Source organism: Haliotis rubra, unplaced genomic scaffold, assembly GCF_003918875.1.
Source record: "Haliotis rubra isolate DU_JTF1 unplaced genomic scaffold, ASM391887v1 Scf26, whole genome shotgun sequence".
Taxonomy (NCBI): Eukaryota; Metazoa; Mollusca; class Gastropoda; order Lepetellida; family Haliotidae; genus Haliotis; species Haliotis rubra.
This window is the reverse complement of record NW_025766669.1, coordinates 1,207,496-1,268,443: the sequence shown is the minus strand read 5'-3', so window position 1 is coordinate 1,268,443 and position 60,948 is coordinate 1,207,496. Positions and strand designations below refer to the sequence as shown.

At 39.0% G+C, this 60,948-nt stretch overlaps 3 protein-coding genes and 1 long non-coding RNA gene across 4 annotated transcripts; 3 read left to right on the top strand and 1 right to left on the bottom strand.

Annotated features, from left to right (window-relative positions):
* Positions 1–6,258: 6,258 nt before the first annotated feature.
* On the top strand, positions 6,259–23,282 carry LOC124280038 (transmembrane protein 62-like). The gene is given in 15 exon segments (XM_046715917.1): positions 6,259–6,519; positions 8,486–8,597; positions 9,302–9,439; positions 12,429–12,474; positions 13,068–13,215; positions 15,089–15,163; positions 15,165–15,214; positions 15,932–16,054; positions 16,628–16,783; positions 17,019–17,178; positions 17,713–17,823; positions 18,502–18,595; positions 19,032–19,145; positions 20,464–20,582; positions 21,132–23,282. Coding segments are annotated over 15 exon segments (1,941 nt in total). The 5' UTR covers positions 6,259–6,342; the 3' UTR covers positions 21,450–23,282.
* A 2,599-nt stretch (positions 23,283–25,881) lies between these two features.
* Positions 25,882–27,272, top strand: LOC124280041. Its single transcript, XR_006899558.1, has 2 exons — positions 25,882–26,742; positions 26,948–27,272. It is a non-coding gene; the product is annotated as an uncharacterized LOC124280041 (long non-coding RNA).
* A 2,175-nt stretch (positions 27,273–29,447) lies between these two features.
* Positions 29,448–42,004, bottom strand: LOC124280039 (zinc transporter 6-like). The gene is made up of 13 exons (XM_046715918.1): positions 41,875–42,004; positions 41,466–41,503; positions 40,196–40,279; positions 38,860–38,944; positions 36,938–36,980; positions 36,526–36,591; positions 35,895–35,975; positions 35,259–35,294; positions 34,097–34,240; positions 33,307–33,426; positions 31,710–31,812; positions 30,906–31,022; positions 29,448–30,157 (listed from the first exon to the last, which is right to left on the bottom strand). The coding sequence occupies exons 1-13, from the start codon at positions 41,936–41,938 to the stop codon at positions 29,774–29,776; spliced, it is 1,365 nt and encodes a 454-aa protein (XP_046571874.1). The 5' UTR covers positions 41,939–42,004; the 3' UTR covers positions 29,448–29,773.
* A 1,058-nt stretch (positions 42,005–43,062) lies between these two features.
* On the top strand, positions 43,063–46,748 carry LOC124280040 (protein CEBPZOS-like). Its single transcript, XM_046715919.1, has 4 exons — positions 43,063–43,114; positions 44,677–44,810; positions 45,492–45,536; positions 46,616–46,748. Exons 2-4 carry the CDS (start codon positions 44,684–44,686, stop codon positions 46,699–46,701), a joined length of 258 nt encoding a protein of 85 aa, XP_046571875.1. The 5' UTR covers positions 43,063–43,114; positions 44,677–44,683; the 3' UTR covers positions 46,702–46,748.
* Positions 46,749–60,948: the final 14,200 nt, after the last annotated feature.

The following is a 60,948-nucleotide window of genomic DNA, read 5'->3' as shown; positions in this document are numbered from 1 at the left end:
TGTCTACTACCAGCATAAGCGACCTTAAAGGCCTTTCTAAATTACTGAACAATGTATTTAATGCATTTAAAAAATGAAATATTGTAATTATCTTATATCTTTCTATCGTGTAAGCTGCTGTCTTGTATATGATGTAAATGTATATACGTTTATCTCATGTACCGCCGTGGGCGGTTTATAGAGAATAAAGAGTTTGAGTTTGAATACACCGATTCCCAGCGCTCTTGTAAACGTCACCGTATACGTACACTGGGTCGCACAAAGGTCACCGACGTCACCATTCGACTTCACGCATGAGAAGAATGAGTCTCTGAACGGAAACGTTAGACACTTGGTCCAGGGCCCCGTTTCATAAAGCTCACGTAAGCCTAAGATCTCGTAACTTTTCTCGTAGGAATTGTACCTCCTATACTGTAGCATAGACTTACGACAGTCGTTGCGCTACGATAGCTTTGTTAAACGGGGCCCTGGTGTGCGTTCTCTCATCCGACATTACTTCGGCCATATCTCATCCTGCATCAATACACCTGGATTTTGGTGTCTTAAACCTCATCCTGTTTGGCTTCCAACAGAGAACATGGACCCTTTACCCTTTGACAGTTATGTCATTAAAATAAGGTAATAGGTGTATTAGCTTTGTCGAAATTCCTCCATAAGTGGCACTGTTGGTGTTTATGTGCATTTGTTTTAAAAGAACGTCTCCAACGTTATCCATTAAATCATTTCGTATTATTTTACATCAGTAGTTGTTTGAAGGGACATCGACCTCCAACTATTCGCAGTGACTTCTTGTTGCTTTTCGTATTTTTGTTCCGTGCAGGCCCAGATAATATCACCGAAATTTCGACACTTTCACGATCTATGCTGGACCGGCCGTAAGCATATTTTAGAGTATAATGGCATATTTTCGCATTGACACATTGACCAACAAAGAACAAATTGGTCTTGGAATAAAAGGAAAACGTAGGCATCTTTTCGTGTAGTAATTGTCACGTACTTGTGATAAGCTGGTTTTCCGCCACGCTATTTTGGCTTGTAACCCAATGATTTCACCTGAACGTTGCAGACATCAGATCGCGTGTATATGTAACAATCAATTTGCAAAAATATTTAACAAATTGGTTGGAAATTATGTCAGTCTTGTTTATAACGATAACAGTACCAAATATCTTGAAGTTTAATTTCACACACACACCGCCCCACTCACTGAAGTTGTTACGATCAGGGAGACTATATAATGTTGTAGAGTATCCCTGTTACGATTAATAGAAAACAGAACTATACGTTTCAATAGTTTTGGCCTCTAATGCCAGCGTTGTCCATAAAAATGTTTTTGAGCACTTTGGGAAACGTCTTAGTCAAAATCGCCTGACGGAATCATATTTTACACTTACGTGCCAACAAAGAAAAGGATTGTGAAGATAATCATTCAGTGTTGTTGTCTGTCTAGACTAACGCGTAGGTCCTGAATATATATAACAATGATTGTAACAAATAATCCCATTTCAATTGAAAAGGAGCCCCAGGCAGTCCAGAGATGGGAAACCTAGACTTGCTTCATTTAGGGCTTAAGCATTGCAGGGAGGGCAAGGCAGTAGGACAACTAATATGGTTCAGGGACTGCGAGGCAGACTATTGTCTGTCTCGCTTCGAAGCATTCTGTCCAATGCTACAACAAATGCATAAGAACAAAATGCAAATATCGACATTACAACCGATAAAAACTACACGTATAATATCAGGCAGTTACCTTGTTCGAGGAAAGCATCCGTCAATATCCACATAACGGAACATTATTCCGTGTGTCTGCATCGCGATCTTAAAACTTGTATTCGTAGCTGGTCAGGTGAGTTTCTTTCGGATGTTAAGTCTCATTGGTCAGTTGAGCACACGTGACAACTATTCTCATGATGTCCACGGTTCTTTAAAGAAAACATTTAATTTGGCAACAATGAGCAATTAATTGTACCATCAGCTAAGACTTTGAACAAAGTAGGTTGTTTTTACACTGTGACAAGTTTATTCTGTGATAAATTATCATGGCCAAAAGCACATGAAAGAACAATATTGTACGCATGGCAGCTCATGTGGGTATATTTCTTTTCAGGTATATGGACAGATTTTTATATGTTCGGGATTGTTAGACGTTAACAATTGATACAATTTTACCCTTGTAGGACATGTGAAATAATATGGAGAGATAACCTGCTCTCTTAGATGCTTATGATATCGACAAACTAATACTAAGTGATACTCATCTTCTACAACACCCATTGTACAATTAGAGCATAAAAGTTGGTCATTATCAATATCATTATCGTACCTTAATTTACAAATCTTTAATTTGTGTGTGACTGGAATCAAAATTTACAAAATATTCGCTGTAAATCTTAATAACTAAACAATTCTATGACATATAGTACTGTGTCTAACAAAGATTTAAAGCTAGAATAAAAGTAGAAATCGCTTCTTCTCTATAGCCTACCATGCCAATCCTGGAATTGTATATCTTTACAAAGAAAAGGTACGGAAGCGTCCTAGTGCCACAGTCAGAATTTTTTTATCCCGTAAAAAGGTATGCATAAATATATCATAATTACTTTTACACTAGCACTTTACGGCAGGGCATAATGATGATGAACATGGTGATGGTGATGACCGATAGTGACAATGGTCCCTTTAATCAATATGCTAATTACGATTTAATTTCAAAACCTATTGCATTGTCTATAATGTGCTATGTACAAGTCGATCATTATTGTATGCTATGTGAGTAGAAAAATAACACTGTGATATTCTGACTAAAATCTATTTTTAGCTGGGTAAACTTTAGATTACGGATGCAGACTATAATTAACCTAATCTCCCATTGTGTCGGGGATTATCACGGCTGGGTGATTTCTATGCGTCGGACAATAGCTACTGGGATTTGTGTACCACTCACAGACACATGTACATGTACACAAATTATTAAGATCAATTCATGATTACATAATAAGATCTGATCGATTTGATGTTTCATAATTACTTTGATATTGACTGCCAAACAAACGAATCGATATTCATGCATGTTCCTTATATTGATTGCTGATAAATAAGTCTTGTAACAATGGGTCATCTGTTTCTGTGTTTACTTGTACATGTATTTGTTTATGCGAGCGGCCTTCAAATAAGCTCTTCGGAGCTTGTTGGCCAATCCATTCATATCTTCATGAATAAATATGTTTAAATTTACTAAAAGGGTATAATTTTATGACCAATGACCCAAAAATTAGAAATCGATATGCAAAAGAGGAAGCAGAATGGGTTGTTTTAGTATAATCCCTTTGATGTGGTAGTAATGTGGTTTTAAGGGATTAAAACACTTGGTGATGTAAATATCTGGAATGTGAAGTGAAATGAGAATTGATTTTTCTGTGAGTCGAGTTTGAGTTATGAGTAACTAGTTATGTTCACTGGAAACAACTTATTTTCTTTAATTGATTAAATGTGAGTGATCACTGTTTAATTTGCTCATTAAAATTGTAATTACTGAGTTTGCACTTACTTATGTTCACTAGAAATGTCTTTGGATGATTGAATGTGAGTGAAGACTGATTAATTTCCCACTCAAATTACTTGACTGAGTTATGTTCACTGGAAATAACTTAATTTCTTTGATTGATTGAATGTGAGCGACATATTGTTTGTGACTATGCAACCTTGCGTTGGCAAAATTGTCTCTACGCAATATAACTTGTTTCTATTTTTTTTACCATTTCGCTTTTTCGTATCACCCAAGTGTTTGTAATCAAATCGACCGCCTATTGTTAGTAAGGGTTGTGTCCCAAAACCCATACAGCCCATAACCTCCACAGCCATAACCTCCAGTACCCCTACAATTAGTTAAAACACGCGGCTTTTACCTGTCTGGCATAATGAACTGGTGTCTGCACAGGCCGACCCTTGGGTGAAATGTCACAGTTCAATTAAGAAAAAAGGTCAACGTCCTGTCCATTTGACGTTATACCAATTAACAGGGGATAAAAAATGCAAAGACATAATCCAGGTTTTTCATAATGCGATAATTCGGATTATACGGCTGAGAGCACAGACAACAGGAGAAAAGTACTATATAGACTAAGGCTTAGTCTCTGAATATATATAATTTTGATAGTAAGAAACAAGCCCATTTATATTGAACAGGAGCCCCAAGGAGACCAGAGATTCAGAACCTGAGGAAATCTAGACTTGCTTTATTTAGGGCTTTAGCACTGCAGAGAGGGCTTGGCAGTAGGGAAATTAATGTGGTTCAGGGACTGTGAGACAGACTAAGTACTATATTTCGTCCATCTTATTTCGAAAACAAACTAATCCAACATGAAGTAGGTGAGATGCAGCATGTGCAAACTCTCTGATCATGTCTTAGGACGTCCAGGCGACGTTCCAAGTCCCTGTGGGGCGGTGGGGTAGCCTAGTGGTTAAAGCGTTCGCTCTTCACGCCGAAGACCCGGGTTCGATTCCCCACATGGGTACAATGTGTGAAGCCCATTTCTGGTGTCCCCCGCCGTGATATTGCTGGAATATTGCTAAAAAGCGCCGTAAAACTATACTCACTCACTCACTCACTCCAAGTCCCTGTATTTCTTTTTCTTCAAGGGACATTTTAATCCACAACTGCAATAGACGGATTTCAGTGTGAGTCTGCTCCTTAGCAAGAAATTTGATTATTCAAACATATTGGGGTGGGCCTTTCCTACCAATCTCTTCAGACGAGAGTGCCACCCTTCCTTTATGTCTACTTGGACATGAAAAGGAGTATGGTCACCTTTCAGCATCGCCACAATGTCATCGACAGTTTCGCTTCACTCTGTACATAAATCCATTAGAAGGTGGTCAAATGTAACATATGTTATATTGGGATTACACTTTCTCAGTAAAGTACAGATTCTAGTATTTTTGGGGTTAAGTCCCATCCGGGATTCGAACATACACCCTCAGAGTCAGGGACCTATCCGCCAGCACACAAAGTCAGCCGCCTAACGTATGATGACCTTCCATTTAATAAATGAGTGAGTTTAGTTTTACGCCGAACTCGGCAATATTCCAGCTACATGTATATGGCGGTTTAGTAAATGAACCCAACCTTGCGTCTTTCCGGACTTAGCGCACATCTCACTTCCTCTGTGGGTATCTCTATATTGAAGACTGCATCTTCTTGAGTTGGGGGCGGTGGGGTAGACTATATAGTGGTTAAAGCCTTCGCTCGTCACGCCGAAGACCCGGCCGCGTAGATTCACAACATGGGTACAATGTGTGAATTCTTGGTGTCCCCCCGCCGTTATATTGCGGAAATATTGCTAAAAGAGGCGTAAAACTATACTCACTCACTCACTCACTCACTCACTCTTCTTGAGCTGCTTAGTCTTAGCTAGGTAACATAATGAATGTTACCAAGTTCACCTGGTCAGGCTCGCTGACTTGGCTGACACCTATCATCGGTTCCCAATTGTGCAGATCGATGCTCATGCTGTTGATCACTGGATTGTCTAGTCCAGACTCGATTATTTACAGACCGGGGTCATATAGCTGGAATATTGCTGAGTGCGGCATAAAACTAAACTCACTCACTCAGATCCATTTATGAAATTTTCGAAATCAGTCAGCCATTTATCTAATAACACCTGTCAGAACCCACTGTCATTCAGCCACAGTCTTCACAGGGATCCCTGTCTACTCAAATCTTTCTTTCTCTCTTTGCGGCGGTGGGGTAGCATGGTGGTGAAAGTGTTCGCCTGTCACGCAGAAGACCGGGTTCGATTTCCCACATGGGTACAATGTCGGATGCCTATTTCTGGTGTCCCCTGTCGTGATATTGCTGGAATATTGCTAAAAGCGGCGTAAAACTAAACTCACTAACTCATTCTCTCTTCTACAATGTTAAACAGCCAGGTTGAAGCCATAGATTAAAGTTCCCCTCTTAGTATTTAACGAACTTTACTTACTTTGTACATATATTATGAACGGTCCCTAAGTGGTCAACATGTGTACTTTTCATATGAACCCAGTTTGGCATGAGACTTATCAATTTTATCATGAGAGCGTGACATGAGCCATAAAAGCGTGAGTCATAAGCCAAAGGGTGTTGGCAGGTACTGCTTGTGTCTTTAGATAACTCAGGACGATAGTCTGTCTATCAGGACGACAACGTGTTTGAAAACACGTCATTTATTAGTGGTTAGCAAATGTGTGTACGCTTTAGAATTACCGCCCTTTGATGTGTTTGCAATGGTGTCTGCTAGAGTCAGTTGACGAAAATTAACCCATTAATGCCCTCTCCATGAAGGGACTTACGTGTTGGAAATGCGACTGCTACATTTAATCGTTTTGTACTTCATTGGCATAGCTGTTTTGTGTACATTTATTGTGGATCTAATTGATTCAAGAACCGGGAACGACCACGTCAGCAAACAGAATGATGCTGAGAAAAATGAAGATAAAATGGGTGATAAGTATGATAGAGTATTTTGGATTGTACAGGTATGTAATAAGACATAATGCTTCAGAGTAGTTAGAGAGTCAGCTGCTAAGAAATATGCGTAATGAGTAATCATAACACATTTGTTTGTAAATAGAATTAACATGCTAGAGAGTTACTTATCCGTATTAGTAAATAATAAAATATTGCATCAGATGCCGATAAGAGGAATACAAGTCGTTAAGACACAGTCCTTCTTCTGATAACTGCTGAAAAAATATATTTTTACCATTTATATACCTTACTTCTTAAACCATATTAACATTTTATATCTGTATACTTCAGGTGACACTACAAAGTGGAACCAATATTAAAATGAGGAATGCTTCATAATGTTTTACATGTTGTTTTGTTATCGTATACAATATAATTCCATTTAATTATTATTTTATGAGCTAGTGTTAATATCTGCTTTGACCAAAAAATATTGATGGTGGGTCTTTGTGTGACTACTAGACTACTCCTTCACCCCACAATTATAACAAACTAGAATTCATGGTCACTTTGGGTTTATTATAACAATAGTTAATTGTATACTTCTACCATAATGATAAACACACTCAGTAATGTTGTCATATTCACCGTGAGTAGGCGTAAGTTAGTTGAGAGGCTTAGGTGGCTGACTTTGTGTGCTGGCCGTGAGGAGCCCCACTCTGAGAGTGTGGTACCAACACTGAATCTGATACAATATGATTACCTTAATTAATATTACTTACATGAAGAAATTCTCATATCTGTTTTGACAAACCAAGATAAACACAAAAGCCATAGAGAATAATAATATAATTAGTATTTTATTTGGGATTAATATTATAGTAAGCTTTATTGGCTGAATGTGTGGAAGCCACAGTGACTGATTGGATTAAATTGTTGAATTAGTGTGCTGGTGATTAGGTTGCTTATAATTACTCAGAGAGGTTTGTGTTTACATCCTGCATGGGACTCAACTCCTAAAAGTACTAGAATTTTTATTAAAGAGAGGGTAATCCCAAATTTAACTTGTTACATTTTACAAATTTCTTAAAGGTGTTGTGTATTCATAGTAAATAGAATTGTCTGTCATTCATCTGAAAATGTGTGTTTACCTTGAAATATTATACTTTGCAATCATTAAACATTTTCCAACTGACATTTTTTTATAGAATACACAGTACTATCTTGCACTTTTTAACTTTTAGAACTTTAGATATTTTGAATAATTTCGAAAAAAAATGTTAATTGTTTTTCTCAAAACCATTCTATACAATTTGCTGACCTTGTGATATTGTGGAAAATAAAATAAAATAGAGATTGAAAGCACCATTTTGTTTATCATGGTCACCACCAAGGACTTTCCATGCCAAATCAACAGATTCAACTGTAAGACCGATGAGCCAAGAGGAATAACATCTCCCCACACTGCACCCTACTAAGATATGAATAAAGGAACAATCTGAAATATATTTTTAAGTATATTTTACCAAACTATTGAGCAAGATTTTCCCAAAAAAGTGAACTAGAAATCTGGTCTGATTGCATCAGAAAAGACTTGGCAATAGCTGCAATGGATTGCATCAGGCACGAATGAACTGATGAAGGGACAGGTGTCATGTCAGATTCATTTATTCATGTTAAATGTCTTGATAGAGAGGGCTGATATGTTTGAAAAAAATGTGATGTAGCAATTATGACTATCAACAGTGCTGGTCAGTATCGGACCATTAAAAATGTATTTTTTAAATTGAAATGACACTTATGAATCTATGACAAAATAAACTAGTAACTGTAATCAACACAATAACTCTTAATAAATGTTAAGAAAGAGATATGAACTTTGATAACTTAAAAAATTATTAATGCACAAGTGCTTATTTTCATTGGTCATCAATTAAACTTGCAAGATATGTGCAAGGAAAAGTGTACTTAATACAGCAATGGCAAGTTTGTTGGCAAACAATCATTGATGATAAACACTTGTGATTGTTTTAGATTTCAGATTTCCACATAAGCAAGTTTTTCGATAAACAACGAGCACCAGATGTGGTGAGATTTTGCAGAGACTACCTGAGCGTGATCAAACCCGACATAGTGCTGGCTACAGGTGAGGATTTATGCTGGGAGTCAGACTCTTTGGAGCTAACTCTTCATTAATCTTTTGGTACTATACATATCTGTACAGACCCGTGATGATCGGGGTTAGAATTGGTCTTCAGTAACCCATGCTTGTTGTAAGAGGTGACAAAGGGACCATTCATAATTTATGGCTAGGGGGGATTGATGATGATTTTAAGGGGGGTCACCCATTTTGTTCTGGGGACCTGGGGGGATCAGCAATTTTGTACACACGTACAATGGGGGGTCAGCAATTTTATACATAAAAATATGTTTAAAATTATGCTTAGAAGTTATGGGAAGGGGAGGGGGGGTCATTGATTTTGTACATAAATTTTAGGGGGGTCATCCACATTGTACATGCTTCTCCATAAAAATCATCATCACCCCCCCAGCCATAAGTTATGCATGGTCCCTAATGAGATCGGTTGGTCAGACTCGCTGACTTTGTTGATCCATGTCATTGTATCCCAATCGCGAAGATCGATGCTCACACTGTTGATCTCTGGATTGTCTGCTCCAGGCTCGATTATTGACAGACCGCCACCATACAGCTGGAATATTGCTGAGTGCGGCATTAAACAACAAACAAACATATATGTACAGATTTACACTTTTCTTGCCATCCAAATATTGCAGGAATCAGCTGATCCATACCAGTACTACAGTTAAGATTCCATCCTCTATTTTTAGGTGATCTTGTTGATGCAAAAGAACGAAATGGCCGAGGGTCAGGCCAGTATCGGATAGAGTGGGAGGAGTACCACAAGACAATAAGGGAATGTAGCAAGTTCCACAATGCCAGATGGCTGGACATCAGAGGAAACCATGGTGATCACCAGATACTGCAGTGTTTCAAATGGCATTTGAATCAAGGCTGTCTCTCAATCTTTACATTTCACATGAGAGATGCCATGTTTTTCATTTTAAAAGCTATGGGAAGTTAAGATAACTCTTGTTATGTTACCTCAGTGTCAGAATGATTGGTTCATATGATATTGATATAATAATTAAGGCCAGAAATGCTTGGAAAATGCTTTTTGGCAATTATTTGATAATGGTTTATATTTCAGATGCAAAACGCATATGTAATCATTCATACCACCTCAAACTAATATGGCATATGAGTAATACGATGTACCATTCCCTCATCATAATGATTACTCATAAATATCGAAAAACTTAGAAAAAATTCCATGGTAGAAACACTTCAAAGAAACAAACTATACTGTGACCCACCTGGCAGGCAGACAGGGTGACAGCATTATGTAACGCACGGCAGTACATGTCAGGGACCGTCCCCAAATAACAAGTGTCAGTATCACTGCTGGTGGAGGGAGGACTCTAGCGGAATTACAACAGGTGCAACTCGGCTGACGTTAACGCCGCCCCGCAGATGGTATTCGTCTTCAGCCTTTTGCCACACTTCTGGGGTAATTCTCGCAAAAGAAGCATACACAAGCTCTCTAGCGTCTGAAAGTGTGAATGTGGTATTAATGCGAGCAATAAAATTGTTACAGTCACCCCACATTCACCCCCCTGAAACCCCCTCTGGATCCGCCAATGGCCTTGTTTTGCAGTTTGTTCGTCAGTGATGTGCTGCCGGATGTTTTCCATGAGCTGGGGCTTTGTTTCTGATTGCCTGTAAGGCACGTTACAGGAAGTGAGAAAATCCTGCAACTGAGCCTTCAGACTGCCCATGGTGGGTGTAATGTACCAGGGACACGCAGGTTATGGTAACTGGTGTTATCCAAAATGATAACACTTGGTTCGTCCAGCTGCGGTAAAAGCTGATGTTCGAACCAATCCAAAAATACTTGCCCATTCATTTCGCTATGGTAATCACCATCAGATTTCTTGGCCTCAAAAACAAAGTCACAACCCCCAATCAGTCCCTTGCTACGGGTACCAGCATGCAAGATGATCAGGCGTCTACCTTTGCCTCATGGTAACACTGATGCCTCAGAACAATCTGAAGGAAGCCACATCTGATTGGTTGAGTGATTTTTATTACACCAGGTTTCATCAAGGTATATAATTTGAAACCCCTAATTGCGGTATTCTTCAACTGTTCTAAAAGAAGCCGATCGCATGGACAGGATTGAGTTCTTTTCTCTAAACACAGCTCTATCATCTCCCCCCTTTTGGTGTACCTGAAACCCATTTTTACCAGAGCTACAATAAGTGTTGTTTTCGAGACATTTATTGTATCTTTGATTTCATCTTGTATTTTAGCACACGTCGGTGGGATTTTGCGTTCATACAGTTTATAAACTGCACGGCGTATGACACCCTTATCAAGCTATCCAGTTTGTTTCCTACCTGGTTTTGATTTTGAAACGACCCCCTGAGGTAACTGATTTGTTTACAACTCTGTAAACCTGACTATATGTCAAATTAAGGGCTTTACACATTCTATAGTAAACCCTGTCATAGCTGACGAGAGGTTTCTCCCTTTGTTTCTCCAGTATAAAATACTGGTATAAATTTGAAATTAATTGTTCTGCAGAGATATCAAGTCGCATGTTGCCAGTTCAATGCTCATACACGAAGTGAAAATTCTATGGGTGAACAAGATTTTCTATGCGATTTGAATTAAGACTTTTTTACGTAATTATTTTGAATATAACTACTACAAGAGTTCCATCACATATAGCTGTTAAAAAAACAACATTGTTGTACAATCATTTATGTTACTTAATTAGTTGAGGCTATATGAATAATTATAGTATGTATTTCAAAACTACAGTTTGTACTTAGAATATTTAAGAATGTTGTTAAAACATCAAAATTTCCTTCTGTGAAGTCACCCCTCAAGTGCATTTTTTCATCTGAGCTTTAATATCCAACTAGGTAGAGTTGTACATGTATCATATACATGTATGTGCTTTTATCTTGTGTCAAATTCATCATATTGATATTGAAGCCAAAAAGCATTTTCCAAGCATTTCTAGCCTTACTTTACAACTATGTGTCCTGCCAAGGAGGGAAATATTCAAATACATGTCTGGCCTGGACAATAAATCCCTTTTACCTTGTCATAGTGGAACGTGCTGTACATATATTTCTGAGTTGTAGAAGTGAAAGGCTGCAGGTTGTTTGCAAGTCAATATAAGTCCCCTGATACAGTTAAACTCAACTTCTGTTTATTTTGCAAACTAATTGCAGGGGTGGAAATAACCCATTGCCCCATGCCCCAGTCCAGTGGTTTTTCTGTCAGGCTAGCAAATTTGTATGTCACTCTGTACTGGTGTCCAGTTGACTTTCCAATGTTAATTATGTTGTTTATTTAAAAAGTCAACAAGAAAATCGGCCGGTATAGTGGAAGAATTATCAGGGCAAGTGATTTTACATGTGCCACTGTACCGGAGGACACTAGCAATTTAAAGTTATGTCCACCCCTGTGATTGTTGCTCTGAAGTGCTGTAGCATGGTATCTCAATGAGCTAGAGCTATACAGGCAGGATTAGTCTTAGCTAGTTCAAGCAGTCATGCATGCACCTTGAATGCATACACACTTGTGTGCACATGTATGCATGCATACAAACGGGTTCATGTACACACACATGCACACACGCAGGCACATATGTGCATGCATGCCTCCTTTAAAGTGTAATACATGTTATGTTGAATGTAACGTTAAATCCTATTTCACCTAACCTCACCTGAAATGACCACAAGTCTGAAACATTATGGATGCCTGGTAGTACCATCAAACATAGGACAGAATGATGTTACCGCAGATATATGAATGGGAAGAAACTGACTTTCTTAATAAACATTATTGCAGAAAATTGTTAAATTTCAATTTTCTCTTCAGATGCATTTGATGTGCCAGATCTACAAAGTCAACAGAATTTATACAGGTCAGTAAACATGTTGAAGGTTCCAGAAACATGCCTAGAATAGGGAAAATAGTTATTATTTATTAAATTTCAGGATTCCTCACAAAACATGCATAGTAGAATATTTAATTTGTTTGAAGATGAAGTCTGTTTGACAGCAGAAGGATCAGGTTTGTGAGTGAGTGACTTTGGTTTTATGCCACACTCAGCAAAATTCCAGCTGTATGGCGTCGGTCTGAAAATAATTGGGTCTGGACCAGACAAGCCAGTGATCGACAACATGAGTATCGATCTACGCAATTGGGATATGATGACATGTGTCAGCCAAGTCAGCGAGTCTGGCCACCTGATCCTGTTAGTCACCTCTTATAACAAGCATGGGTTGCTGAAGACCAATTCTAACCTGGATCTTCACGTCTGGCATCTGTAGGACTATACAATGATGAGTGTATATTTATGATATTGAGACAGGGAGAAAAATGTAATGAGGTGTTTATTGTGTAATTGTGAATAAAGAAAGGTATAAATATATTAATTATTTTTTTGTGTGGATTAAATGACCATCCGTAGTTGTGTCACACATGGATTTCCATTATGGAATTTCTTGGTTTCAGACAGTACTCCGCACAAGGCTTGGAGCACACAACATCCTACAAGTATGTTCACACCACCAAGTACGGCAAGTACTCCTTCATCTCGGTGGATGCATGTCCAGACCCAGGTCCACGTAGGCCGTTCAACTTCTTTGGTCAGCTCAATGATGTAAGTTCAAAGAAGCCGTCTTCTCAATCAACAGTAATTCTTCAGTTTCTAGGCACTGCTTGCACGAGCAAAACTTTCTTCTTTTATTGAATGATTACAGGTCTAATGTTATTATTAACACACATACTGACATTAACATTAGGGGTGTGGGGTAGCCTAGCGGTTAAAGATCTAGTTTCGATTCATCATGCAATATAAATTATTGCTTGAATATTGCTGAAAGTGTCAGAAAACTAAGACTCTCTCACTCAACCACTCACTCAACGACAAAAATTAAAAAATAAAGAAATTATACAAAGGGACAATGCTTCACTTCAAAGCAACCGTTAGTTTGACACAGGGGTGTTTGTAGTTCCCACATGAGTTACAAATTTTGTTTAAAAAGCATGCAATATTTTTCTTTATTTATTGGGTCAACAATGAGCAATATTCAAACCATATCATAGCAATATGTAAATCATGGCACGATAATTAGACTAAAAGTTGATCATTATGTAAGATCTTCCATGCTGTCAGTGTAATGTGTAAAGCCCATTTCTGGTGTCCCCTGTCATGATATTGCTGGAATATTGCTAAAAGCGGCGTAAAATCATACTAACTCACTCACTCACTCACTCACTCACTTACAAACAGTGATGAATTCTGAAATAAACAGAAATCCAGAGTACATTTAACAGGTATAAGGGGAGGTAATTCCTAAATGAAGTGACACAATTTACCATTTACCTATACATACTATATTGTCACAGAAGTTGTCGGTAGTGAGGGGAGGGTCTGCCTGGACAGCTGAAGGCTGGTGTTTTGATCTCATACCAAAAGACATTGAAAGATGGTTCTTGTTGTTATTCTGCCTTTGGTGGGCATTAGCATGGTTAAGAGGCTTATATAAATAAGGTCTGGTAGGCTCAGAGAAGATTTAGTGTGTCAGAGGGGTATCCATGTCAACATGAGGCAAGGTATTGCCGTGGGCAAGCAGTTTAAAACCAACATTAGTGCATGCTGGTAAAAGAAACACCTGCAGCACAGTGAGTGAGTTTAGTTTTACGCAGCACTCAGCAATATTCCAGCTATATGGCGGCGGTCTGTAACTAATCGAGTCTGGACCACACAATCCAGTGGTTAACAGCATGAGCATCGATCTGCGCAATTGAGAACCGATGACATGTGTCAACCAAGTCAGCAGGCCTGACCACCTGATCCCGTTAGTCGCCTCTTACGACAAGCATAGTCGCCTTTTGTGGCAAGCATGGCTTGCTGAAGACCTATTCTTCCCCGGATCTTCACGAGTCCGCAGCACAGTAGTCGTGCACATTTTTGTGCAGTAATCTTGACGACGACATTTAACCCTATGACACATATTTCACCATGAATATTATTTTCTGTCTTTGAAATATTGATGAGTCTAAAGGCCCAATTGCACAAACTGTTTTGTGTTAGTTGCAAGAACAAAGGACATGGCTCTTGCAGTTGTTCCTATATGTCCTCATTAAGTACTGTCTTGAGTCCTCTCTTTGTCTTGGACGGGTGATTGGGTAGCCTTGTGGTTAAAGCGTTCGTTTGTCACGCCGAGGACCCAGGTTCAATTCCCAACATGGGTACGGTGTGTGAAGCCCATTTCTGGTGTCCCCCCACTGTGATATTGCTGGAATATTGCTAAAAGCGGCATAGAACCAACTCACTCACTCAATGGGTCTTAGAGACAAATGCTTGAGCTTCACAAAAGACCGATCTCTGTACTGTAAGCAGTTTGCCCCTTTACTCTTAAACATACCACACTGGTTCCTGTATAACTCTAGATGCACTGCAGCTTGGGGACACAGGGAAATGTTTGAGTGCAGTATCAGGATTTAGACGCACTGTGGTTCAATTTCAGGATCGTGTGACGGAGCTTCAGAGACATAGAGATGAAACAAAAGACAGTAACCAGACAGTGTGGTTTGGTCACTACCCCCACCTCCCTCATAGTGCAGGATCCACCAGGTCTCAAACACATCATGAGGTAAGATTTAATTGTTGTTTAACGCCGCACTCAGAAATATTCCAGCTATATGGCGGCAGTCTGTAAATGATCGAATCTGGACCAGACAATCCAGAGATCAACAGCATGAGCATCGATCTAGGCAATTGGGATACGTTGACATGTGTCAACCAAGTCAGCGAACCTGTCAGTTAGTTGCCTCTTACGACAAGCATGGGTTACTGAAGATCAATTCTAACCCGGATCTTCACGGGTCACCATCATGGGGTAAGAGCAGCTGTGAGTGAGTGAGTGAATGGAACTCGCCACAGTGTTAATGGAATTACCCCTAGTGTTAGCTGAATGTAAGGTGGAATTATCACAGTGTTAGTGTAGTGTAAGATGATATCACCAAAGTGTTAGTGAGGTGTAAGATGAGGTGTAAGTGGTCTTTCCTGAAGGCTTGAGCCTTGTGGTCCTTTAAATTGGATTTTGATTCTCCCAAATTCAGGCCTGAATATGTTTCTAGGTTTACCGGCAACATAAGCATGGTTTCTAAAATCCTAATATCAGCATCACTCTGTTCTTTTGTCACACAAACTGACTTGCCTTCATATAAATGAGATCAAGTTCAAAGCAGCACAAATCTCTCCCACTTTTCGACAATGATGTTTTTTCAAACAATTATAAATACATCATGATTTTTTTACATCACTTTTTGATACCTTCATCCATTAATATTTTCTCTATTGTTCACAGACAAGGGATTGTGTACCTGTGTGGCCACCTCCACACCCTGAACGGCCTGATGCCGAACATGTACACCCGACACAAGACTGGCATGCTGGAGTTGGAACTGGGAGACTGGAAGGACAACAGGATGTATGTACCCAATTCAGGATGAAATCAGATTGTAAATAAATAAATTGAAGTAAAAATACTCCTTTTTAACAAATTCATGTATATCCGATTCCAGTGATAATAAATAACTAAACTCATATAGGGATATGGTTTGATTCATGGAATATGCAAGGGAATCGTAATAGCCCTAGTGTTTACATATCTGCCTTACCAAAACTTAGAATATAATTATAATACACACTTATATGGAGCTGGTATCCAGCAATAAACTGCTGCTCAAAAGCACTTTTGAGTTTTAGACACTCATTAGTTCTTGTAGGCTGATCTAAACAAATGAGTTCTCAGCAATGATTTTGAAGTCCTTAGTTCATTTGCTGGTCAATCAACAGATATGGCCTGAATGTCTGAAAGGCCTGTTCTCCGTCTGTTTTAGCACCAGATTCTGACCAAAATGATCATAAAGGTTTATAGGCTTGCACAAGATCAGCCAGATAAGCATGATAATGGTGTAAAAAGGGCCCTCACTTCTTCATCATGGTAATGTCAGAATGTACTGTATATGAGGGTTTTGTATGCTGTGTGATTGTTGTGCAGATTCCGTATCTTGGTGTTCGACCATGACATGCTGTCCTTCCTGGATGCCAGGCTGGGGGAGTGGCCACTTGTCATCATCACCAACCCCAAGCATGCCTTGTTCCAGTCCGAGTCTCACGAACCTCTGTACCGACAGAGGGAATCAACACATATCAGGTAGCTGACAAAAGCCGTGTTTTGGTCATTTTTTTGTTTTTTTGGTAGGAAAAAGATAATTCAGATGGGTTGTTTTGGTTTTCAATAGCAAATTGAATGTATTGCCATACATTTTATAATGGCACAAGCAAGGCCATGCTCGAAATACAATGTGACATTAAATACAATGTGACATTATCGTTTGTGCCACCTTCTGAGAACAATTTGTTGTTGACATGGTCCATGTTTATTTCAGGATTCTTATATTCCACACAGTGAAGATAGACTCAGTGTCTGTGTATATAGACAACCGTTTCCTTGGCAATGCCCATCATATTGAAGGGCCCTTGTATGTCTTTCAATGGAACCCCCTGTCTTACAGCACAGCTATTCACAGTATCAGAGTGACAGTGGAGGTAAGGGCATCTCATGACTTCCCGCAAGTGATACAAGCATATTAACATCAGGCTTTTATACAAAAAATCCCAGTTGCACATATCGATGCTCATGCTGTTGATCACTGGATTCTCTGGTCCAGACTCGATTATTTACAGACCTCCACCATATAGCTGGCATATTGCTGAGTGCAGCGTAAAACTAAACTCAATCACTACCTCAGAGCTAGGCCAAAGCCATACATTACTGCTGACAAGTGGTAACAACTGACTTGTTTAAAGGTGCTTGTTCTGTTGGCAGAACTGAGTTTTCCAAATGTTCTGCCTGGATATTCTCATGCAGCTGCTGAAGCAAATTAGGATCATATTGGCTCTTGATGATGTGACCTTTTGGGAGGTAGTCCAACAGTAGGATATTTCCTGCTTGACAGCAGTTCAAGAATCTGTAATGAAACATCGCACTCATGAAAGAAGTTTTTATGGATAAAGTTTGTCACTATTGAAAGGTTTAGGGTTGTGAGATTATGTCCAACATGCCTAATTATTCATTTCAAGGATATCGAGGGCAAAAAGAAGAATGTTCAACAGCCATTCTCAATAGATGGCAGCCGACCTGACTTCCTCTTAGCTCCTCGTATTCTGCTCATGATGAATATCTCCTCTGTGGTGAGTCTTCCCTACATCATTGATCTTGTGTTATTACACTGAGATTTGTTGTTACAGTGAGATTTGTTGTTACAGTGAGATTTGAGATGCTATTATAAAAATATTCCTGTGTCCTCACAAAAGAGTACACAAATATGTTTTTTTTGTTTGTCTGGTCTCATGTGAAGGTTAGCAATACAGAGAGAAGGTGAATGGGATGAGTCGTAGTAAGTCAAAATTATAAATGCAGCTCTCCTTAGGCACAATTCTGTGGTGTAGTAGTTAGAGCGTCCGCCCGGAGAGCGGAAGGTCGCGGATTCGATTCCCGTCCGCGTCATACCAAAAGACGTTAAAATATGGTACTTGTTGTTCCCTGCCTGGTGCTTGGCATTAATTGGTAAAACAAGGACTGTCCGGCTCGGAGTCAGTATAATGTGTCTGAGTGGGGTATTCATGCTTAACTGGGGCATAGTATCTCAGTGGGCTAGCACTATAAAACCAGCTTAAGTCTGGGCTAGTACAAGCAGCAACACATACACACGCATGCACGTCATCATATGAGCGAAATATTCTTAAGTACAACGTTAAACCTCATTTCACCTCACCTCACCTTAGGCACAATACAAACACACTTATAATGAACTGTTGTTTTGCCCTGTGCACTTGCTGTATAGTTGAGTCTGTTTGTTGGTGTTCCAGGGCAAGGTGGTATTTGCTGCCATGGTGTTTGTGTACATACTGTTCTTAGGCTTCCTGCGACAATGCTCAAACATAAGGAACTTCTTTTTTATAGGTGAGGAAACAGTCAAGTTGATTGTCCTTAAAATTTTCAAATGATATTATCATATATGTCATAATTTTCCCATTTTCGCAATTTTCCAGAATGAGGTATTGGTTGCCCGTTATCTAATGCTCCACTGAGTTGTGCCCCCTAGCTGTGTTAGGATCTGCCACATTATACTTAACATAATAATTAACCATTTAACTTTTATCTGGCATTGTTTTATGTGAATGGATTAAGATTACCATATGTATTTTGTTGTAAACTTAGGGAGAAATAGCTATTAGTTGTGCGCTTGTTTTCTTCCAATGTATATTGGTGATCCGGTTAAAGCATACTCAGTAAAAACAAATTTGATGCTATGATCTTAAGAAATACTTTTATCAGCACTATACTGTTGATGTGAATTAGTAGCCATGTGTTCATCAGGTTATGGTGTTATTTTCAGGGCAGTCCCTACTAGAATATTATGTGAACCGGTGGCTATGGAAGTTATGGCTGACCGCGAGAACTAACAGCATTTACTACCCTGTACTTGGTGCTATTCTTTATGTAACATTTGGTAAGTTGTAACCTGTCATTTGTCCAATGTAAGATGTAATGTTACTGGTCCAAGGTTAGTGGGGATGGTATGTGACCAATTTAAGATGTAATGTTACAGGTCCCAGGTTTGTGGGGATGGTATGTGACCAATGTAAGATGTAATGTTACAGGTCCCAGGTTTGTGGGGATGGTATGTGACCAATGTAAGATGTAATGTTACAGGTCCCAGGTTAGTGGGGATGGTATGTGACCAATTTAAGATGTAATGTTACAGGTCCCAGGTTAGTGGGTATGGTATGTGACCAATTTAAGATGTAATGTTACAGGTCCCAGGTTTGTGGGGATGGGGATGGTATGTGACCAATTTAAGATGTAATGTTACAGGTCCCAGGTTAGTGGGGATGGTATGTGACCAATTTAAGATGTAATGTTACAGGTCCCAGGTTTGTGGGGATGGTATGTGACCAATTTAAGATGTAATGTTACAGGTCCCAGGTTTGTGGGGATGGGATGTGACCAATGTAAGACCAATTTAAGATGTGACCAATGTTACAGGTCCCAGGTTTGTGTGGGATGGTATGTGACCAATGTAAGATGTAATGTTACAGGTCCCAGGTTAGTGGGGATGGTATGTGACCAATTTAAGATGTAATGTTACAGGTCCCAGGTTTGTGGGGATGGTATGTGACCAATGTAAGATGTAATGTTACAGGTCCCAGGTTTGTGGGGATGGTATGTGACCAATTTAAGATGTAATGTTACAGGTCCCAGGTTTGTGGGGATGGTATGTGACCAATTTAAGATGTAATGTTACAGGTCCCAGGTTTGTGGGGATGGTATGTGACCAATGTAAGATGTAATGTTACAGGTCCCAGGTTAGTGGGGATGGTATGTGACCAATGTAAGATGTAATGTTACAGGTCCCAGGTTTGTGGGGATGGTATGTGACCAATGTAAGATGTAATGTTACAGGTCCCAGGTTTGTGGGGATGGTATGTGACCAATTTAAGATGTAATGTTATAGGTCCCAGGTTTGTGGGGATGGTATGTGACCAATGTAAGATGTAATGTTACAGGTCCCTGGTTTGTGGGGATGGTATGTGACCAATTTAAGATGTAATGTTACAGGTCCCTGGTTAGTGGGGATGGTATGTGACCAATGTAAGATGTAATGTTACAGGTCCCTGGTTTGTGGGGATGGTATGTGACCAATGTAAGATGTAATGTTACAGGTCCCTGGTTTGTGGAGATGGTATTTGACCAATGTAAGATATAATGTTACACATTTCTGGTTGTTTGGATGATATGTGACCTATGTGATGTTACTATGGTTACAGGTCCCTGGTTTGCGGGAGACTTCCTGGAGCACCACACCGGCCTGCTGTTTGTGTGGGGGCTGTTTGTACATGGCTCCTTTATCCCAGGGGGCCATACATACTTCTATGGCATTTTCCATGTGAGTTCAGACAACCCATATGAAATATAAAGGCGTAATGAATTACTTATTTACAACAGGACAATTACAACACGGAAAAGTCACTGAATAATATTGCAATGTGGGAACATAAGTAATCAGGGCTTCCTTGAAGCTGCTATTCACTATGAGGCATACCACATTCAAATGATCCACCTGTGAAGATCTGGGTTGGAAATGATCTACAGTAATCCATGCTTGTCGTAATGGTGACTAACGGGATCAGGTGGCCAGACTCGCTGACTTGGTTGACACATGTCATCATATCCCAACTGCGTAGATTGATGCTCATGTGCTGTTGATCACTGGATTGTCTGGTCCAGACTCAATTATTTACAGACCGCCGCCATACAGCTGGAATATTGCTGAGTGCGGCATAAAACTAAACTCACTAACTCACTCACTCACTCACTCAAATGATCAGAATACATCATCACATCACAATACATACCTGCACTCCTAGACTAATTCTTTATCATTATGAAGGAACAACAGAAATGATTATAACAGTATTAATTCCCTCCTTTTCAGGTGATAACTTTCCATATTCCTCTGCTCCTCCATCTAAGTCATTCTCTGGACCTTCTCTACATTGCAAGTGGAAACCTACAGGAGGTCAAAGTCCGCCGAATCACTCCATTCCAACGAATCACCCAGACATATCTTCCATTTGCTATTCTGTTCCTCTTCCAGTTATTCACGACCCTCACAGAGTTCCCGGGGGCGTACGGGACCAAGGCTATCACCCTGGGGCCTGTACGGACAGGGTCTTTGTTCCTTACTGCCTACCTACAGTACTCTTTGTTTCACATCCCCCTTCAGCGAGTACAAAGCGTTAACTACAGTTAATGGTGACTGTTTTAGGGTTTATATTTGTGTCCATAGTAAAAACATTGAGTGACAGGTCATGTAGTTTCTACAAGTGTGCACTGTTATCTCAATGTTTTATACTTGATATTATGGAAGATGTTTTTTAATTGTTAATGGTGATTTTGCTAAAGTAATTTTTTTTCATGGTTTGCGATGTTCTAAATTATCAGGGGATTCTTGAGACCGGCGGTTGTGTTTTAATCAGGGTTCCACTAATTTAAACCTTTTTAAAATGAGAACTATGACAAGGAGCCTCTGACCTTCATGGTAATTTTCCAAGTACATACTGTTACTTCCTTTGAAATTTATCTTGATTTAGGGACAAAATATCACCTGAAAAATTCCTTTTTGACGATTTGTCATCTTTTATATGGTGACTTATGCATTTGAATGTACTCTGTGATCTAGCAAAATGACAGGATGTCTGTTTTAGCCCACCAGAAATGTAAAATTTGAAACTTGTCAGAAACGTTTTTCATACTTAATGGCTAACAACTTGAATTTATTTCTTTCCTTTTTAGTCTTCCAAGTTATAGATTTCTGTGTCTGTGTCTCCAACTTATTTTTTTGTATTTATGTCTTCAGATATATATACTTAACAGTTAAATCAATCTAAAATATCATATTTACTAATGGTGAAGGATTGCTTTGAACTTGAAACTGATCCTTTTGTTTTAGATTTTCTTTCATATTCTGTCTCACCGAGAATGATTCTTGCATCTACATTAATCCTTCTTTGTCAAAGGTTTACAATGGAAACACAACGATCAATCTCATTATAATCAAATTTTTTACTGTGAAATGACATATCTCCGTGTTGAGATCTTAGAACTCCACAATGAAGATCAGGTCAGGTGAACTTTTAGTCAGCCTTTCAGCATCAAGGCTTCTGAATTCTTGAAAACAAATATGGTCCAGGAAATCTGAATGTGATAATTAAAGCTGTACTATTATATTAGTGTCGATAAATTCTCAACTGCGTCACTTGTGAACACCATGGCATCTGGGGGTGAAATGAGTGAGTGAGTGAGTTTAGTTTTAAGCCACACTCAGCAATATTCCAGCAGTCAAGTGGAGGTGAAACTGTATACCACGGTATTAGTAGAACCACAGTATTTTGCTTTCGGTTCGGTATACCGTAGTGCAATACCAAAATTCTGTTTTCGTAACATCATTTCTATCTGGTCATAAGATTATAGTTTTGTTCATTCAAATTAAAAAAAAATCGTGGTTATGTTTTTTCATGTTAATAAACAATGTAAGGTTTGGCTCTTGTCAAGTCTCATATACCAAACCGCAATGGACCGAACAGACGGCCATGTACCGCAATACCATGTACCATGGTAAGAGTGTACCGTTTCACCCCAAATGACATCTACACCTAAAAGATCACTTCTGACAGGTTTCTTTCGCAGAGATTGAAAATTCTTTATGGGGACAGAAATCAAGCCAAATTATGTTAGAAAGTTGATGTCTGATTTGCTCAAGAAACCACATATCCTTAATTTGGACTGGTCTGACAAAGTTTCTTCAGTATGTGGGTGTACTCTGTGCAAACTGACACAGACAAATATTGTATCAGAGAAATAGAGTTGAATGAGATGAGATAACAACATGATACCCATCGAAGCTATTGATGATGTAACTTGGATACATGTATGCCCCAGAACATAGTGTTTTAGGAAAAGAAACATATGCTATAGAGTTTTCTTTTACCTTTATGTGCTTATATCTGAGTCTTAATTCAAAGTGGACAGAAGCTGTCTCCATTTACTTACTGTTTACAAGATGAATAAAATGTTTTTAAACTTACCCTGGAATGAATTGGAAAGATGACAATCGGTAACATAAAAACTTCTGAGCTGACAGTGAGAATTTTGAATTCTAAGCTCATTTTAAACAAATATTGGATAGAGTACATGTGCACTCATTGTCTTCCCACAGAGATTACTTGTCATATCTTCCTACGAACCTCTGTTCTAATACGGCCCTTTCATGGTGCGAGTGTTCAGGATTCATGATTGGTTGCAATCAGATTTAGTTGTGCAATCAGCGACGTTGTTTCAAAAGTGATCATTCGCAAAGCCTCAGTAATTTCTGTATGCTTCGGGAAAACTAGAACCTCTTCACGTGTCTTAAAGACAGAACTCAGTCATGTAAATAGCGGATCAATGGCGTTTCAATCGCTCTCGTTAAGCTAGCCATTAAATGCCTTGTGTGTCACATCAACACAAGTCCACGGCTGAGGAGGGATATTTGTGGCCCCACATTTGCTTGTATTAGTCGAGTTCGATCTAAGTCGATGTAACACGTGTTCTGATTGGCTAGAAAGAAGGGAGACAATTTGTGTTGCGATTTTGTGCCGCTAGGGGATTTTATGAGAACCGGGAAATGTGGCCGTATTAGAACAGAGGTTCGTAGGAAGATATGACAAGAAATCTCTGTGGGAAGAGAATGATGTGCACTGAACAATGCGGCTATAGAGCAAACTAGGTTTCATGAGCATCCGTCATCAGATATATGAGACCGCATCAAAATACAGACTATAGAACCTTTTGCCAAAGGAGGGAGGATTGTTTTGATGTTATGATCGGGAGAATATGACATTCATAAATGATAATATATACACGAGATGTAAGCAAACAGATGTGGTTGGTTAATTGAAAGCAACATCTGACTTGTGTTGGTAATTGAGACTCATAATGATTGTTTTAATATACCACAACAGGGTATAATGAAAACTTACCTCCAATCTTGTTTTGATTTAGAGTAAATGATAAACAATAATGATATGTGGAGGAACAACTTCTACATTGAAATCCCATATGGGACTCAACTTGTGTACTTCACTGAGAAAGTGTAATCCTAACTATATAACATGTGTTACATTTGACCACTTTCTGTATGGCATTGTGTATTCCTAACGTCTTCAAGGTTCTAACAAGCAAGTCAAAGCAGTGTTAGCAGCTACATGTAAATGTAAGTTGTTCGTTCATAGATCTTAAACTTACTAAGTACTTGCAGGGTTCCCACAAAACTTGGAAATTTCACACCCCATTTTCCAGTCTTGGAAAAATTATGGAATTTAAAAAAAATGGATGAAAGCATGTAAATATCATTGAATAATCTTGGGGTTTTTTTATCTAACAGAACTTTATATCTTACCAGTACTTCAAGGGCTATGGCAGCCTATCTAACAGAACTGTATATCTTAACAGTACTACAAGGGCTATGGCAGCCTATCTAACAGAACTGTATATCTTAACAGTACTACAAGGGCTATGGCAGCCTATCTAACAGAACTGTATACCTTAACAGTACTACAAGGGCTATGGCAGCCTATCTAACAGAACTGTATATCTTAACAGTACTACAAGGGTATGGCAGCCTATCTAACAGAACTGTATATCTTAACAGTACTACAAGGGCTATGGCAGCCTATCAAACAGAACTGTATATATTAACAGTACTACAAGGGCTATGGCAGCGATGTGTGTCTGGATTAGTTGTCATATAAGTGAATACTTTTGCAGCTAGGGTTTACTCATATGCATGTACAAGAGTTGGGTATGTGCATATGAGAAAATAAACCTGCAGCTATTTTAAGGGTATCAAAATACCCTTGGACATGTATTGTTGTGTCTGGAATAGCAATATTTGTCTTGAAATATCAGGGGAAAATCATGGAATGTCTTTTCACAAATATGTGGGAACCCTGACTTGAACTTTTAGATGCCTCTCAAAGAAGTGAGAGAGTAAATGGGAATAACAAACTACTTTTTGTCAGCCAATACTAGTCAGCTGGTCTGCTGTGTTGGTTGGGAAGAGTGAGTCATGTTCATCACTGACTGCTTATAACAAGAGAGCATTTAGTCATGGCCACTTCTTGTTTTATAAGGGAAAATAATTCACGCGATGAATTAAGCATTTACTCCAACGTTTTGTTCATTAAAAACATTGACATTCAGAAATTCTTGCTTATGTGAATCACTTCTAAACCCCAATCAGAGACTATTTGAAGATGTTTTTAGAATTTAGAACTAAGCTTTAAATGGAAGATCACTGATCAAACTCAGCCAGCTAAATGAATAGATAGGCCTATACCCATGACACTACAGTATACACAAGTCCATAGACCTAAACCCAGACCGAGATCAAATACAGCATAAAACCTCAGACATTGATATACTATGTTCTAGATATCCATATATATTTATGTGGTTATATAAAACCTCAGACATTGATATACTATGTTCTAGATATCCATATATATTTATGTGGTTATATAAAACCTCAGACATTGATATACTATGTTCGAGATATCCATATATATTTATGTGGTTATATAAAACCTCAGACATTGATATACTTTGTTCGAGATATCCATATATATTTATGTGGTTATATAAAACCTCAGACATTGATATACTTTGTTCTAGATGTCCATATATATTTATGTGGTTATATTTCATTCATTACTCATTGACATTTATTAAGACATGGTGACTAGTATGTGTGTTTTGGAGTGCTATTCTTTTTTCTTTATATTCAAACTTTTCTTGACAACTCTTACTTGTGGCATTATATTTCTTGTCTACTTTGTTGTTCTTCTCTTGCAAGTACTGTAAAGAAATGTTTTAATATGTGCATCTGAAATGACTGACACCGCTGTTTTGCACTTTTTAAGGCTTCATATTTTTAAGGGAAGATAACTCTATCAAGTAGTTTCAAACTGAAAATGTTGAATTCCGGTAATTGTATAGCCGTCAGTGTACTTTCTTGAACAATCAGTGTGCAGAGATTGGGTGTTACTGAGTGAGTTTGTGAGTGAATCCTAACAGCCCTTTTATACATCAATCAAGGTTGGCACTTGATCTGTGTTTACATCATAACATGTACATACTCAACAACAAAAGTTAAGGACCACCCCAATTTTCAATATTAAAGTATTTAATAGTTCATATTATGATCCATATTTCCATAACCTTTTTTGTTGAGTACCTATAGAAATTCCCTGGATCTGCCAATGTATTACACAATACTGTATGTGGCATAATTTTTCTTTCATTTTAGGGTTTGAACACATTTTAAAGTCACCTGTACCTTAACCAGGTCAATGTGAAGACTGTAGAAGAGCCCAAGCATACTGAGTATGCAAGTGATTAGGGTTTGCCAAAGTGTTACCGGTACCTCATTTACTTTCATGACAATTCATATACATGTATATATGTGTATTTATTTATTTATGTTATTTTTTGCAGTGAGTTGATATGTATTGAGACAATTAAGATTTAAATTTGTCTTCTCTTTAACCTGATTGCCATAACTGTAAGGTCCGAGTTAACATAGCGTGGAACAGAGACCCAATTTCCGGTTTGTGTACTGGTACCTATTCTTCGAACTTAAAGAAAAGGACAAAATGTGATACAGTACTTTTAGTAAAGTGTTAATTATGCTGCACAATGGAGAAGAGACAGGTTCTTTTGCATGCATTGATTTAGAAACATGGATATGATGCGAGAAACACTTTGGTAGTAAGATGATTTATCAATGACCTGTTTAGGGGCATTGTCACTTTTAGTTTCATGTTCAGCGAATTAATTATCATATCATATAATTTATAATTTGTGATCAGTGCTAGTCAGCACCAAACTTATCAATCATAAAGCACAATAAAAACAGATGAATTTCATAATTTTATTCAGTTTATTTTGACAAGATTGACGCCAGTATTTTGGTGACATATTTGACCTGTACAGCACACTTGCAATCAATAAGCTGGAAAATATACATGTGACATACTTTCAAAATGATACCCCCTGATGAAGAAGTGCAGTAGGGTAGCCTTCTGGTTAAAGCGTTTGTCACCCTGAAGACACATGTTCGATTCCCCCATTTCTGGTGTCCCCTCACTGTGGTATAGATGTAAAACCATACTCACTCCTGACGAAGGGTTTGTTTGGGAATCCCCAAAACCTAAAGTCAATCCTTCCTTAGATATATACAATCTTGACATCTTAATGTTGATAAAATCTGTATTGCAGTCTTTACGTCATGCACATATTAATGAAAACAGGATATTGAGAACATTGACTGAATGTTGGATTGGTCTGCCATATTTATGCTGCAGCCAATGATTTGTCTATACCCATGGTAACACAACTTGGCCTTGAACAGACTGACTGAGTATGGTTTTACGCCGCTTTTAGCAATATTCCAGCAATATCACGGCCGGGCACACCAGAAATGGGCTTCACACATTGTACCCACGTGGGGCCTTGAACAGACAAACCAGTGGTTTGAAGATGCAATATCACCTAGGTTTCATACTGTAACGATCTGATACTGTCAATAACACTAAAACAGATCTAATTTGACATTACCATTTTATGGATCTATTGTAGCTGATTTTGTACAGTATAAATCTGGAGTTATGTCTCTTGACACCAACTTTTCAGGAAATGATAACCTTATCTTTTAAGAAAAGCTGACATTTTGCACATGTTAGAGTTAAAAAGAATAACTTAGGATCCAACAAATTGAGAGGATATATATGCCTTAAAACAGATCACACTACATTATCACACTCACACATCTCTCACACACACACACACACACACACACACACACACGTCCAGCAATGAACAATGGTTTACATCAAGATGACCACAACTGTGGAATGAAAAAATGAGCATTTCGAGATAAATGCAATGTTTTCATATTGTCCTATTATATTTTATTCAAAGTCATACATTATCAAACAGCAGTGTTTACTGTTGCAGTAACGAGGTATGTTGTATCACCTTTACGATAAAGTTGTCCTTGGTAAGTTAGTGACTTGTTATACTAATTGTTTGTGCAATAATCGAGAATACAGCACATGTTCTTAAACGTCCAAACACATGTAACGTAGATACTACCTAAAGCTGCACCATTATTAACAGCATTATTCCTCCCGCTGTGTAAACTGGTTTCCTTTTGTCCACCTACAAAACAGTTTCTGGTAAAATCTTGAAAGGAAATATATTTTATAGAAAGTCATTATGTACTGAGAGGTTTCAAATAGAATTATCATGCCCTCCATTCCACAAAGTCATTTTATTGCCTCCTCAATGAATTGAATAAAGATGGTAATAGGGCCTATTCGATTATGCTAAACCTGTTTTTGGTTTCGGGAAAACCATGCACTCGATTATGTCGAAACCTAAAACTGGGTTCTGAAACTTCGAAACCATCTCCGAGGCAGGTTTCGCAGTTTCGGTTTCGCGTTCTCGCAAATAAACATGGCGGAAACGAAAGAGCCAAGTTCAGCTGATCTTTGTGGCAAAATAGAGCAGCAGTTTTTGGAACCAAAATAATGATAAAAATCAACTGAGAACAAGGAAAATATTATTTAAAACCCCAGTCTATTGAACATGACTATTTTATGTAACTTGTATATATATAATTACTTCTAACAGTATAATTATATATACGCAAATATTTACCTCCAAAAGCATCTCATCTCTTTATTATTTGTTAATTCACTGATAAAATGAAAAACATATGCTGTCATCCAATTTGTTCCACATATACAGTAGCTGAGACACTTTTTTTGTATCCATTTTGAAACCGGATGGTGAAACCATCCACTCGTTTATAGAACTAGTAACTAGTTTCACTTTGAAACCATGTATCCGAAACTAGACACTCGTTTATAACAGGAGAAACCAGTTTCAGAAACCAAAACCAGTTTCGCAATAATCGAACAGGCCCTAACAGTCCCAGTGTAAGACTGACAGAGGTTCCATCCCAGCTGAAAGGAACAAGGTACATCAAACATTTCAGATTTGTTCCTGTTAGAACTCACACTCAGTTCCATCTTGAGCATAAAACAGTAAGGTCCACTAGAAGATGTACAGTGGAACTAGGTTACCCCATCATATGCTGTATAGTCGGGGAAGTGAATTTGCCCCATTTCAGGTTCAGACAAGACTACCATTTTCACCCAGAATCAATTTATTTCTCTTAAAACCCCTGCCCCACATGGGCTGTGAACTAATTGCACCGAATCAGTCAGGCTGCACTGCAGAAACACATCCTCTACACAATCAGACACTTGAAAAAGATCCTCTCCAAGATGCTGGATATATGCTGCATGAACAGAAATTTGTACAGATCATGCTCTTCTCATGTAAGAGAGGTCCTCTTCAAAATGTTCAGAGGAAATCATCCACTGATCTTCCACATTCTACCCTTGAAACAGCAGACGGACCAACCCCTGACATCTAAGACCTTGTAAGACGCATCCCTCTGAATTTGCATCATGACATGTGTAGAGACGAGAAATGTGCGGCTCCCCGGCCTGCAGGTGGCATCGTGGGGGTAGACATCTTGGATACACTTTCCCCAGCGTGTAGCACTGATGGAGTGAACCCTCCTGATGTGTTAGTCCTGTATGACTGAGGGGGGTAGGGTGGGGCCACACTTGGAGGGGACTGTGGCCGGGGAGGAGCAGAGGGGGAAGGGACGGGTGTATAGTTGAATGATGGTGTTCCCATCATGGCGTAAGCTGATGATCGTGTCCAGTCATCCTTGAAGATCTGTATGTTGAGGACTGACACAAGGTTAGACAGACGGTTGTAGACATGAGCCAGCACCATCTGCTCGTCAGCATCCCGGCGGACTCGGACTTGAACTGACCCAGCCTGGCAGCAGAAAAGCATAGTGAGTGAATCAAGTTGTCTTCCCTTGACAGCATTATTTCAGCAATGTCAAGGTTCTACTGCACTAAATCAGTTGCTCTCCTAGCTGTATTAATTTTCAGCTGCGTACGAAATAATCGCCTGCCCGAAGGCCCAGGGCCGGTTGTTATTGTATCGGGCCGGCGGTTTCAAATATTTGCAGGACCTTGTGGCCTTCAGTAAATTATCTGTCAAATTTGTTTTCCCACTGGAATCTTTCCCATAATTGTTTTCTTTATTAACGTTCGGGAATCATCCATGATCCATCTTGTAACGACAACTTACAGCTTCACGATAACTTATTTCAGCGTTTTGCGCATAGGAATGTCAACACCAGTCTTTAACAAATAAAAATTTGTCTCAGCGCCATATGCTTCACCAAAATGATTTTGTAGAAACAGTGTGAAACTGTGTACAGTGTAGTCTATTTGGTTTTTATTGGTTTGACTTTAACAAAATGGGCCTGCAGATTTCATTTAGGGATTGTAGATTTTAAAGCCTGCAGGCGGCAGCAGGCCCTGTTGGCCAAATGGCAAATTAAAGTATTGCAAACACTGCCTGTCAGTGATCTATCTTTAACCAAATCAGATGAAGGTCACGTCAAAAATGATTTACATGTAATCACATAATCCAAATTAGGAGTTAAAATATTCATCATTTAGTATGTTGTGTACCGACCTTGGGTAGAAGGTCCTTCACCATGTTCACTTACCAGGATCCCAAAGGACAGGGTCCAGAAGTGCTCATGTCTGAACTCCAAAACACCATCCAAGGTGGACGCCTCCCTCAGGACCTTGTCTAGTTGACCCAAGATGTGAGATGGCGTGGTCTAAACAAGTAAAGGCGAGACAATGTTAATGTTCCATGGCTCATCAACAGTTCCACATATGTGATTATTTATTTGGTTATTAATACCACACACTTCAACACTAATTTTCAAACTGAATGACAGTGGCCTGTAAATAATTGAGTCTGGATTAAACAATCGAAAGATCGATATGGTGAGACACGACCAATGCCACGAAGACAAGATATCAATCAAGTCACTGAGCATGACCATCTGGCCCCGATTTCTCGAAACAAACTTAAGTTTTTACAAAAAAATTCAAACTGAGTTTGACAATTTGAATCAGCTGAATGTTTAACTCAGCTGCATTTTTAAATAAAAAAGCCCAAACAACTTAAGTATTCTATTCACCAAACTCAAATTGTCTACTATGTTTGAGTTTAATATTGATTTCAGTTCAACATGGGAAATGCGTTTTCTCAAATTTGAGTAAAAATCTGAACTTAAGTCAAAACTCTTAAGTTTATTTCGAGAAATTGGGGCCTGATCCCATTTAGACGTCTCTAATGACTAGTGACCATTTCTAATCCAAATGCCTACAGGTTTGTTGGCACAAGCCCTGTGGCTGGAAGATTGATGAACATGAAAACTGAAAAAACAATCTTTCAAAATTGAAACAGGCAGGATTAGATTTTTCCTGTTACCATGACTACCAGTTATGTGACTCACCTGTAGCAGTATCTTGCCAGTGTACACACTCATGGGGAACAGAGTGCCGCACGTCATGATCGCGATGCACACTGCAGACCACGTGTCAGCAGAGTAATACAGTCTGGAACACAAGAGTGAGTGAGTGAGTGATGAGTGAGTGAGTGAGTGAGTGAGTGAGTGAGTGAGTGAGTGAGTGAGTGAGTGAGTGAGTGAGTGAGTGAGTGAGTGAGTGAGTGAGTGAGTGAGTGAGTGAGTGAGTGAGTGAGTGAGTGAGTGAGTGAGTGAGTGAGTGAGTGAGTGAGTGAGTGAGTGAGTGAGCAATATTCTCGCGATATCATGGCAGGAACATGAGAAATGGACTTCACACATTGTACCCATGTGGGGCATCATTTGTAAATACTTCAGGACCAAACGAATGTGAGGTAAATATTTGTTTAAGAGTTACCAAGAGGCTGAAAGGAAACTGAATCACTAATTTTGGCCTAACAAACAACATTTTCACCACATCAGACCTGTTACTCCTCCAGGATATAAGTCTATGAATGTAAACAGTGTTAGTATTGAAATACAGTTCCATATTAGATTTTGATACATCAAAGTTCTAAAGAATTAACTTCATTTTTGAGTGAGTGGAGTTCATATATATGTACAAGGATATATTTTAGCAAAATCATGACAGGCACATCACCAACAGGCTTCATACACTGTTCCCAAGAATGAAACTCAGCCTTCAGTTCAATGAGGGAACACTTTAACCACTTGACTACCCCACTGTCCCTTTATCATGTTGGAGGGCTGTCCAAAAGTTTATTGCTTTTCTACTACCATATTTCCTCTAATAAGCACCGGGTTTCTAGAAGTGCCGGGCCTCTAATAAGTGCCAGGGGCAAAGCAGCTCACTAACAATTACGGTAATTAGACCCAGTAAACTCAAAAGTGCCGGACCTCAAGTAAGTGTCCGGTCTGGAACTCTGTAGGGCTGTGACAATACACTATGTCAAGATACGATATGTATCGCAATATTTTACCTGCGATACGATACGTATCACGATACATACACCTTGAAAGAATGACACAGTATTAAGATTTAAAATGATTTATTTCAAGGTATTTGTGTATAACAATAACACTATTGTAAAAGACAAACAAGTAACTCTATCTTACTTGCATATTTTTCTCTAAATAAGTACATTAACATGTTTAAGATAATACTGTTTTGAAAAAAAGTTGTGTATCGTTTTGTATCGTTACACCAGTCGACGATACGATAGCTGTATCAAACTTAAATGTATCGTGATGTATCGGTGCATCGGTGAATCGTCCCCGCCCTAGAACTCTGTTGAAAAAATTACCGCCTGGGTGCTTATTGGAGGAAATACGGTATATTTGACCTGCTTTAAAGCTTACTGCATATGCACTGAGCAGCTGGACTCCATATTACCATTCTACTTCCTTTAATTTTATGACAATTCCCATGGGCTAGTCAAATTGTAAAAAAAGATGACTGCATGACAAGTCAATGAAGAAGATAACGAAAGTCAATGCCACCAAGGAGCGACATACTTGGTGAAATTTATCGGAACAAAAAAACCTTGAAGATAATAAGGAGTCATACTTGGTGTCGATGAGTATGTAAGTGATGAATAGGAAGGTTGCTCCAGCCATGGCGATCAGGACAAAGGGGTTGAGACGTGGCAGCAACAGCTTACTCAGGCCAGGGACGATGTGACACAGGCTGCAACATACAAGTCAGATCGTAGCCACGTACACAGTACAATAAATCAATCAGAAGTATTTCCATGGTATTTCATTGGCTTACTATATATGCAAATATCTTATGCTTTCATTTTCCCATGAACCATGTACAAGCATATTACTGCCAATTCACAGTGGCATATACAAAGATTATGGTTTAAGAAAATCAGTGGTTGATACTATGACAGCCTAAGAAACAATTGACAAAACTGGGGCACAATGACTGACTGAGTTTAGTTTTACGCCGCTTTTAGCAATATTCCAGCAATATCACAGCGGGGGACACCAGAAATGGGCTTAACACATTGTGCCCATGTGGGGAATCGAACCCGGGTCTTCGGCGTGACGAGCCAACGCTTTAACCACTAGGCTACCCCACCGCCCCCTGGGGCACAATGAACATGATGAAACACTTCCAGGACCTACCCCCAACACCACTTCCAAATTCTGACTACTTTATTTCCAACAGCCCTTACCACAAGCATTAAGTTCAGGGTCTGCACATGACATTCAACCCTGGAATCCAACAGGCTTATCATGATTTAGGATCTTGATAAACGAAAATTATGTAAAACAACCTAAATATCTGTCAGAGAAACCATGAATCAATAGTTCCAGAGATATGATCCCCAATTTTGCCCGCCTCCTACCTCTCACTCATGTCGGTCATGTGTTCCTGTAGCCAGCTGGAGCTGGACGCAGCCACCACGTGGTTCATGGCTCGATTGTTCACCCCAAACGTCACCAAGAAGTGGATCACACATGCCAGCACTGTGCCAACCAACATTCGACCCCTGGTGAAATAAGGCATTTCAGTTTGTTTAAAGATAGCAAAAATACAGCCACATGGCTCTTTACTCACCAGACTTATGAAGAAAATACTTTCAAAGACCCTTTAACTTATTTTGGCACAAATATACTGGTAGCTACAAAATATTTTACCAAAAAAATGGAACAAAACAACATCATTTTGAGAACAAATTTGGATGCTAACACTGATGCCTGGAACAAATTCTGATCTCATTATCAAAACATTCACACAAAGCTGATTGTGCTGTGAAACCTAAGAATCCAAGTTCCATAATTCGGTGCTAATGTATAAGATGTGGCCATTGCAGCAGCCATGTTTGAAATCTGATTGCAATTCTGAACTCAGATAAAATCCATAGACAAATATGTTGGGATTATTTCTACAAAGTTTTAGCTCACAGGCCATGAAGTTGTGGAGGAGATGCCAAAGCTGTTCATGATCAAATGTGAGTGAGTGAGTTTAGTTTTACACCGCACTCACCTATTTCCAATATAATATAGCGTGATTAAGTATCCGTTCCTATGAACCAGATGAAATAAGTGAGTGAGTGAGTTTAGTTTTATGCCACACTCAGCAATATTCCAGCTATATGGCAGCGGTCTGTAAATAATCAAGTCTGGACCAGACAATCAAGTGATCAACAGCATGAGCATCAATGTGTCAACCAAGTCAGCGAGTCTGACCACCCGATCCCGTTAGTCGCCTCTTACGACAAGCATAGTCACCTTTTGTGGCAAGCATGGGTTGCTACAGACCTATTCTACCCCGGATCTTCCTACCCCGGATCTTCACGGGTTGTTCATGATCACAGGACAACCAGACTGACATATCTTTCAGAATGCATGTCTCCATGACCTAAGTATGATGAGAAATATTCTAAATAACTGAATGTCCTTCAATGAATTGTTAAAACATCTCAGAGAAACCGTCTTCAGACCTACCAATCACATGGAGATGAAGCTCACACATGGTCAGGCTTCTGTCTATAATGGTGTACTTACGTATGCACTTCCTGCTGTTGTAGAAGACACTCCACACTGAAAGAATGGGTGGACAAAATCAAAGCCGGTAAACGAAAAGTATGCAATTTTAACAACAAAAATACATAGGTTCATAAAAGTCTTGTAACATGATTAAATATTTTAACTAATACGTTTTACAACACAGCTGTTGAGGCTGTGTGGTCCTCCAGATTTACGGATGGTTTAACTGACAGTTTAAGAGGAAAATGAGTCAGATATGATGACATGTGTCAACCCAGTCAGCGAGCCTGACCACCTGATCACGTTAGTCACCTCTGACTTCCGACAAGCATGAGTTACTGAAGCCAATTCTAACCCAGATCTTCACAAGTAAAATGAAGAGCACAGTTGTGCCAAGAGATCCCTGTACATGATATACTCAGTATTTGGCTCTTACATACAACAGTTGATGACTTCTGACAGAACTTCTGCTGAATATGGATGAATATCTAAATAAAGTACTGTCACTTGTAGTCTACCCATTACAACAAAGTTCGCAGCAGACTTTTCAAACATTAAAGAATGTTTTAGAACTGAGAGTAATGACCCCATTACTATTGGTATTGTTATGCATAAACATGATCAATGTAATGTCTTGTTACCATGGTTACTTACCTCTCCTTGACAATAAAGAATGATCCCAGCTGGGCCAACATGGTGCTTGCAAACACAGCCACAACCTCAAACCTTTCATACCTGGAAGTGGAACACAGGCAAATATATCAAACACTTGGTGGGTGGGTGAGTGGTAGAGTGGTTGAATGGTAGAGCGGGCGAGTGGAAGAGTGGTTGAGTGAGTGGTTGAGTGAGTGGTTGAGTGAGTGGTTGAGTGAGTGGTTGAATGGTAGAGCGGGCGAGTGGAAGAGTGGTAGAGAAGTAGAGTGGTAGAGTGGTAGAAAGGTAGAGTGGTTGAGTGGGCGGGTAGGCGGGCGTGTTTCGTGTAGGTGTTCGAGTAGTTGAGTGTATGGGCGAGTGGGTATGTGCGTGCGTTGGCAGGCAGTCATGGTTTTATGGAGCTTTTAGCAATAGTATGGCTGGGGACACCAAAAACCCATGTAGGAAATTCTAACAACCCGGGTCTTCAGCGAAATTAGTGAATGCTTTAACCACTGGATGTCATACAGAAGTTCTTAACATCAGTATATATATGTAGAACCCAGTCCACCAACTGTGTTGTTTTGTCACAGGTATCACTGACCAATCAGCTAGTTATACTAATCATGCTATATATGAGTGTAATACTAACCCAAAAGAGTAGGCTGATGTAGGCTGCTGTAACTGGACCCATAAGCTCAGAAGGCATGTGAGTAGGCTGGAAAGAGCAACACCATCAGATCAAATTAGGAAATCTACAACAGGATCAGGTGGTCAGGCCCACTGACTTGGTAGACACATGTCATCGTATCCCAATTACGTAGATCGATGTTCATGCTGTTGATTTCTGGATTGTCTGGTCCAGACTCAATTATTTACAGACAACCGCCATATTGCTGGAATATTGCCAGGTGCAGTGTTAGACAACAAAATATCAATCAATATAACAAATGACATGAAACTGGATCAAATGAAGGTACACAAACATAAATCACATGCATCAATCAATTTTTTGTCGGTGTGTCATTGAACAACAAACAAGCACAATCTAAGGAGAAACTTACCTAAATATGTCAAATATTGTCAAGTATGTGAAGGCTGTCAGTGCTGGAAAGAGAGACAGGTCTTCAAATGGCATTTTAGAAAGATATAAGAGAAAGAATTTATGGATGTTAAATTCTTTCAAATAAGGAACAATGTTTTGGGTATATGCCGACTCATTTATCAGGTGCAATGGAAAGAGAATCTCTCTCATACAGTCAAACATCATTATGTTGACTATGATGTGTCGACCTTATGACCAGTGAAGATCCGAGTTAGAATTAATCTTCAGTAAGATCTTCATTGCTTGTCAAAAGAGGCAACGAACGGGATCAGACTCGATTACTTGATAGACACGTCATCAGATCCTAATTGTATAGATCGATGCCCATGCTGTTCATCCCTGGATTGTCTGGTCCAGACTCAATTATTTACAGACTGCCTCCATATAGCTGGAATATTGCTGAGTGTGGTGTAAAACTAAACTCACTCACTCACACCACCTTATGGTTGTCTCAAAGTGAAAACCTGGTCCCTCTGTATTCCTTATTTAGTTATCACATTGAGTAAAAGGATAACTTTCAGTAATTACCTAGGTCCTGTCAGCTTAGATACAGTGGTGTTTGTCTGTACTAACAACTGTTTGAATACAAACAATGTTTCGCCATAGTTCTAGTGCAATCTGTAAAGGTTTATTTGGATGCATATATGCAAATTACATAGACAGAAATTGAGAATATTACATCAAAAGTTTCAGTATACAAAATTACGTTTGACTGAATAATCATAGCATTCTATTTCACTGGCACTCCTATTTTCATGAGCAATATACATAAAGAGTTCACACTGTTCATATAGTTTCCTTACCATTCCAAGATTTGTTTGCGTGTGTTTTTATGCTGCAGTATTAAAGATATAATACAGCAGTCTGGAAATAATTGGGTCTGGACCAGACAATCGAGTGATTGACATCACAACCATCGATCTATTCACTTAGAATAGGATTACATCCATCAACCAATTCAGCGTGTCTGCCTGACTGATTCCTTCAGCTTTTTGATGACAAGCATTGGCTCCTGAAGACCTGGGACCCCATCCACTATGTCATTCATAAGCCTATGATATGGCACAGGGTTACAATAGGTCGTAACGTTATGAACACTTTGTGGATCAGGGCTCCTTTGTGTACCAGATCTTCAAGGTGTAGCTAACATGACAGAGGAGAAGGCACAAAACTACTCAGGATAATGGTCCAATAGCAGACTGGTAATACTCTTCAACATTTTGGTTTAGTCTGATGCGTCACTTGTCTTGTGTTATATATGTTATATTTGGGAGTACACTTTCTCAGTAAAGTACACATTCTAGTACTTTTCTGGGTTGAGTCTCACCAAGGATTTAAAGAGTCTGGGACTCAGGTGGGACTCAACCTTAAAAGGCACAAGAATGTGTACTTTACCGAGAGTGTAATCCAAATAATGTGAGTTACATCTGACCACTTTCTAAAAGATATTGTGTATTCATTGTCTTGAGTTGTTAGAATTACTAATTTTTATATAATACATACACCACATAAACTAGATATGGCCTAAAAAATTATTGTGGTTCCGATTACCCGACCGACCCTTAAATTCTGGTGCCGACCCTATTTTTTTAAGCGGACTGAATAAAATAAGCTTTCAGATACCATTGTTTTTTCCCGGCACCAACAGATATCGGTCATTCTTATAGAGAAAATCGACATGATGGCCGCAAGCTTGTTTGAAATACCTTCTAAAAAAGTATGTAAAAAAGAAATTCCTACTACCTACCCTAAATTTTAAAGAGATGTAATCGGAACCACAACGGGTTTTTTATTTAGCCTATACATGTATAATGTACGTTGTACACTGATAGATATTTTTGCAGCTTTTCATTATACTGAGGATGAGCTAAAACATCATACCCATGCTGTTTGTTGAATGGCACCAAAGAAGTAGAATCATGGTGCAAGCCACATTGAGAGCCAGGAAGAGGGATATCTTCTTGCCCTGAAAATACATAACTGAAGTGATGATCATTGATAATCCATCATTCTGCTACATCGGCAGAAAAGAAGATTTTCAGTACAGATTTGTTCCCAAAATAAAATGTCTGTCGATGGAAACAGTGACAATCATACAAGAAAAACATAAAACAGAAATGTTCCCCAAAATTGTAGATGCTCATGTTGTGTTTAAGATTGTGTCCTTTGCTAAAAATATGCTGTTATTTTGTACTTCGGCGCTTTATCACAGTGCTGCAACAGGCTGTTATGAGTTATGTCCCTTCTATGTCTTTCCTACTGACCAACCACATTTCCCCCTCACATGACTTTCATCGGCTTGCAAACAAAATGGCTGCAAACAATCAAGACAATCTGATTGATCACAAGACCAAGATTGTAACAGGTTTTACCTCACAAAGTGCATCAATCACATGACAACCCAGATCAAAGGCAAAGAGATTTGAAAAATATCTGTTGATGCATATGCTGTTCAGATAGTTCGGCTTGGGTTTGAATTAGACTTTTACAGTTAGTTAACTGCTGGTCAACCAGTTGAGCAACTGTGCATTGTAATATGGACATACCCACGTGGTAATCGTATGGGTAGTGCACTAATGAGTGAGTCGTATCGTATCGCGTTGACCTGTGTCGTAACGACTTGACCTGGGATTCTAACAATTTGATTGGATAACCGATGACCTCTCAATTAGGTCACATTCTGACGTAACTATTTTTTCATTCATAACAAACACGTGAATTCATTCATTCTACAGTTAAATGCATTGTGGGAATGTAAGCATTGCGAACGTTGCCGTGTTGCCGTTTAATTGTGAGCCGAACTGAGACATTATATCCGTCGAAAAACATAAACGCAATGTTTCCACCAGTGATGTTAGCCGAATGAAGCAACTGAAACCAAGAAACGAGGTGCTACGGAGTAGTTTACTGTAGGAGGCTGTATGAGGCGATGACAACTGACATGCATCGTGACATCGGTTACCAAGGCAGTGACGTCATTACAGTGTGACGTCATGAAATATTGTACTACAGTACAAAACTCTTCCGCAACCTCTTTATGAAACCGGTTTCGGTTTGAAACCAAAAACATAACAAAAATACGCTATTTTGTCAATTTAATGCATGTAAGACGTGGGTAATAAATAAAATACCACACTCGGTCTCATTACATACGAATTATATGAAATTCTCTATATACCATTGAGCTAATGAGTATTGATCAATAATATTTCAGTACCTCTTTGAGTGAAAGAACTGTTGTCAACTCTTTGAAGAAAGTTCCACGCAAAGGCTTGGAAGCAGAAAATGGGTAGATTGTACCCTGGAAAAAAAGATTCTTTAAACATACGAATATCTGTTAGTTGCTTTAACCATAATATATCTAGACAGTGTTGAAATCAGGCCGTGGCTTGATGTAGTACATTTCAGGTTTTTCAGGGAGTGTTAATCTTTATTTCTTAACACAATACTCATGCAAAGATTTTTATCATGATCATGATTTTAGCATTAATAATAATAACCATGGTAATATGGACATTTATCAAGAGTAACAGATCATCCAGACAAAACTTTTTCCATTAAACCTATGTAAACAAGTTTAAAATGTTCAAATGACATTTCCTGAGAAAGAGTGCATTTCATTAACTTGGTACTGAAAGATAAGCTGCAGATGTTAGCAAATATCAATAATTATTACTTAAAACAAAAGATTATCTACTGGCTAGCGAACAGTTATCGCCCCATAACAGTTATAGCCAATACATCAGTATCACACGTGCACAGTTCCAGTCAGTTACAATTCCGGTATTTTTTCCCACGGTATATGACAACAATAAAGGAGAGCAAAAGAAAATCTTCACGGTAAGTAACATAAGAAAAAAATTAAAGATAAAGTTATGAACCCTACAAATAATTTTTAACTCAGTCGGGGGGATGTCCCATGACCTATATAATAGAAAGTTCATGTTCACAAGTCATTAATTGTTTCATTCCCTATCAATCTACTGTAAAAGAAACACTCAAATAGTCACACAATCAATTATTCGAGGTTACTGTATGACATAAATATATATTATTTCACGAATGGCATGAGAAATTCTGAATGGTGATAACTGTTACAGTTCGTTGTGAGAAAACATCTATTTATCCTGCCATGATTCCCTTCCGAGCCGCGTTATATAAAAACATGATCGGCAGCAGTGAAAGGGCTGGAAACATCGGTGAATAGCTAATTAAGTATTATAAATAATTATGTTTCATCAATTTAATGAACGGCGGAGTAATTTAGTAAATACTGCTAAAATATGGCGATAACTGTTCAGTAGCCAGTACAATTTTCAGTGACACTAGAAATCAAAACAACATTCATCTGAATCAGTATGAAAAAAAACATATACAATCACAATGTCTGATTAACAATTATTAGCATGATCAAAATTCTCTTATTATTTGTTACTTGTTTTTTAAAAGTTGGAATGTACGACATAACAGTGTGAGGATAGTCTTACCGATGTGTAGTACTTGGTTCCATCTTCCCTTGCTGCACCTGAAGTTCAATTAAACATGTTAAATAAACAATGATGCACCTCTACTTGTGTTACCTAATATAAGTACTAATCATGACATGTTGTTTAACCCGTATGCAATTGTATGATCATTATGATCATGATCATAAGTGATATCCAGTATATCTCTGTATCTGGAAGTAGCTATCTCCTCAGCTGATTTTTTTCAAACTTTAGTTAATGCATTCTTAAAGACACAGACTGATGAGTGCATCCTAATATCTCTCTGAAACAGACGGTTTTGCACACAGTGACTGAGTGAGTGACACACGTCAGTCGTGACAGTGACTGCTTTGTTCCCAGCAAACACAGAAAGCTAAACAGAAGGAAAAGGAAACAGAAAAAAATCAACCTTGCACTCCTTGCATGGAGACGCTACTACTGATCAGGTCCGGCATTGAACCGTAGCTAGTCATCTTCAGAATGACCCGTTAAGTTGTCATTCATTCGTGGCACACATGCGGAAGTGTACAGTTTGTGTTGTTGGAAGCGACCTTCCGCTCTGGTGCTTTTAAAATTAGGATCACTTATCGAATTGGGTACATTTAAGAACAACTCTTCCTGTACTTGTACGTCCCAATAATTATTTACTGTAATAAACTTCCAATATTGTTAATCAACACGTATATCTATTATCTCCAGGATGACTATATGCGGTGTCTATGGCAACAGATTAGATACCCGGGTAGTCTGTCATGTACAGACCCTGAATTAAACGTATCCAAGAAAGCGCAAGTCTAGAAAATGTGCTAAGTCTAGATTTCCACAGCTTTTGAAAATGAAGAAAGTCTCAGGACTCCTTTTCTTAATATTTTATTTTTTTACAATGAACTTTATTTTCTGTAAAATATGCTCATTTCAGAGACTAGTTGTTAGGGACCGTTCATAATTTATGGCTAGTGGGGGTGATGATGATTTTAGGGTGGGTGGGGGTGGGGGTCACCCATTTGTTCTAAGGAGCTGGGGGGTGTCAGCAATTTTGTACACATGTACTAGGGAGGTCAGCAATTTTGTACATAAACAAATTTTGAAATTATGCTTAAAAACTATGGGAAGGGGAAGGGGGTAATTGATTTTGTACATGACATGCAGGTGGGGTCATTTATTTTGTACGTAAATTTTAGGGTGGGGTGGGGGGTGTCATTTACATTGTGCATCCTTCTCCATAAAAATCATCATCGCCCCCCTAGCCATAAATTATGAACGGTCCCTTAGTCTAATACCCGGGAAACTGAAAACTATGCCTAAATAATAAATAAATAGATGAATAAAACAACAAAAACCACTAAGATTAGAGAATATAAATAAATATATATATGTCACGTTGACCCTGTTTGTGCCAGGAAAAGGTTTTCAAATACGAAAGACATTTGGAGGCAAATATTCTGACATTCTTTGAATCAGTATGATACCCATTCGTTATTACATGTATCTATAATTCCCAATATATTTGGTACCGATTACAATTTCGTTTTATATTTAACCAATGAAATCGTTCTTTTGTAAATGACCCCTAGAGCAACAACAAATCTCACTGGAGCGACATTGGAGTTATGTCCCTTTAACCATGCCAGTTCCGACTGTGTGTACAGGTACTACAGTCGTCCTGTAGGCGAATCATAACTTTATGTTTTGACTGTTTTATATTACTAATCGTATTGCCGTATACCAACTTGCGATATCGGTAGGTTGAGACGATTTCATGACGTTAGGCAACATATGGGAGTTTCATGTGATCATGTGTGAGAGCTGGTTGACGTAGTACGTCATCATACCCCGACCGGTGGCATGAGTTACCGTATTTCGTCTAATAAGCGATGGGCACTAATTAGAGCCGGATCTCTAATAAGCGCCGGGGGTAAAGCAGTGGTTTAAGAAACAAGCACCGGGCCACTAAATAGCGCCGGGTATGTTTTTTTTATAAATGTATTCTCCCATGATCTCAAAATAGATTTATTAAGGAATGGTCCCTAACTTTGACGTGACGCTCAGTAACAATTAATTACGGTACACACAGTAAGAGCAATAAGTGCTGGGTCTCCAATTAGCTCCAGGCCCCTAATAAACGCTGGGTCTGGAAGTCCCGGGTGCATTATTAGGGGAAGTACGGTACTTGTTTTTCTTCCACACCTGGGAGCCATGATGCAACCAAGACAAGCTGTTGGCTACATGTGTGCTTAAACATGACAAGTAACATTCAGTGGTGTCTGCAGTCTAAAAGCAACACATGTTTCGTTGCTTTAATGTTTCTTGATCAGTCGATATCACAAGTCTCAGACATGTACTAGTCAGACTAGTCAGTTGGCTTGTACACCAGGCGGTAGTGTGTGTGTGTGTGTGTGTGTGAGTGCGTGCGTGCGTGCGCGTGCGTGCGGTGTACAATAGGGTTCTATATATACTGTACACCCTGCTCCTAACATATGTAAAAAGTATCAAGGAGATTACAAGTTTCAAAATATATTTTTAATAAATGTTCTTGGGTAATGCAGGACTCCAGATAATTTTTCAACATCAGGAGTATGTACTCCTTATTTTTTTAATATAGGAGTACTGGAATGGATTTTAATGGAGTACCAGTAATCTTGTGTTTCTTTTCATATATGCACCACAACATTGCTACTCTTGTGTAAACAGGTCAGTAAACAATAAAACAATACTTTTTCAGATAAATACGTCTGTAAATGATTCTTAGACCGTACACCATTGCTGTGGTGCGTATCTGCTACGTTTTCTAAATTATTTCCTACCGTATCGTGCATATTATATATCCGTACATACGCCGATACGGCCCTTATCTAGAGCCCTGGTAATAGTTCAATGTATTGCATGATCCTCATCAGACCATAGGTGTGGTAACTGGACATGTGAACAGGGGCAAATGTCATTCTACAAATAGCTGATCTCACAGCAAATGTTATGATGTTGTGTCATCTAAGTGCTCAGACCAATGTATGTCAAGGTGACATAATCCATGCAGAAGTATTTCTTTTGTATCATAGGCTATAGCCTTCGTCCTTCAGTTCGACACACTGCTTTACTATCAGCCAAAATATAGCACAAAGTTCATGCACTGCAGAATTGTGTAAATCTGTTAAGTATTGTATAATTCTGTGATGAATTGACAATGGACTGACAACAGAAATGATCTTTTCAGGAAAACCATGAAAAAAATTCCTAAGAGAAGACCATGGGGTGGACTGGTTGGTGGGATCAAGATCTTCCTCGGTGCTGAGTTGGCAGTTTTTGCAGTGTCCTTGTACTACTGGCGTAAGATGAACTCTTCCCAAGGTATACATGATATATCCTCGTCTACAAGTTTATTCACAAGTCCAAAGTCCTAGTCTAGAAGCTGGTAAAATCTCTGTTGTCTGGTAAAGTTATACGTACACTATGGCTAAATTATCCGGAGACAGTGACGATGTACATGCCTTGGCTAGCAGACACAGGCTGTTACATTCTTATTTGCTGACCTGCTCAACTGTCAACTCAAGTTTGAATTTATAATGGATAGCATCAACCTCATGTTGCTAATGGAACAGAGAATTTCTTGCAAAAATGATGTAAAGTAAGTACTGCAATCCTTAACATAATTAAAATATCGCATTGTTATTTGAGTATTATCATAAAGATATATTTGTCATTTCATAAGGGGGCCGTGGGGTAGCCTAATGGTTAAAGCGTTGGCTCGTCCCGCCGGAGACCCAGGTTCGAATCCCCACATGGGTACAATGTGTGAAGCCCATTTCTGGTGTCCCCCGCCGTGATGTTGCTGGAATATTGCTAAAAGCGGCGTAAAACCAAACTCAGTCAGTCAGTCAGTCAGTCAGTCATTTCATAAGCTAAGCATAAGACATCCCAACTAATAACTCATTTATACCATATCTTGTGTTGTGTATCATTGAATTTCTCATACATTGTCATCCAGTTGACACTGCAAGGTCAAAACGTGAAATGTTTGTCATGTTTTAGACTTCAGGTACACTGTCCATCAGAAGTATCCCTTCTTGCTGAATGGTAAGTCTGGAAGATCGTAGTTAGAATAAATAGATTACAGACTGCCGCCATAAAGCTGGAATATTGCTGAATGTGGCGTTAAACAAACGAACAAGCAAGCAAACCCCGGAGTGAGTGCATAACATTACAGTTATTTCACAACTGCTTCTAAATAACTGAGTTTGATAGTATGCCTTTGAGAACTGAATATTTTCCTTCCTGCAAAGTCTGTCATAATAACTTCAGTAATCACAAAAAAATCAGGTTAGGCCACATGAAAAGGGTTGTTATTTTATATATTCATTTCAACAGAATAAAAAGGGAGTATTTAGTCTGCAAACGTGACTAGTACTCCAATCATTTTTGGCCTTAGCTCATATTTGTTTTTGTATTTACCAAGGTTCTTAATATGTACTTAATTTTTTAGCTGTGTTGATGTATATGAAATATCAGTAGTTTGTCTCACAACCCCTGAACTGTCAAACCAGTCAACTCTCACATTTTTGCCATGAGTCTCACGTTCTTTTAATGAAAGTGGCAGTGGGATAGCCTAGTGGTTAAAGCGTGCGCTTGTCACGCCGAAGGCCCGGGTGCAATTCCCCACATGGGTACAATGTGTGAAGCCCATTTCTGGTGTTCCCTGCTGTGATATTGCTGGAATATTTCTAAAAGCGGCGTAGAACTAAACTCATTCACTTTTAATGAAAATCACGTTCTCACAGCCAGTATACTAAACCTCACATTTTTCTGTGCTTTGATATGTATAATCTTGCCTGCTGAAGCTTCAAAAATACAGTAAAAAATACAACAAAAAGTTTCACCCCCACCAGGACTTTCGCTGGACCGGACCTAGACCTGCATCCCCTGCACCCCAGCTTTTAATGGCTCTCACTTCTTGGACACATTTATTGTTGGCAGATATGGAGCTGTGTTATTTTACCTTCTTCAAAGCCCTTATTGGAATGTTGTGGCTCAAATTAAAGCAATCCCAGACTCTCAACAGGAACAAAATCACCCATCTCCCTGAGGGTCCTTTTCAATTGAAATGGGGTTGCCTGTTTCTATAAGAATATATATATTTTCAAATATATCTGTTCCAGGGTACTATGAAATGGGTGAACGTTTTGGGGGTCTGAACACACGGAAAGAAGATTACCAAACTTGGGGATTACCGCTGGAGAAGTAGCGAGTCAATATCATCCTTCAACCTATTACGGACCTGGTGGATATACAGAAGGGTAAAAAGGGAACATTTATCAGGAACTGTTGGATTATCACTGGAGAAGTAGCAAGTTATGAACAGTGTGCTGTCAAGATACTTGCAGTTGTAGTGTTTCAGGTGTGCTACAGTTAGTGTGGTGAAACATGGTAACAGGCCCCCATAATGTCATATGGAGGGCAGTGCAGAGTTGAATCCCTTAGCTATACCTATGATCATGCTCATACCGTGATTGTTTCTTGTTTATCGGTCTAACCAACAACTGGCTGTGGAGAGTGGTGTCCCTTGGACAAGCCAGGAACCTATGACTGTGGGTTTGAATCCCAGTTTGAGCTGATTGTTTCTGGGTTGTCATCACCATACCCATGCTCATGGGTGTCATCAAAGTGAAGACATGTGAAGATCGGGTTAGAATTGATCTTCAGTAACCAATGCCCCAAATGCTTGTCATAAGAGGCGACTAACGGGATCGGGTGGTCAGGGTCGCTGACTTGGTTGACACATGTCATCGTATCCCAATTGCGTAAATCGATGCTCATGCTGTTAATCACTGGATTGTCTGGTCCAGACCTGATTATTTACAGACTGCCACCATGTAGCTGGAATATTGCTGAGTGCGGCGTAAAACTAAACTCATTCACTCACCCCCTCACCATAGTGATAAAAGCTTAGGTCTGCAGCAATCCAGCTCTTCCTCCCTCATTCAGCCAACATGCTACATTACAGCTGGAATACTGTTCAAAGAAGTGTTAAAACCCATCTCACTCACTGGTGATAAATATCAAGAGACTGTATCATATTGGGCTTTCCTTCCCCATCAGACCCGTGAAGATCCGGTTAGAATGGATCTTCAGTAACCCATGCTTGTCGTAAGAGGTGATTAACGGGATCGGGTGGTCAGGCTCGCTGACTTGGTTGACAGATGTCATCGGTTCCCAATTGCGCAGATCAGTGCTCCTGCTATTGATCACTGGATTGTCTGGTCCAGACTTGATTGTGTACAGACTGCCGCCATATAGCTGGAATATTGCTGAGTGTGGCATAAAACTAAACTCACTCACTCCTTCCCCATGAAGTTGGCACAGGGTGTTCTGACTGAGTTACTGGATGCCACTAAAATCAAAATGAAAAATATACCAAAGTTGAGAGTGAGATAGTGACTTGATGGTTCAAAGTATGTTGTGGAGATGAACTACAGACTTGATGAGTTTTTCTGTTTGCTGAAAGCTGTGTGTTTGTGTATTGTGATTAGAGTGATGAAATAAAATAACTTTCTCACCTGTGTTCTTTTTTTATTCTTTATGTAGTTTTAAAATCACATTGTGCTGAAATTCCTGACTGTATCCAGATACCTTTTGGGGTCATTGAGTTATGTACTCAATTATGTTCATCTCAACTGGGTATCCTAATTTTCCTTTGAGTGACCAAATGATTTGTGCCACCTCACTCAAACCCAATTGACTATTTTGCCATTTTCCATTAATTGTAAAAAAAATATAGTTTAAATGTTGGTTTACTGGTATGTTGTTTATTTGATCTGTAATATATGAAAAAATATGAAAGACTGCAAATTGCCAAGTTCATGTGCTGAAATAGAACCTCTGAAATCTACCTCAGTAATTTAATGGATCCACCAGTACGAATAGCTAAGATCTGTCATTTTCATGTGTACACATGTAAGATCAATTTTGTTTAGTATTTACAAAAATACAAGCGTACTTGTACGCCACACACTTAATAGGAATTGAGTTTTCACATAAACAAATATCCTGGAAATTATCAAGGATGTCTATCCATTGCACACACATTGTATGTATCTGTACAATAAGTCATGAATTCCCTTGTTTCATTTGGACCCGTGAATGTCCGGGTTAGAATATTGATCTTCAGTAACCCATGCTTGTCGTAAGAGGCCACTAACGGGATCGGGTGGTCAGGCTCACTGACTTGGTTGACACATGTCATCGGTTCCCAATTGCGCAGATCGATGCTCATGCTGTTAATCACTGGATTGTCTGGTCCAGACCTGATTATTTACAGACCGCCGCCATATAGCTGGAATATTGCCGAGTGCGGCGTAAAGCTAAACTCACTCACTCACTTATTTCATCTGGTTCATAGGAACGGATACTTAATCACACTATATAATTAAATGTGTTTGGTGGTAAATAAGACATACATTAATTACATTAATTTTTGGTTATTGTATTCTGTCGTTCAAAGGGGAGATGGGGTAGCCTAGCTCATCATGCCAAAGACACGGGTTTCTGAATTTGTGAAGCCCATTTCTGGTGTCCCCGCAGTGATATTGCTGAAATATTGCTAGAAGTGGCGTAAAATAAACTCACTCACTCAGTAGTTCAGAAGCATGTCAGTAAGAATATAAATAATTATATATATTTGAGCGAGGTATCTTATTTTATGCATAAGAATAAATGCAGTCTTCATCAACACATAAAAAGGAATGATATTAGATATTGTACTTAAAATCCTCAAGGGAGTTCCTTATCATTATTACCCGAGGCCACTAATTTTATTTCCTGTTTTATGGATTTTTGTCCTCCGGAAACCTAAAGGCAGGAGGGAAAAAACAAAAATCTTCAGTCAAAGCAAAAACCCACATGAGTTTTTCAAAGGCATTGTTTTTCAAGTTCGCACTGGCTGAGGTGCTCGAAGCACTGCCTTTTCTAACACAAATATTGTTAGATAATTCAGTTTAATGTCTTTGAGAACAGATACCAGTGTTTTAGTGTCCAACAAACTGTCTTGCGTAGTCGAAGTCTCGCTCCCGTATATCTTAACTTTAGGATTTTATTTTTCGAGCAGGGCATTTTTTATTCTTATTCGTGAAAAGATACGACCAGCGGACAAGAAGAAATAAAATTGGTCTGGCCTAAGTATCAAAAACATTATGAAAGAAATAACAAAAGATATTGCATCAGGTGCTACCCGTCCGCTTTGGAATTGAATCAAATTAAAAACCTTTCAAAACTTGTTCTTTTTGAGAAAATTAACTGTGTTTAACGTTTGAACAAATCTGTATGTACTTCACTGTACGGGTCGATGAAATTGTCGATTTATAGTCCAAGGGAGATAACTGTGACGGTACTAAAGCGCCTTTGGTCTATGAAATCCATTATGTGCGGTAAATGGTATATATATGTTACAGTCAATATGTGTAATCAGTTATTTCGTGTAATGACTAAATGAATCAGTCATTTCGTGTAATGTAATGACTAAATGAATCAGTCATTTCGTGTAATGTAATGACTAAATGAATCTGTCATTTCGTGTAATGTAATGACTAAATGAATCTGTCATTTCGTGTAATGACTAAATGAATCAGTCATTTCGTGAAGTGCCTGTGAGCACTAGGCAATACGTGTAATGACTGAAATGATGTCAAGACAACAAAAGTTCAGTGTAAAGCATTTATTGACGCTATAATAAAAATGTTTTACAAGTCGCACTTCAAGATAAAGTAGAGTATTTATTTAACTATTAAAGGATACTGAATATACTGTGCCAACTCAATCACCACAAAGTCCTATATTCAAATCAAAAGCTAAATAATGCATCAAAAACGTAATAAAATTGAGTCTTTCATCACAAAATTTAAATCATATATCACAGAAGTCATTCAGTTGAACTCTCAAATCACTTGTCACAATCTGACTACTTCATTTCACAAGCCACTTGTTTTTGCACAACTGGCTGCTGTGACAACGGCTGGAGCATTTGAATTTGTTTTTGAAACACTTGAACCTATTGGTCCCACATCTCTTGGAACCTGCACAATTGCACCGGACATATCCCTGTCCACCACAGCTGGATTCTATATGTACAGCCTGGCGTAGTGTTACTGTCTTTGTACGGTCTACATCAGTTTCAGTAAGTAAATGCTGGGGACACAAATCAAACTGATTGCGTGAAAACTTTCCTTTCAGAATCCCCGCTTTAACACAAATAGTGTACATGTCATTCTCATCACGGTCCATGATTATTCCCAGAATATTGCGTGGATCACCACGTCCCCTATCCACCAGAGGGATAGGTACAGCTACGTTGTCTCCCACCTGGCCACGGGCTAGTTCAACTCGACTCCTCTTGACCATACGCTGAGCTTGTGCCATCTGGGCAGAGCTGGCGCCTTTTCTCTCACTTATGATGTTTTGTAAACGGGCATTGAGTATATCCGAGGTGACAGCAACTGGAGCAGGACTCATTGGTGGTGGATCTCTGTACTCTGGTGTGGACTGTGAAACTGTGGCAATCACTGTGAGCTCTGGCATGTCAATGTCACTGTTCCCCTGATCAAAATCCAGACTGAGAGTTGGTGTCAGTTCTTGACTGGTGGTTGGGATCGGATCCTGGCTGGTGGTTGGTGTCGGATCCTGGCTGGTGGTTGGTGTCGGGTCAAGACTTGTGCTTGTTGAGTCTTGCTGACTGGATAATGCGAAAACAAGGTCGTCCTCAGTTTGCATCCGTTCAACAACCTCGGTCGGCAAGAAGATGATGTTAAGCCAACTTTTGCTTCTCAAAAGGTCTCAAACCTGAAAAATAATATGAGAAATTATATATATGAAAATATCAAGAAGTAATTGCATGTCATGAACAATACAAAGTGAGCGTAATTGGCCTTAACTTGGTACTTACTTTGACAGGAGGTAGTATCCATGTCTGTCCTTTGTTCCATCAGTTCCTGCTGCTGCTCTAAGATCCTGTATCATTGTGAAATACGCCTCCTTTGGACAGACTGACTGACTGAGTTTGGTTTTACGCCGCTTTTAGCAATATTCCAGCAACATCACGGCGGGGGACACCAGAAATGGGCTTCACACATTCTGCCCATGATGATTATCATGCGTGACGAGCCAACGGCCTCCTTTGGAACAAAATGATTTGTGACATAAAGCCAGAACAATGCTGATTTTATAGAAAAAACTGACTTGTCATGTGCTTTTAATAAGATTCACCATGATGATATCATGGAAGTCACTTGGGGATGTCACTTGGGTAAGCCAAAATGAGTTGTGACTTCTAGTAATGTTTTGACAACCAGAAACAAAATTTGCTGACAAAAGTCAAAACAATGCTATAAAAACACACACAATGCTATAAAAACAACACCCCAACACACACAAAGAAAAAACAAAAACAAAAACAAAACAAAAAAACAACAGTGATTATAGACTGCATTTAATTACAGCAAGTAATAACCTTTGAAATGAACAGGTGTGTCCATCACACAATGAAAACATTGTCATTTTGTGTTTTACACATATTGCCTGATTTACAAAATCTTCAGTCAGGCATTATGTGAAAAAGAAAGCTATAAATTTTAGTCATTTCGTGTAATGACTGGAATTTTCAGTCATTACACGTATTGCCTAGTGCTCACAGGCACTTCACGAAATGACTGATTCGTTTAGTCATTATACGACATGACTGATTACACAGTTTGACTGTAACATATATACGAAAAGAAATACTGACTATCATCAGCATAAGACATGCATGTTAAATCATGATTATGCTCGTAATGAATGTTTGTAAATGTTGTAAGATAATTTGTTGATTTGATTCTTATTGTTATATTTATGTTGAGTTTGTGGTCAATTTACTACAACAGTATACATTGGCGGATCGGTGTGTGTGTGTGTGTGTGTACATTCTCGGATCCTCTCTCTCTCTCTCTCTGGGGTGTGTGTGTGTGTGTGTGTGTGTGTGTGTGAAGATTTATGTTAAAACTCAATGTATTTTTTTCCAAGCGATCAGCTGCAAGATCTTTTGTTAAATGGATAACCCCTGTTATTAAGCGGTCACTTCGTTTCAGAGAGTGAGTGAGTTTGGTTTTACGCCGCTTTTATCATTATTCCCGCAATATCACGACGGGGGACCCCAAAAATGGGCTCCACACAATGTGTCCATGTTGGGAATCGAAGCCGTGTCTTCAGCGTGACGAGCGAACACTTTAACCACTAGGCTACCCCACCGCCCCTCCTTTTAGAGAAACGGATAGGATCTGTAATATGACTATAGTGCACATCATATTTCAAATCATGTCATAAAAAAAGTTCCATTATTCATTTATTTTAGAATATTTTGCAACGTGTGACTGTTAAGAAATGTCAATCCCTGGAAACAACACAAGGACCATCTATAGTACGAAATATCAGATTATATGTTGATTCAATAAATCAGAAATATCAAACGACTTCTACACTGTAAACACTCGGTTTCAAATTCAAAATAAGAATGTCACGACTGAACAATGAGACGACCTCAAATTTCAAAAGGCAGCGGGCTTTCTCTTAGTATTCCACCATGTTTAATGCTTGGTAAAATGAAACAAAAACCCAAAACATTTATTTGATGTTGGTGCATTTTATATGGATATCGGGTTATTTTGATGTTGTTTTTCTTTAGGTTTGCGGCGTCTCTGCAACTGTTCAGATGAGGGAATCATTGTTTGATTGGCATTCAAAAAGTTGGTCAGTCAGTAATAGAGATTTACGGATAACAAGTTTTCGTTTATTGCATAGAGCGACGTTACGGCGACAACAGTATAAGAACCGCTCTATTCAATAAACAAGATGTTGTTATCTGTACTGTCGGAATCTTTGTTACAGATGACGTACTGAAATAAATTTCTGATGTCACTAACAATACATAGGGATATCACTTTTGTATTCTCAACAATGAAGCACTGTGACGTCATATGGCTTTAGTTGACTAGTCAGCATTGAGAATAACTAAAATGACAACGTGGAAGTATCGGAAAGTTATTACCCACAATATTTTTATCCTTGTTCCATTAATAACGATTATTCTATGAGCATATGTATGGGTTTTGTGTACGAAACGAGTGTCAGAAATCTTGTATATTTCAAGCAAGAGCATGTGAAAAATGTGAATTTTTTTACGAGTTTTGTTAAATCTGCATGTCACGCACGCAAGTGCAATAATTTCTTTTTAAGTCATTTTTTTCTAAAGCGTTTTCAGCTTTCCTTTGATCATGATGATTGTACTTTGATCACGACTGTCTTCTTAATTATCACTTTTGTCAAATGACGTCAACAGTCTACAAATCAGCCATAACTTCACTCCTTGTATGAAGCGTCATTGCGACGTCACATCACCATAAGATTCAAATACCGTAAACAATACGGCTCAGATGACGTAAACAATACTGTTTGCCTGTGAACTGATATTTACAGTGGTCACATTTATGGAATAACCCACGAGGTACGAGTTATTTCCGAAAATATGTCATGATTGGCATTAATGTTTCAAGTTCCGAGCTTTAAAATGGCGATTTTTACGACCTTTATAAAATCGGAAAATTCCCAAACACTATGGGTAATATTAGGTGATATTAAGTACAGTTTGGTGTCATCCTTTGAAAGTGAACCTGACGCAAGGAAGATCCGCTAGAACCTCATTACCATTGTGACGTCATAAGTGTCGTACGCCCCTCGTGGGGATTATATGACAAGATAATAGGTAGCACGTGTCGGGGAACGGATTGCCCAATCGTCGTAGGCAACCCAATTCTCCGAAGTTACGTCCTTTGGCCCCGATCCACGAAGCGTTCGTAACATTACGACCTGTCGTAACTCTATAGTTTATCATAGGCTTACGAATGACTTAAAGCTACGAATACTCTGTGGATCGGGTCCCTGGAACCTATCTTTGTGGGGTTGAATCACGGTTCCCTTTAATTATGTATTGGGATATCAGCTCAATACATTGGCTTGGGGAAATGTCTAAAACCTGAGATTTCGGGCTTTTGGATTGTACAAAGAGTGTCACAGGGCTCTACGTTTTGAGTGGGTATTTTGGGGGATACAGTGACAGTTAGATAATCATATTCGCAGCAACGCGATGATCTTGTATGAGTCAACATTGCCCGTGAACCTGTCACATAAAAGATAAGTCTTTATCTTAAACGTCAAATGTTGAAAGTTACCTGAAGGATGTGCAGTAAGATAGTTCTCATGACTTTGTGGATGAGCGAACACCCCACAGCACTGTTTCTATTATCTCAGTTCTTTTTGTGCTCGATCAACTATTAGGTATCTTTAGTTTTTGTGTATTTGTACAGGAATATCTGACTGTGTAGCATTGCGTAATGAGAGAGAGAGGAGATTCACCATGACATGGGTACTAGTATATACATCAGTATGGGGTATGAGTGGGCGCAAATAAACAAACATTTTACATTAACACATTGATCAAACATGTACAATATGACATAAACATGTTCACGATATATCTTATATATAATCATATCTATACTACATAATTATAGATAGCCGCCTCCGTGGTGTAGTGGTTAGAGCGTCCGCCCGGAGAGCGGAAGGTCGCGGGTTCGATCCCCGACCGCGTCATACCAAAAGACGTTAAAATATGGTACTTGTTGGTCCCTGCCTGGCGCTCGGCATTAATGGGTACAACAAGGACTGGTCGACTCGGAGTCAGTATAATGTGTCTGAGTGGGGTATTCATGCTTCACTGCGGCATGGTATCTCAGTGGGCTAGCACTATAAAACCAGCTTCAGTCTGGGTTAATACAAGCAGTCGCACATACACATACACACGCATGCACGTCGTCATATGAGCGAAATATTCTCAAGCACGACGTTAAACCCAATTTCACCTCACCTCACCTCACATAATAATAGATATTGGATATCTCCATATCTTCAGACCCGCGAAGATACGGGTTAGAATTGGTCTTCAGTAACCCATGCTTGTCGTGGCCAGGCTCGCTGACTTGGTTCACACATGTCATCGTATCCCAACTGCGTAGATCGATGCTCATGTTGTTGATCACTGGATTGTGGTCCAGACTCGAATATTTGCAGACCGCCGCATTAGCTGGGATATTGCTGAGTGCGGTGTAAAACTAAACTCACTCACACTTACTCAAATATTTTCAGACCCTCAACATTCATAATCAACATTCATTCACTACTCTAACGCATGTTGTCTTACAACCCTCTCCAGACCCTCTCCAAAAAAAGAGTATTTCCCATACTAGCGACCGACTCTAACCTACATTAAGAGGTTCAGATTGTCCCGGTAGAAGACGAAGTGTCACAAATGAGATCCCTTCATCAATGTACAGGAAGCCTTAATGGAATATATCAAAGGGAATCTTCGTTAGGATATGGATCCCAGCCAGTTCATCAATGCAGTGTCTCCTCTGCTCTCTGACAGTCATACGTCCTCAGTGGACTCCCTTGCACAGAAGATGTGCTTTCTGATAAGCGGCCTGGGGGTCAAACCGCTGCGTTCGTCACCTCATATGGAAGATGTATTCTATGACAGGATAACTATTATTTTTTTGTAAAAACTATATAGAAGTATTGAAAACCTTAAAGAGATGTCATAAGTTCATATCTGAATAGACACGCCCTTCCTTACGTTTGTGGCAGTATGATAAACAACCTGGCAATAGATAATGAAAGACTGACATCTGTATTTCAGACGTTATTCAAGACGTTAACTGTCTGTAATGCTTCCACTGTTTAGGTTGTTTTGTTGGCTCAGGGTTTTTTGGGATCAATTGTCAGAAGCCAACCAGCAGGCTGTCCCTGAATATAGTATTTTCTCAGCCTTGCCCTCAACTGCAATGCAAAAGCCCTATATAAGGCAATCTAGAATTCCCCTGGTTCCATGTTCTATGAATGAAGGTTTTGTTTATATCAAAACTATATATTTTCAAGACGAGGCGTCAGTCTGCCCATGGACCTGCTGATTTCTTCTTGAGGAATTTCTGTGATAGTGGAATATACTGGGAAATGGGAAACCTACCCGGCAAATCCACGCTCATTCATTCATCCGCCCGTTGGCCATTAGATTCTCTGGATCATTTCTCGTGTTGGTGACGTCACAGCCCTACCAGGTTGTGCATTTTCCACAGGCCATAGATATATTTATTCATTAATTTTTCGAAACGAAACAATTTGCTCAGCTGACTCGTTGTTTTGTGAACATACTTTTTTACTTCATCTACTCCCAACAACAAAAATGTTTCTTTTTTACCCAGCATCTTCCTTGTGGACCTGGGAACGTATCCTTCAACCCTCGTATGTGAATCTGTTATTTTACAGGCCGACGTGCCATGCTCAAATATAACAGTGCATGAGTATAATATACTCACTCACTCACTCACTCACTTATTCACTAAACAACCTGTCCACTCACGACACAGGTTATATTTCCCCTCTCATATGTCTTCTTCCCTTTTCTATTTATACTGTAAACAACACGTGGAAATTTTCAAGCCCCAAGATTTGTCTCAGTCCATTTCTGTATTGAAGAAAATGTTTAAGAGTTCAAATTAACTTACAACCAATTGACACCAACGCCAAAGAGCTATGAAACCACAGTGTGAAGTCATGGGTGTCAAGTCAGAAAACCTCTAAACGCACAATAGTTTGCGGAGCAAGGGCGAAATGAAACCACAGTCAAAAGTGACAAAACTATACACCTCTCACGCATTTGGCTTGAGACTCATGACACCATCTATATACAACTCATGTCACGCCCTTACGGCAAAACGCCAAAATGGATTCATGTGAAAAATAAAAATTTACTTCAGTTAAAAATCACACAAATAGGTCTGAATACAACGTTTTCAGTGATATTTCTGAGAAGGGAATTTGCAATTATGCGTTGGCTTCACGGGGTTTCAGGACCCGGCTTGGGGCTGCGTCCCTTGGATCTAAAGGTTTTTACCTCTCTCGGGGATATAAGCTCTGCTAATGTCAAAATCATCACCGATTATAATTGTCTTTTGAAAGTTTAATGTTCTTACAATACTCTCGAACAAGGAACCAAAATACCCTAAGTCCAAAAATATAAACAATTGCATTACTCTAATGTGTACTAACCCTGTCGCCTCTAAAGCTTACCACAATGTAATTTCTCACACTCGGATTTACGCTAATGTTATATATTGCCTCGCGTGGCGGAAAATCCCGAGCTTTGATGAACGTCAAACGACTGTCGCCAAATTTCCGATTTGCTTTGTAATCTCTGGGAAGCGTTCATCTAAACGGATGTAATATTACTGGGATCATGGCTGGGGCGAGATCTCGGACAAAACGTCGGACTTGGCCAAGTGGCAGTAATCACCAAGAAAGGGGACTTCAAGCCCGTGTCGGCAATTCCAACCTGAAGCAATTGTTCCGTGAAGGCTGGCGCGCGTGACGCCTTTGTGGTATGAAGTGCTCGCTTGTGTCATTTTGTCTCACGTTACCCGACGTTATTTGTCACGAGTCACGAGGGCGTGACGGGGACGGGGTTGGGGGGTAGGACCCCACCCCCAATGATAGATCACGGCATAGCTTCGCGCATACCTCTCAACACTAACCCAACAAATCATTATCTCATGCAGTTTTAAAGGGGTGTTTGAATGAACCTATTAGGACATATCCACCGGCTCTAGTTGCGATGGCCATTCCTTTGAACGTGGGCAGGTGTCCGTCTACCATAATACAAATAACTAAACCCCCCCACACACCCCTCCACTTCCCCTCCAAACACCCTCCTCCCCCACCTCACCTCATCATTTTTTTCTTCTGACCGGCTAGAGCAGATGTGGACATCGTCTTCTCAATTATTTTCCTCTTTTTTACTTTTAATTCGGTTAAATGAGCAGTGTGACGTGAAAACCCCTTGATGTCCAAAGAACCAAGTGACCGGTCCCTCTTCAAATAGGGGTGGGTGGGCAGCTGGAGACCTAGGGAGGTCATTAATATATTACAGGCTGGGGAAAGGTAATAAAATACAATGCTGAATGTTAGGAAGGGCAATGAAAGAAATGGACAGCAATGTACTGTAAACAAAGTTTTCATAGTATACTTTAATGTTTTCATAGAGGTAAGGGTAATAAATGTGGAGATGATCCACTAATCCCCGAACATTACACACGCTGGGGTGGATTAAAGCTGTTGTGAATGCGTGAATAAAAACTTTACCCAATAACCCCAATGAAGTCTCGTCCTCCATAGGCAATGAAAAAATTATCATCAATGTCTGTATTGCATATCTCAAGGGAGCTGTACAGAGTCTTCCACTGTGATGCACTGTTCATCATTAAGTTGCCAACTTGCCAGCTACACTGTGCACCTGTTACTGAAGGCGTCTCCATTAACGGTTTGCTGGTTTCATTCACACTGAAAATTCGTATTGTAACATGTATGTAATATGGGAATCGTAACCGAATTTTCAGTGTGACTGCGAATGAAACCAAAAAACCCTTAATATTACTAGACTCGTTCTTTGTCAATCAATCAAATTTATTCCGTATTTTAGGCCACATGGCCCATAGTATAATTGTATTGTAAGGTATACAGTCCATCAAAGGCATTTAGAAGTTAGTGTAGTAATACAAGACAAATCTTATGGATTCTTAAATCTTCTTTCACCTGGAGAAGGGGCAAGAACTAGCCCAGAAACGTTGTGAAAAATAAACCAATAAGTTGTTATCCATACGATTTGTCTTGTATTAGGTATACAGTCGTTGTCACATGACCAAAATTATATTAAGAAGATCTTAAGCTAAATAATTTTAGCATATAGATGTTAAACATTATATATTTACATCAGGTGTGTTTAATATTTGTTGCAATGTTAATCTAGTTTTACAATATTTTTGATGGACAAAAAATATTCATTACGGAGCAGAAAATATCTATTACAGATAAAGAAAACATGGTATTCAATTTCTACAACATTCATATCACAGTGCAAACAAATAGATTCTATATCAGAATTATCATTGACTTTCTTTTTACTTTGTTGATTAACCCTGCAATCATAAAGAAATATGCGAAATTTACACATCGATCTAAGTTTCTATTTTCATGTTTATGGATATATGTTTCGCATTGGAATAAGTTCTTTATACTAGAATAGTGTGACAAATATGATGATGATTCAATACTTTGCTGCCAGGATTGAATGTACATATCAATCAAACGTCTTTTGAATGTAGATATGGAAATAGTGGCATCACCAACATCTTGCATAATCCATACATAGATAAAACCGCTTGTAAATAACATCTCACGAACGTGAGAAACCCAGTTAATTTGACCGTGTTCGTCTAGTAATTTAAGCATTTCATAACAATGTAAAGGATGACGTGAAACATTCATTCTTAGTAACTTAATCCAATATTTTATAACTTTTATCTGCGTGTTTATGAAGAAACAGTATTGTCCGTTTTCTCCAAGAATAGCCTGTTTGCGGCATAATTACCCACCCCTAGAAATCTTTTGAGGAAGCTTGTTTGTACTTTTTCTATATAACTTCGTGGTATTTTACCCCCCCAGATGTCTGACCCATATGTGAGAATAGGAGTAAATTTTTGAATCAATATTTTACAGGCAGTTTGAAAATCAATATGTCTATTGTTATTCAACAAAACGTTTTTGTGTCTCCTTTGGTTGTAATAAAGTTAAAGGCACTGTGTAACACTTCACTCACTCACTCGTCCATTAGAATGTTTATGCACATATATATCTAGACGATGACAACTCACACCCCACCCCACAACCCCCCAACCCCAACCCGAAAGAAATGGAATGACAATACCGTTCAGAGCGGCGTAAAACAGAATTCACGCAATTACTTTAGTAATCACAAATGACTCGAAAGTATGAACATGACAAACTACTTTTTACATTCATACCCAATGTTTGATCGGATAAAGAGAAAGCAGAGATTTATTTCTTCCACCTCTATTGTTAGGCTTTGTTTGATTTGGACCATTTGCCCTCAAGAGGGAGTTTTACAGCTCACGCACTTTAAACCACTTGATAAGTTTGGGTTTTTAAAATTTTATATTAAATTTTGTATTAAGAAACAATTCGTAGACCAATACAATAATAAATTTGATCTTTGACAACACAATCGAGTATACAGCATTTCCCTGTATATGGCGTCTTCCTGCGTGAATGCTGGTCATCTGGTTCAAAATAATGTTCTGAAATTCAAAAACTGACCACTCCAACGGTTGACAAATTGATGTGATATGGTCTAGTGATCGTTTTTCTTCTCAACTAGGTCACTGACACGGAACGCCAAGATGGTAGATAGGCCAAACTTCCTCCAATTAGACGATTTCTGTATTGGGGACAAAGCTTTGAGGTGGACAACGTAAGATTAGGAGTGGAAAAGACTGACCAAGATGAC

Excerpts from the sequence above, each read along its gene's own strand:
- LOC124280039 (XM_046715918.1), bottom strand. The coding sequence starts at position 41,938 with ATGACTAGCTACGGTTCAATGCCGGACCTGATCAGTAGTAGCGTCTCC. Across the intron at positions 36,592-36,937 it reads ACAATATTTGACATATTTAG|CCTACTCACATGCCTTCTGA; the intron begins GTAAGTTTCTCC and ends TGCTCTTTCCAG. Across the intron at positions 30,158-30,905 it reads CCCTGTCCTTTGGGATCCTG|GCTGGGTCAGTTCAAGTCCG; the intron begins GTAAGTGAACAT and ends TTCTGCTGCCAG.
- LOC124280040 (XM_046715919.1), top strand. The coding sequence starts at position 44,684 with ATGAAAAAAATTCCTAAGAGAAGACCATGGGGTGGACTGGTTGGTGGG. Across the intron at positions 44,811-45,491 it reads TAAGATGAACTCTTCCCAAG|ACTTCAGGTACACTGTCCAT; the intron begins GTATACATGATA and ends GTCATGTTTTAG. Across the intron at positions 45,537-46,615 it reads GTATCCCTTCTTGCTGAATG|GGTACTATGAAATGGGTGAA; the intron begins GTAAGTCTGGAA and ends TATCTGTTCCAG.